This window comes from Pleurodeles waltl, chromosome 4_2 (assembly GCF_031143425.1).
Source record: "Pleurodeles waltl isolate 20211129_DDA chromosome 4_2, aPleWal1.hap1.20221129, whole genome shotgun sequence".
Taxonomy (NCBI): domain Eukaryota; kingdom Metazoa; phylum Chordata; class Amphibia; order Caudata; family Salamandridae; genus Pleurodeles; species Pleurodeles waltl.
This window is the reverse complement of record NC_090443.1, coordinates 377,834,429-377,906,517: the sequence shown is the minus strand read 5'-3', so window position 1 is coordinate 377,906,517 and position 72,089 is coordinate 377,834,429.

The following is a 72,089-nucleotide window of genomic DNA, read 5'->3' as shown; positions in this document are numbered from 1 at the left end:
TTAATATTGTGTGTGGCTGATCCATTTGGAGAGGTAAACTACACAAGTTAAGGTTGAATTTGTAAGTTGTTGAAGGTAAGCTGTAAGCACTTTTATTAGGAAACGTTTACCGATACTAAGTTGATCTGAGAGATATTTTAATATAGGCTCATATTCAGAACATGAACATGAACCATATTCACATTGCAGTCCATGACCAGCCCTTCCATTAATTTCCTCAGATTTTGCACATTGATTTGAATTTAATTGTGATAACATGTACTCAAAGTTTTCTCCTTCCTTATGATTTCTCTTATAGCAAGTTGTACCTCACCCAATTCTTCCTTCATTGACAATATTTGGTGCTCTGAGTGGGTCTGCACCACTTCCATTGGACACTTTATTGGTGCTTTCATTATTGCATAATATTTCCTCTTGGATTTTTTTCTTTTACCATTTCTTGCTCCAACATGTCAACAGAAATCCTAAATTCTGGTAGTTTGATATTATGTTGGTAGTCATAAAAGCTTTCTCATAAGTATGAATGTTCCAATCAATTCTTCCTCTTTACATCTGGTTTAAGAAGCTGTAATAGCACAAAGAAATACAATTCTTTGTTTGCAGGATTTTCTATGTAGGTGTCCACTGATTAATGAGTATATGTTTTGAATGACGTATCAAGCAACCGTCTCTTCCCTAGAAATGAAATTTTCCACTGTTAACATCCTCAACAACCTTATTTCTGTAAGTGTAAAATTGAGCAACTTCATATAGCGACAACTTCTGCATATAAAGATTTTACAACGTCCTTATTTTCAGGATCAAAGTGAGCAGGACACTCAATTTCAGGCAAACATTTTAAAACTCTTCTTCGCAATGAGGCTAATCATAAACTAAGTCAAGCAATGGCATGAGATTTAGCATATAAACTTAAAGGGCTTAAACAGTCACAAGCCTCGTAACTGCTATCCTCTCAATGAGATAGCATTTGAAGACTTAGGGCCAGATGTAGCAAACCAAAAAATTGCGACTCACATTTTGCGAGTTCGTGCGACTCGCAAAATGCGAGTCGCAAAACGAGATGCAGGCAAAACAACAGTGCCGAAATTGCGACTCGCACCCGGACTCACAACGCAGTGTGCGAGTCCGCCGATTGCGAGGTCGCTTTTTGCGACTGTGCAAAAAACGAACTCGCAATTAGCGAGTGGCAGTCGCAAATTGCGATTAGCTTGTTAATTGATTACAGGTGCTGCAGAACACTCCAGAAACCACTCCAGAACACTCTGGAAACACTTCCTGGCACATGATGATGACATCACAGCCAGGAAGTTTACTAATACACCTGGGAGGAGGGAGGACCACACCCTTTTATAACTGCTGACACACAGGAGAAACAGCAGCTGCCATGGAAGGAACTCCAAGGAAGAGAAAGCTGAAGTTCTCTGAGAGGGAGCTGGAGGTGCTGACAGACGAATGCTGTCAGCACTATGACGATTTGTTTGGTAAATCAGCCCTAAATGTGCCTGAAGCCACCAAGAAACAGCTGTGGCAGGACATCCAGGACAAAATAAATTCCCTGGGGGTGAGCCACAGGAGCATTGATGACATCAAAAAGAGGTGGTATGACCTCCGCTCGCGGACCAAGGAGAGGGTGGCTGAAAGGCTCCGGGAGATGAGAGGCACAGGAGGGGGACCATCGTCTGTGCCACCACCCACACCCCTGGAAGAAAGGGTGGAGGAAACCCTGGAGCAGGAGGCAGTCTCCGGATTTGGGGACCTGGACACCTCACAGCCCAGCACATCAACCGGTGAGTACCATGTGACATGCCTGTACCCCTATCAATGCCATACCCCCACCCACCATGTACACAGGGGCATGCTCAACCAAGATAGCTCCATTTCAGGGTAGCAAACGCCAGAATGATGCATTATGGGAAATGTAGTCAAGTAGGCAGTTCATAGTCAAATGTTTATTAGGAAGTGTACAACAGATAGTAGACACTGACAGTCTGTTCCCCATGTCCCACAGGTCTCCAACAAGACACCACCACTACTCAAATCAGCCAGCCCCATGAGGACACCTCAGGACCCGCCAGCACTCCCACCTGCACGGCCAACAGCATCCCTGCAGTATCCACACCTGCTGCAACTGTATCCCAAGAGGCTGCGCCAGCAACAGGCAGGAGTGAGACAGTGGAACTCACAGGGCAGCCACTGCTGCGCAGGCGACGTAGGTCCAGGACATCAGGGCTGCAGTCCGGCCAACAACCTCCCAGCACCAGTGAGGCACAGCTGCTGCATGGTCAGCGCCTACAAAATAGAATTTTAGGGAGGATTAGTGGTGTGCTGCACCGCTTCGTGCGAAATAACAAGGCCAGCATGCAGCAACTGAACTCCAGGGTGGACATGATATGCACGAACACTGGGGACCTTGCCCTAGCCATGAGGGAACTGGCGGGAGGACTACTGGCCCAGGCCGAGGGTGGGCAGCGCAGGGACCGTCAGCTCCTGCACAGACTAGACAGGATGGTCACATCCATCGGCAGGCTCCCCATGAACACCACAGGCCTGTCGAGGAAGACAGTTGGGCTGCAGGTGGAAATGGGCCATTTCGCTGGGGATGTGGCTAGGGGCCTGGGAAGTCTCACCCACATCATTGACTTGATGGAGGCACGGCATCTGTCTAGGGGCACAGGGGAAACACCCCAGGACAGTGAGGAGGGCTCGACAGTGAGCAGTGTCTCTGCCACTGACAGTAGGGTGCTCATGAGTACCAGGCAGAGCACAGCAGAAGCACCAGGGACCAGCCAGGCTGGCAGGAGGGGCAGAAGGTCATAGAGATTACCCTGGTCCTGTAGAAGTGGCACATGACGTCAATGTGCCACATGCCTGGTTTGCATTTTCATGCCCATGGACATTCATTACTTGTATATAGTTCAATTTCTGCACTAATAAAATAGTTATTTTTGTTCCACTTAACGAATGGTGTTTTTGGTCAATACGTGAGTATGGTTGGAGTTGACACGTACCTTCCAAAGTATTGGTTTGCGATGTGTTCCCGTCTCAGTCTGCCTTGATTAGCTATACTCCGATCCCCATGATGGCGATGTGGTTGTTCTTGCTCTTCATCATCAGGATCTGGGTCTGCAGGGGTGAGAGGTAGCCCACGTCGGGTGGCTATGTTGTGGAGGATGGCGCATGCGACCACAATTTTGAATGCTGTAATGGGGGTATACTGGAGGGCACCTCCACTGCGGTGGAGGCATCTGAATCTTGCTTTCGGGAGTCCGAAGGTGCGCTCTATCATGTTCCTTATGTGCATTGTTGTATCGCCTCTCACATTCATTGCTGGGTGTTAAAAACTGAGTCAGAATCCATGGCCTTAGAGCATATGCACTGTCACCTGTTGGGCACAAAATGTACACTGTTAGGAAGTCCTGATTGTTGTGCACAGTGACCTGTGTGTATGTCTGCAAGGTGTATGTAGCTCTACCTAGAAGGTATCCGTCTCCAAATTCCCCACGTTCCAGGCGTTGATGTATCCCACTATGCCTAAAAATGTATGAGTCATGGGTACTGCCTGGAAACTTAGCTACAATGTCAGTGATGACATAATGGGCGTCTCAAACAACCTGAATATTGAGTGAGTGGGTACACTTTCTGTTGCGGAAAATATGTTCCAGGTTTGCAGGGGGGCATATTTGAATGTGTGTCCCATCTACAAATCCTATGACATGGGGAAAGTTGGCAATGCGATAAAACTCCAGCTTGGTGCTGTTAATTTCTGCCTCATTCCTTGGTAGGTATATGAAGTGAGACATGTGTGTGACTAAGGCATCTAGGAAGGCCCTGAGGAACCTTGACACTGCACTTTGGGATACCCCACCTGCCACAGCAATGACCCCCTGATAGCTCCCTGAGGCCAAGAGGTGCAGTGAGCATAGCACTTGCACATGCGTAGGGATGGCACAGCCACGCAGAGTCTGGTGTTCTAGCTGTGGTTTCAGTAAATCAATTAATTCTAGTATGGCTGCGCTGCTAAGGCGGTATTTATCGTATATCTCCTCCTCAGTTTGCTGGAAAAGAGTCTGCCTTGTTCTATATATCTTCTCCTGTCTGTGGCCCCTCCTCCTCCTCTGCTGTGCGGCGTGGACTCTCCTCCTCACTGCTATCAGGTATATCTCCGCCATCTTGAGTAACCCAGATGCTTTCTGGGTCTCCTTTTATGCTTTGGTTATCGTTACCACCTGCTCTGAGTTAGTGGTAAATGGGACATGCAAACTGGGCTTTTTGCGACTAGTCGCAAATTGCGAGTTGCAATTGCAAAAGCTTTGCGACTCGCAAATTGCGACTTGCTATTTGCGGGTCGCAAAATGGGGTCGCAACTGTTGCGACCCGCAAACGGCTCCCATCGCTTTTTGCAAGTCGGAAATGGGGTTTTTGAATCCCATTTCGATTTTGCATTGTCGCAAACAGCGAATCGGCCCATTTGCGACTCGCAATTCTTTGCTACATCTGGCCCTTAGGGCCTGATTTAGATCTTGGCAGACAGGTTACTCAATCACTAATGTGACAGATATCCCCTCCGCCGTATTACAATCTCCATAGGCTATTATGGGATCGTAATATGGCGGACCTAATATCCGTCATGTATTTGACGGAGTAACCCACTCCACCAAACACTAAATCAGGCCCTAAATCTATACAGCCTATTTTTTAAGGCTTCCTCTGCACACATTTCCTTCCATAATTCCTTCATATCAGTTTTCTCTGCCTTTGTAATATATGAAGTGACAAACTTGCAACAGCAGTTGAATTATCAGCAACAATTTGGATAGCAATGTTTGCATTCCACATATGTACTGATATAGGTTTCTAATTATTAAGCTGCTGTGATGCATGTCCTCTTTTTAAAATGTATGTGTTCTTTGGGACATCCCTTTGACAACATGTCTATTAGAAGTCATAACATTATTGACGCTTACTTTTTTAAAACTGGCCTTCGGAAGACACTTAAGCCCTGATTTTTACTTTTTGAAGCACACCTGCGCTAGCGCAGGTTTGCATCAAAAAGTTTACCGCCAGCTAGCGCCACTCCTGGACGCCAGCTGGGCGTCATATTTAAGGAATGACGCTAGCAGGTGGTAAGGCCCGATAAGCATAAAAATAAATTATGTTAAGCGGGTGGGGGAGGCATAGAGGAAACAGGAGGTTGTGCATCAAATAATGGCACTAGTCAGGTTAGAGTCAGAAAAATAACTCTAACCTGACTAGCGTCATTTTTTGACGCACAACCCCCATGGACATGACTCCTGTCTTAGTAAAGACAGGAGTCATTCCCACCTGCCCAATGGCCATGCCCAGGGGACTTATGTCCATTGGGCAGAGTGGCATGTAGGGGGGCCCAAGTTGGCCCCCTCCATGACACTTTAAAAAAATAAAAAACTTACCTGGACTTACCTGGGATGCGTCCCCCCATCCTTAGGTGTCCTCCAGGTGTTGGTTGGAGTGTCCCTGGGTGAGGGGAAGGGCACCTGTGGGCTGTTTCCATGGCCTCTGACCATGGAAAATGGCTCACAGGTCCCCTAACGCCTGCCCTGACCCAGGGGTTAAATAATGGCGCTAAACAGGCTTAGTGCCTTTATTTAAGGCCCTCCTCCTCCCGTGCGTGATTTTGCATGTGAGGATAAATAAGGCGCAAAGGCATTTGAGTCATTTTTTGCCCGGGAACCCCTATCTTGCATCTCATTGATCTCATTCCGCAGGCAAAAAATGACTTTAACTCTAATATTTTGAGGCTAGACAGGTCTAGTGTCAAAATATAAATATGGAGTTAAGTTTGTGCTGGATTTGCGTAAAAAAAATGACACAAATCCGGTGCAAACAATGTATAAATATGCCCCTTAGTATAGACTTTTTATCTGTTTCAAAATTTCCTTAAACAGTATTTGTGACATTGGAATTTGATTATCTGGTCAAACAATTGTTTGTTTGTATTTTTTTTTCTTTGTGGTTTCACAAGTAACGTATTGTTCTATAAACTGAGGAACAGAATCATCAGAGTCATACCCAAATTTGGGGACATTCCTCATCCATAGTAGCATATGAATATGAGGTGCACCTCTCGCTTGGTACTCTTTTCTCCAGAATGAATCAACCACCTCTCCTGAGGGGGGGGGGTGTTCTTTTTATTTGTTAGGAACTTAAACATAGTTTAGAATTTGTGATAAAAAAAATCTGCATACAGTTTCCAGATCAATAAAACATCATTTCCCTGGTGTTTTCATAAACATATCTGTCAAATTCTTGTTATCTTCTAGTAGATAAGCATAAAATCATCCCACAGGTATTAAGCACATCTTAAAGTGAGAAACCAAATAGGTGGTCCCAAATTCCTTAACAAGCATTTGATTCACAGTGTCTTCTGTACCAGTATTAATTTGAACCTCTTTGACATACCATGATATTTTTTAAGTTATATTCCAGGCTTTCATATTTACTTTTAACTTTCTGAAAAAAATCTTTAACTGTTATGTTATTAAACACTGTTCCAGTTCACATTACATGAGCAACAGCATTAGAGGTAACAGTTAATTCACTTTGAAATAGTAAAGTGAAAAATTATGATTTGTTTTGCCTGAACCGTGGCAGAATATAGGTCCTCATTATGACATTGGCGGTAAATCCCACTTACCGCCATGCCGACTGCCACCAACATACCACAGCGGCAGCGGATATCTGTTCATCATATTATGACACACACATACCAATCTGTCACTATTCAGCCACAAAGGCAAGTCCGCCAGCCCAGAGATAAACTGTCCGTATCAAAACCCACACCGTTACGCCAACAGAACAACGCCCACAACATTATGACCCACAAATCACCACGGCGGACATTCAATGGCGGTAAACCATTGGCGGTACATACCGCTGCACTCAAAATACACACACACATACAAAACAACACCACATTGGACAATTCAAACAACACACACCTAACACCCATACACACACCAGACCCACACACCAACACCACTATAAAACACACACCCACATTACCAACAACCCTTTATGAATACAAATAATTGCCAAGAGAGAGAAACAGAAAGAGCACTCACACAACCAGAACCACATACCAAGCTCACCAATATACCACCCACGCACCTTACCTCACACACCCAACACATCACCCTACACACTCTCACCCACACCACTCACACTACACCCATGGCACCACAATGACACCCCAGATTCTCTGAGGAGGAGCTAAGGGTCATGGTGGAGGAAATCATCAGGGTAGAGCCGCAGTTATTTGGATCACAGGTGCAGCAGATATCCATTGCTAGGAAGATGGAGCTATGGCGGAGGATCGTGGACAGGGTCAACACCATGGGACAGCACCCAAGAACCAGGGATGACATCAGGAAGAGGTGGAACAACCTACGGGGGAAGGTGAGTTCTATTGCAGCAAGACACCAACTCGCTGTACAGCGGACTGGCAGAGGACTCCCACCTCCTCCCCACAACTAACAACATGGAAGGAGCAAGTCTTGGCAATCATGCACCCTGAGGGCCTGGTAGGAGTAGCAGGAGGACTGGACTCTGGTAAGTCAACTCTAAACTATTATCACCCCCCCTACCTGTATGCCATCACATACCCCCACCCCACCCCACCCTCACTCCCATCATTCCACCACCTTCCACACACCCCACCATCACAACCCACCCATTCCAATGGCAAGCCAAGCATGCCATACCAATGCATGGGCACCACTCATAGACCTGCAAGGACACCTATCACTAAAGCATGCACACTAGAGAGAATTAACTATCCCACCACTTAACAACTCGCACAAGGTAAAGCTGCCAGGACAATAACAACCATAGAGGGCAACCCACCCATGCACAATATGTCACACACAGAAATAACACTGCATTTACATCCCCACAGGTATCCCAGCCAATGTCACCAGAGAAGAGGTGTCAGCAACTTCCAGTCCCCCCACAGTGATGACAGCAACTCTGCTCGCCTGGAACTCGATGACCAACCTGGCCCATCAGGGACCTTTGGACAGTCGGTTACCCAGGCACAGTCCCACACTACCACAGAGCCTCCTCCCTCAGGAAACACCACTACAGCACCCACCCAGAGGACCCATACCTCTGTCATCAGGACACGTCAATCAACAGTGTGTCTACCTATACAGGGACTCCAGGGCACACCACAAACCCAAGACAATCAGGGACCTTGGGTCAGTGGCAGTGGGCACACGGTTCAGGGGATAGAGGCACAGGAGAACAGGGAAGCTGGGAGGACTGCTGTGCGACAGGGGGAGGACAGGCCCAGGCAACTGACTCTCCAGGAGGAACTCACTGCAATCCTGGGAGCATACCAACAGTCACAGGATACGCTGGGCCAGATCCTGGACAAGTTGCAGGAGAACATGCAGCTGCAGGAGGGACAGTACCAGGGGATCAGGGAGGACTTGAAGGCCATTAACCCCACCCTTGTCTCCATTGCAGGGGTGCTGGCAGACATGGCCAACATTATGAGGGAGGCAGTGTCACACCAGCGGGCCCCTGCCACTAGCCAGACTACTGAACACCACTGCTACTAGTGGACAGGAGGCCCCACCACAGGACCAACAGGCCACCAGCTCCCCCTGCAGTAGGAGAACCACCCCACAAACATTCCCTGTGATCCAGGCAAAAGCCAGAGCCTATTGCCAAGACCCCCGCCAGGAAATGAGACTCTCCTGATTGTCACCCTTGTGTCCTACTCTGTCACCCTGTCCACCTTGAACTGCAATTGCTCCCCTTCCTATGCCCCCTTGGACAATGCACCTGCACTACAAATAGACTGGACTCTACCCTGGACTTTCCTCCATCATCAACACAGCCCATTGTACTTCCCCCTTTTCTTCAGAGCACTGCAATAAACACACTTTGAAACACTAGAAGTATGGAGTATGTCAAATGATTTAAGCATGGATTTGTTTAACAAGATTTAAACATTGCAATTCAACTGTACAGTATTGTATACATAGGAAAGACCGGTAGTTAGTTGCAGTGTACACACCAGGAGCAATAGTGGGGCACCATCATCTGCAAAAAGAGTTGCCAAAGGGTACAATAGGAATCCCAGGACAAGGGCAGAGGAACGTTACAGTGAGGCACCTTGAAGTCCAGGTTTCGGTGCCTCCATCTAACAGGTGGATCCCTGTGCTACTCACCCAAGAAGGTCTGCCAGATAATTGAGGTATGCTGCATGTTGCATAACCTTGCCTTGAGACGCCAGGTGCCTTTTCTGCAGCAGGAGGAGGCTGGAGATGGCTGGAGATGGCCGTGTGGCAGCAGTGGACCCTGTGGACAGTGAAGATGAGGAGTCAGAGGGTGAGGATGAGGACAACAGAACTGCAGTGATTAGACAATACTTCCAATGACACACAGGTAAGACAGTGTAACTTCACATTTCATTGAAAGTTTTTTGTTTGACATTTTCACTGGCAGGCTGTGATTTCACACTTCTATACCCACTTACTGTACCCTTTGGCAACTCTTTTTGCAGATGTTGGTGCCCCACTATCGCTCCTAGTGTGTTCACTGCAGCCAACCAAAGGTCTTTCCTATGTATACAATGCTGTACAGTTGAATTGCAATGTTTAAACGTTTTGAAATGAATACATACTTAAATCATTTGACATACTTCATACTTGTATTTCTTCAAAGTGTGTTTATTGCAGGGCTCTGAAGAAAAGGGGGAAGTGCAATGGGCTAGGGTGATGATGGAGGAAAGTCCAGGGTAGAGTCCAGTCTATTTGTAGCACAGGTGCATTGTCCAAGGGGGCATGGGAACGGGAGCAATGGCAGTTCAAGGTGGACAGGGTGACAGAGTGGGACACAAGGGTGACAATCAGGACAGTCTAATTTCCTGGCGGGGTCTTGGCAATAGTCTCTGGTTTCTGCCTGGATTGCAGGGAATGTTTGTGGGGTGGTTCTGCAAGGGGAGGGGTGCTGGTGGCCTGTAGGTCCTGTGGCAGGGCCTCCTGTCCACTAGCGGCAGCGTAGGTGGACGGCTGTTCGGTAGTCTGGCTAGTGGCAGGGACCTGCTGGTGTGACACTGCCTCCCTCATAATGTTGGCCATGTCTGCCAGCACCCCTGCCATGGAGACCAGGGTAGTATTAATGGCCTTCAAGTCCTCTCTGATTCCCTGGTACTGTCCCTCCTGCAGCCGCATGTTTTCCTACAACTTGTCCAGGATCTGGCTCAGGGTATCCTGGGAATGTTGGTATGCTCCCAGGATCGCGGTGAGTGCCTCCTGGAGAGTCGCTTCCCAGGCCCTTTCCTCCCCCTGGTGCACAGCAGTCCTCCCAGCTTCCTTGTTGTGCTATGCCTCTGTCCCCTGAACTGTGTGCCCACTGCCACTGACCCCAGGTCCCTGTTTGTCTTGCGTTAGTTGTGCGCCCTGGGGTCCCTATAGTGGTAGACACACTGCTGATTGATATGTCCTGGGGACAGAAGTATGGGTCCTCTGGGTGAGTGCTGTGGTGGTGTTTCCTGAGGGGGGAGGCTCTGTGATGGTGTGTGTGACTGTGCCTGGGTAACCGACTGTCCATAGGTCGATGATGTTTCCGGGAGCGCGACGTAAGTGACTGGTGATAATTATACTCCCCCCTTTTCTGATTATCAGTTGACAGAGGCAATAGTCACTCTAATTTATTTGTAGAGAAGCATCATGTCTTGTAACTAGGTCCTGAGGAAGCGTCGCTGGATCCTGTGGGACCTCATAGACGCGAAACATGTCGACCCATTGTTGAGGTGGGTCTTGTAATACCTTGACTTCCTCGTTATGTATAATACAGTCTGAGAGTAGTCGAGCATTATATCGACCCTACCCTCCTGTTTATCGTTTTAATCTTGTCCAAGACCCCACATTAATAAAAGGTAACTTTGAGTAGGGTACTTGAGCCAATTTTAATTTTTCAATCTAAGTTTTTGCTCTCTCTTTCTCCTTTCCCCTTCACCGATTTGTGGGAAAGGTTGGCATCATCAAAAAGATCTCCGGCAAAGAGCCCCCCGAAAGGGTGGTGCCCGCCAGACATTGCAGCACCAGTCTGGCGAGGAGCTGGTCCAATGATGAAGCATGACACCTAACTAGGTGTGTGAGGACTCTTGCTCCTACTTAATGGGACCCTTTTTGACTCTCTCTGTCGTTTCCTTGCTTTCTAGGAACAGTGTATCACATTATAAATAACCGTTATTGGAGGACATACACTGGACCTCATAACCCTCCGAATCCCCTTATTTTTTGATATGGGCCGGGTTGGTCATCCAGATCCAGGCAAGCAAGGTTGCTGTCATCACTGTGGGCCTCTTCTGTGGGGGGACTGGATGTTACTTGCGCCTCTTCTCCGGTGACATTGGCTGGGATACCTGTGGAGATGTAAATGCAGTGTTATTATTTCTGTGTGTGACATATTGTGCATGGGTGGGTTGAAATCTATGGTTGTTTTTGCCCTGGCAGCTTTACCTTGCATGAGTTGTTATGTCGTGGGATATCATGCTTTGGTGATAGGTGTTCATGCAGGTCTGTGAGTGGTATCCATGTATTGGTATGGCAAGCTGGGCTTACCATTGGGATGAGTATGTTGGGATGATGGGGTGTGTGGGAGGTAGTGGAGTGATGGGAGTGAGGGTGGGGTGGAGGTGTGTGATGACATGCAGGTAGGGGGTGATAATAATTTAGAGTTGACTTACCGGAGTCCAGTCCCCCTGCTACTCCTGCCAGGCCCTCAGGGTGCATGATTGCCAAGACTTGCTCCTCCCATGTTGTTAGTTGGGGGAGAGGAGATGGGAGTCCACTGCCAGTCCTCTGTACAGCGAGTTGGTGTCTTGCTGCAATAGAACGCACCCTCCACCGTAGGTCGTTTCACCTCTTCCTGATGTCATCCCTGGTTCTTGGGTGCTGTCCCATGGTTTTGACCCTGTCCACGATCCTCCGCCATAGTTCCATCTTCCTAGCAATGGATATGTGCTGCACCTGTGATCCAAAAAGCTGAGGCTCTACCCGGCTGATTTCCTCCACCATGACTCTTAGCTCCTCCTCAGAGAATCTGGGGTGTCGTTGTGATGCCATGGGTGTTGCGTGAGTGGTGTGGGTGAGGGTGTGTAGGGTGATGTGTTGGGGTGTGTTATGTAAGGTGCGTTGGTGGTGTATTGCTGAGGGTGGTATGTGGCTCTGGTTGTGTGAGTGCTCTTGCTGTCTCTCTCTGTTGGCAATGATTTGTATTCGTATTCTGTTTTATAGTGGTGTTGGTGTGTGGGTGTGGTGTGTGTATGGGTGTCAGGTGTGTATTGTTTGAATTTTCCAATGTGGTGTTGTTTTGTATTTGTGTGTGTATTTTGAGCGCAGCGATACATACCGCCAATGGTTTACCACCATTGAATGTCCGCCGTGCTGATTCATGGGACATAATGTTGTGGGTGTTGTTCTGTTGGCGTAACAGTGTGGGTTTTGATACCGCCAGTTTATCACTGACCTTTGGGCTGGCGGACTTTTGTGTGTGGCTGAATAGTGACGGATTGGTATGTGTGTGTTATAATATGATGAACGGATATCTGCCGTGGCGGTGGTACATTGGCAGCAGTCGGCATGGCGGTAAGTGGGATTTACCACCAATGTCATAATGAGGGCCTCTGTCTTTTTCTGTTTTCTCTAGAAACTCAATATATTTTATTTGTTTTCCATAATGTGTTCATCTGCAGAAAAAGCAGACTATGGGAGTCAGTTTGAACACTGGCGGTTCAGACCGCCATGCCGGCGGCAAAGACCGCCAGTGGCATGGTGGTCTGAACCGCCAAATAATGTTCACAGTGAGGGCCGCTTGTGGCGGCCCTCCTCCACCGCCAGACTGCCACCGACAGGCAGCCTGACGGTGGAGGAAATCATTATCCGACAGGGCAGCGCTGCCCTTCGGATAGTGATCCCTTTTCCTCCAGCCTTGGGAAAGGCTGGTGGAAGGGTTGCTCTGGGGGCCCCCTGGGGGCCCCTGCACTGCCATGCACTTGCCATGGGCAGTGCAGGGCCCCCCATGTAGTGCCCCATCACGCAGGTCACTGCCCGATTTACGGGCAGTGATCTGTGCGATGGGTGCTGCTGCACCTGCCGCACACCAACATTGGCGGCAGCTCCATTTGGAGGCACTGTCAATGTTACGGCCCTTTTCCCTGCTGGGCAGGTGGGCGGAAACACTGTTTCTGCCCACCGGCCCAGCAGAGAAAACATTATACGGCCGGAAGGGGGTCGTTGCGCTGGCGGTCTTCTGTTGACTGCCAGCGCTGAAACCGCCTCATAATGAGGGCCTTTATTTGGAATCTGTGCAGTAATTTCATGAAATACCAAAACATCCCAATCAAACTGTTTTAAGTCCATAATAGTGTCATCCACTATCGTTTCTGTGTGGAACATATCTGTGGAGACATGATCCTCACACTCACCACCAAGGTATTTTGATTCAGTATGACTTGTTATAGAAAGAACCTTCTCTGCAGTTCAGTGTAATAGAGCATCATTAATTTTCTCCAATTGTATAGCAGGTCCTTTCACAAAATATAAAGTTTGCACAAGTTTTCAGATGGTCAAATGATTAATTGATAGCATTTTAATGTAATGAAAAGTGGAATTACACATAAAAATTTTAAAGAAGCCTAAACTATGCCTTAGCATCTGTGTAATATTGTGAAATGTGCAGTTGTCCAATGTCTGCAAAATGTTAATTTTGCCTTAAAAATGTTTTTTCCTAAAAGTGGTAACAAGTTTCAATAGTATCCGCATACAATTTGTTGTATCTTTGCATATAGGGGTGCAATTCAATTGGTAAACAGGATGTTTCCTTCTTTTTCATGAGCATCCTGTTGTGAGTGCTCCATGACATTGGTCACTTTTTGCTGTAAGCCAACAACAGATCCATTCATAACTTCATAGCAATGTCCATTGTTCACATATAGAAGCCAATTTGTAAATATAGAAACCTTCTTCATGAAAGTACGGTTCACTGCTGGACGTATGACTCCACAGCCTCCAAATATGTTTGAGAAATTAAAGCAATTCCATTTTTTCCCTGACATATTTAAACCATTGTACTAGATTAGTCCCTTCTTTTTTTCACAAATATCAATTATTTTGATTTGTGATTTGTAGCAAGTTCACCTGCAACAAACACACACTTTGTCTGGAATTTCTGTAGTTGTTCTTGCAAATGCATCAATTTCCTGTTTAAAACTTTCCAACACTGTGCTAGCATTAGAAATTCCAGTGTTGTGCTTTACAAGCACTTCAATCTCTTTCGTTGGCCTTTCAGGCCCAATGTATTTCATCTGAATTACATCTATAGCGGAATTGACTTCAGGGTGACTACCTCTCAATTGCATATCATTTAGTTTTTGAAGTTGAAGATCCAGACTTTTTACAAAATACAATCTTCTTATAAGAATATGAATTTTAGTGTGGTGCATAGATAGCATCCGTTTGTGATGGAAAGTACTGTCATAAATATGTTCTGATAGGCAAGCCAAGGAATGTCCTTGAAGGTTTGTGAGTTTCCTTACTCGACAAGGATCAAGGCACTGGAGTAGTTTATTTTTTTCTTTAACAGTTCCTCTTCTGTATTTGTTTAAGAAGAATCTAAGGGCCTGATTACGAGTTTCGTGGTCTGTGGACTGCCATGGCGACGGCAGTGGTCCGATCACCGCTAGATTGGTGGCCGGACCAAGGTATTTTTATGCATGTGGTTCCATAGACCGAAGACCACAGCGGTCCCGCTAGCACCGCCAGGCAGCGCAGACTGCTGCAGTGGCGATACAGGCCAATGAGGCCATCAGAGCCAGTGTTTCTGAAGGACAGATTATGATTTTGACTTCCCCCAGTGTTGCTTTAGTGGTTCAACCACCACATCCCGGTTGGCGGAAATGGAGATATTAAAGAAAGGAACTTCCTGTGCTGCCATGGAGCTGATCACACGTCCTTCTGCTGCTCATAGATGAAGCACAAAACCCACACCGCAATGCACGCAACCGACTGTAAGATCACACACCTACCTGTGTTTTGAAACTCAACAACAGATCGATGGGCCGCCGTCCACCTGCTATGTAGGTTATGCTACCTGGACCAGGTACACTTGTCATTGGGTCCTGGGTCAGAGTCGTTCACAACAAATGATCCATAGACAGCCACATGATACCCCCTTTAGGGAGGTCACTTACACCGCACCACCATTCTACACAAAAACACGTTTGCTCATCTTACTTTCAGATACAGTGAAGAGTACAGAACATTGTGTCACACAACAGCAACGCCTCATCACTATCACACATAATTAAACTGACACCCTCACATTGCTCACATGCCATGGATTGTCATGATATTAAATGACTCATATGTATGGATGTGTCATTTAACCCAAACACACCTTCCATGAAATATCCCTGCAATGGACACACACATATCACCCACATTGCAACACAATGGAAGGTGAATGGGATTCACATTATTTTTTGAGACACATATCCAAAGCTCACAATGTAAACAATACCTGTACAATAGGGATGGAGAATCAGGGGCACTCCAGGAAGGATGCTGCCCTGGGACACATTTCACTTTACACAAGCCCCTAAAACTCCATTTGCATAGGAACTGGCCTTCATGTATCTCAAGGACAACCAATAGTAGAGCCAAGTAACATGCCAATCTGACAAATATATGCAAGTCGAGAAATCAAATACAATAGCAGCAGCATGGGTCACACATGTAGATGAGGTAGCTGGAAGGTACATACACCAAAACGGACACATGGTCAGTTGAATGTAAAGGAAGGAAGTGCAATGGAACACGTATGTGGACATATAAAACTCTAGCTTGCACACATGAGACAAATGTTCAGTCTACATCAGGGGGACAAATCTAACACAATACATGCTGACAATGGCCAAGTCAAGATGAAATACCTATCTTATAAAAAAAAAAAAAAATGTAATGACACTCCTATTGGATTACCACCCACATATTCATCCGGTGAACATCTACCCTTGTCCTGGGTGCCACTATCACTACCCACAAAGTCAGATCCTGCCATTCACAGCAAATGCATCAGCAATCAGGGAGAAACACACACAATTGTAGGCATTCAACACAAACTACTCAGGACCAACAAAAAGGTAGAAAAGCAATAGCAGGACAAATACATAACCAAAAAACAACACTTTGGTTTATTAAGCTAAAACAATGAAGATCAAAGGCCATTGGCCAGTCCATGGGTAAGTCCATGCACTGTACTGTGCACCAGCTTGACTCCGATCAGTGCCAGAGAACCTCCAAAGGAACGGGTATCAAGAGGGCATGCAGTCACCTCAGGGATCATTCTTGGATGGGTTGGGGTTGGATTTGCTATGGGTGGGTATGGGAGGGGTGGCCTCCTCCTTTGGAGGGGTGGGCTTCTTCTTTGGGATGGGGTATAGGTGCTTGCAGGGGGGGCAGATGTGATCGAGAAGACTAGGATGTGGAAGGGATGGGTTTGGATCTGGGTGAGGTTCTCATGGTTTTGGGAGGGGGTGGTGATCACAAGGAAAAAGGCAAGGTCGAAAAGGAAACTTTCCTTGGTAAAATGAATAGGGTCTGCAGAAGGGATTGTGGTTTGGGAGGTTGAGAATGCTTGTCTTGCGTATGGGTGTTGATGCTGCAGGTTTATGTGTCTGAGGTATGCTTAGGTTTGGGTAGTGTCTGTTGCATGTGTGACTGTGGGCACTTGCATTTCTTTAGAGTCTGTGAGGTGGAGTTGCTGGATGATGTGGGAGTGATGGCTGTGTGTGTGGGTATAGGGGTGGTGTCTGGGGGTATGGTGGATGTGGTGGCTAAGTTTGTGGGTGTTAGGGAGATATCTGTGGTATGGTGGATATAGTGATTGCGTTTGTGTGTATTGGGGTGGTGTCTGGGGGATGGTGGATGTGGTTGCCGTGGCTGTGGGTGTTGGGGTGGTGTCTGGAGGTATGGTGTGAGTCATGGTTACATCTGTGGGTGTTGGGGTGGTGTAGAGGGGTATGGTGGGGGTGGTGTAGAGGGGTATGGTGGGTGTGGTGGATGTGTCAGTGGGTTTTGGGGTAGTGTCTGTGGGTATGGTGATTGTGGTGAAATGGGTTGGTGGGGTGATATTTGTGGGAATGGGGGTGTTTTGGTGTGTGTGAGTGACTGCTGAGTGCTTGCATGTCGGTGTGTCTTGAAGTGCTTGTGTTTATGTGTACTGCTTGTGCGTGTTGAGGTGGGTGCATGCGGATGTGTCTGTGTGGTTGGGACAGGTAGGGGAATAAGGAATTTGGAATGAGAAGAGGTAGGTGTTGGGGGGAAGACTGTGGGGATGAATGGCTCCCGTCAGTGAGGAGGCCGGAGCCTGAAAAGATCTCTGTAGGCCAAATATGGCACTTTGAATCCCTTCCAGCTACACAACCATCTCCTAGAGCTGCCTGCCCTGAACCTGGATGGCATTCAGAATGGCAGCCTGACACACAGAGATACTACTCAGGTGGTCAATAGCCTCCTCGCTCAGGGCCGCAGGGGTAAACGGGGCAGGTGGTGAGGTGCCTGGGGCAAAGGAGATGCCCATCCTCTTGGATGAACAGGCAAAACCAACTGGTGGGGACCAACAGTGAGGGTGATGATGGAACTACTGGGGGTGGTGGACAAGGATGATACAGGAGCAGGTCCTGATGGGCCCATCACCACTAGGGAGTAGCCACCAGAGGAAGAATCTGAAGATGATGACGTTGATTCTGTGTCCTTCGTGGCACTCCCTTCACCCTTCGGGCCACTGGGTCCCTTCGTGTTGGGTGTTTCATGACTGGAGGTACAGTGGCCAGCTGCTTTCCCACTTGATTCCGCCCTGTCTTCTTTGCTTCCCTGGGATGATGCTGAAATTACAAAGACAACTAGAGCCACTATGTGTTCCTGATCACATTTGAACAACAACTGTCATGAGCAAACATTACCATGGCATACAGTAGCCCCTAGCCACAAGCTCCAGCAAAGTGGCTCCATTTTCTGCAACACCAAATGCATGCATGCCATATGAACTGTCAACAGTTGCCCACATTAAATTCTGAATCACAGACAACTTCAATTGCATGGGTGAAGCTGTGCAATCACAGTACCTATTGAACAAGTAGGAGACCTTTTTACCTTTAATGGTTTACCTCATGTAGCATCCCTCAGTTACCTGTTGTCATATGATAATAGGGAAATACCAAGTTCATTTACACAGATTCCACACAAGGTCATGCATCCAGCTAGTCTTCATATACCCAATGCCACATTATGAAGAAATGCTGGCCAAATAATCCAGTCATGTTGCTGCAGAAGTACAGTAGCCAGAAGAAGGTGAGATGGAATAACCCATGTCACACTGAAAACAAATCAGCAATGGTCACTTCAACGGGAAGCCATAACACAGTCTCTTTTTGACATGCAAACACAGATACCCTTGGATGAATGGATGTGGAGAACCACATATGATGTCCACACTATTGCAAGACACTCCCTGATGCATGTCAACACTTAGGTAACAAACCTTCCCCATTTAACACGTGCAAAGCACATTGCTACATGATTCTACATCAATGGCATGGAAATGCACATTGTGGGTAAAAACTGTAGACCCACTTGTCATGTCCTCCATTGCAACTGCAGTTGTACCTGCCAAATTACATGCAAAGGCGGGTGAGGGTAGGTGTGAGCCACCAATCAATGGCGACACACTCAAGTCAGTCGCACCACATGAACTATACCCCCATAACATATGTCCAGTTCCAAACACATGTCAGCATGCACACATATGTGAATTCAGACATCATCTCATGAAGATAGGTAGCCCATGCATGAAACAGTAGTGAAAATGATATGTTAAAAGTGAAACATATACATGCTAACATGTAGGAGTGATGGCAATAGTGATGCCACCAAAATCATGTCAATGGATATTCACCACTTACCAAGGGAAAGTACTGCAAAGGGACTGCACCCAAAGAGCAATGTATGCTCTGTCACATGTATGATGGCCACCGTCACATGAGAGATAGTAGTGAGGCACCAGCACTCGTGACACTGAGGACAAGTGACCTGTGATGGACAGATGACAATATATTCACTTGACCAGACACATGGCAGAGTACAGTGATATATTATTTCATGTTGTTTGGGTTGTCACACTGAAGAGTAGTTGACTGTTGTGTACAAATTACACCCACAACAACAAACAACATGACCTTATTTGTTGGCCCTGGAGAGTTAATTGATTGTGGACTGTACTCTGTTGTGTCCTGGGTCACTGGGCTAATAGGTAAGACAGGTCAGCATGCACCAACTTCCATACCTACTCATAAAAATTAATCATCTTGTGTGTCACACATGGCCCATCCCCAATCTTTAGAGGGAGATGGCTGAACGTAACACATCAACTTGCCAATGTAACAGGCAGGAATATGCCCTGGACTCACCCCCTCGTAGCTGATGTGCTCTCCTCAAATGCCCATCAAGCTTGGGGCAGGCCACCGCCAGAATGCAGGCCATTAGAGTCGTCAGACTCTGATGTGTACCCTGCCCACATTGGGAGAACAACCCCAGCTGGACCTTTGAGATCTTCTGGGCCCAGCATCTCAGGTCCTCCCACCTATTCTGACAGTGGGCACTCTGCCCACTATGGACCCCCAGGGTCTGCACTTTCCAGGCGATGGCTCTCTAAGTCCTCTTCTTCTGATGGGCCCTGACCTGTATGGATGGAAGAGACAAATCAAAAGGTTAAAAACACAATGTTTTGCCCAAATGGTTGTGTCACACACATTTCAGAAACACCAAGCGGAGAAATTATAACTTGTCAACACACCACAAGTGTAAGGCACAGGTGCTGATAAGAACAGGGACATGACTACACATTTTGGGAGTCATCTGCAGACTAACTTCTTCGCTCATGGCCTACACTGACAAAGCAAGCCTACTGACATCAGGTAACCCAGGCTCAAGCAACATGCACTGTGATGTGAGCCACAATGAAACACAACAAACCATTTGTGGCCTTCTTACATTCTGCAACATTGACTCACTGCTTACAGTCCCTACACGGAACTACCTTAGTGCAGACTTCATCCTAAGACTTGAGTGACAATGAAAGGGCTGCCATAGTGGCCACAGAAAGTCTCTCCCCTGTGCATATGTGGACATGTGGCCTACCCAATGTAGACTCATGCCACTTCAGGGTGGGTTTGTGTGGTACATGCTAGCAGCCCAGAACACACGTTTGACCATATGTGGCAAACCTACATAAATGACATTCAAAGGTATGATTGGTCCGACTTTGTCCTTTTAGCCAAGCTACTGAGTCACATGTCATGCTGTTCCCAAAATCTACCAACTATCTGCACTGTAGGTTTGTCACTTGTGCAATATGCCTGTACTGGACAAATAAAACATGACTTATGTAAAGGTGACAACAGAGCTGTGGGAGTAAGGGACCTGTCATTAGTCAATGACAAACACTGACAATGATGCAAAATGCACATATGTACTAATTCAGGGATTTACCTCAGTATCCATTCCTAATCTAGTCAGGCCAAGTCTTGCCACTGGAGCCTCATTTTGGCCACATGACAGGATCCGCAAGTCTACAGAGAGTGGGCACGGTGCCACAGTTGCATAGCCACAGTAACTCTACCCCAGCCTGGACTATGTCCATACTGGGAGATACATTTCATAGGCCATGAACTCTGCAGGCTGAGCATACAGAACCTACATGACACTTATATTTCCATCACTTCCATGCATGACAGTACATCATATGGCCTTCATCAATGTTGGTTGTGGCTTGTGTGGCACTCTGAAGGGAACAGAGAGTTATTATATGCTTCTCATACAACAGTTTGGCAAGTCCAGATGTGGGCTGAATGATCTGTGGCACTACACACATTACCTACAAGATCCTCACATTACTCAAACAGTATACATATACAGCTAATGCTGTCATGCACGTGTATGTTGTTTGACGTTTACAACCATCATATCCAAAGATGCGTCATTATATGGCTGTAAAGTCTCCTTGCCTACATATATGAATGCAACACAAGAATGATCTAGGTCTTAACACACATTACACAACAAAATATTAATGTGCGATACATAGAGTTCTTTTCTCCACTACCTGCACCATGTACATCTCATTTATGTCACACAAAATGTGACAACAGGCACCCAAAAAGTCTAACCGACACACAGAGGCACATTATAGCCTGTGAGGAGGGAAAGAAAGGTGTTGAACAGAGTTAAATATGCCTATGATGTTCTTCCGTGTTCCAATACAGAGGAAGGACCTCTTCCACGAGCTTCTCCAGCTCCTCTAGACAGAAGGCAGGGCCCCTTTCACCTGCTTGGCATGACATGATTGCTCCCTGAGGCGGCAAACAGCAGCTGAAGTGGTGGAGATGTTGATGGCAGCAGTGCCAGGAGTCAAGTGAGTGATTTTGCAAAACGCGGCATACACATACACGCTCATCACAGCCGATGGGCACAGCCATTGGTCGGTGACCGCCAAACGTTAGACTACGGCTGTGTCTGCCACGCTTAAAACTGTCCACAGCGTGGGTGACTTCTGCCAGCAGCCACAGGCGGTTCCTAATGTCCAGTGAAGTAGGTCAGGCATCTGCCATTCAGGCAGTTGGAAATATAGTTTTGGGCCCTGATAAATGCATCGCAACACAAATATATGTGGATGATCATCTACTACATCCTAAAGCAGCCTTGTTGTGATGGTTTCTAATATAGAGTCAACATCGTAGTGTGTTGCTGTTCATAGATGGCATAAAACAGCCGTTCCTGTGTTCATGGCTGGTGAAGATATGTTTGGTGGTCAGAACAGACCATCAAATTTCGAGGGGCACATGAGGAGCAGATAGTTGGGTGATGCTCAAATCCATGTTGACACATGTGTAGACAGCCATGGGGATACCATTTGGCCCTTGAGAAGCAGATAGCTTTGATATGTAATGGTGTTATGGTATTCCAGTCATTCCTGCTTTGTCACATGTACATTTGTCCTATACATCAAGTATGTTGGTGTGTACACATTTACTAATCCTCCAACTCATTTGATATCACTAATAGGTACGCTGGGAGAAGGTGGAGGCAAAAAACTCTACTGTACCGCCCATCACCAGACCTTCAAACCAAGGAAGAACGTCACATTGTAAACAGGACCATCTGAGTAGGCAAACAAGTGTGGATTTATGTTGTCAGTTGGAGCCAAGTCTGATACCTGAAAACTCTTATCCAAGATGCATACCACCCGTTGTTCAACTCATAACACTATCACACTTCCTGGCCACAGAGTCCTTCCAATATACAGCGGCCCTATCTGGTGGTGTGTCCCAACCTATATTCAGTGTTGTGTTAAGAAATGTGCTGTCAGCACTGATAAAGCACATTGACCACTATATCAGGTTCCCTTGACGTGAGGATTTAGCCAATATGAAGGCTGACTTCTAAGGTTTTGCTCCCCTCCCACATGTGATGGGAGCCATTTTTGGCACACATGTTGCCTTGGTGCCACCGCAGGCCATTGAACAAATCTATCACAACAGGAAACACTTCCAATCTATCAACCTGCAAGTTATCTGCTTGTTGGATCTCTACATTTCAAACATCTGTGCCTGGTTCCCGGTTTCAGCTTATGATTCCTTTGTAATGCAGAACAGCACCATATCCCAGCTGATGTCACAAGTGCAACCAGAGAGGGCCTGGCTGGTTGCTAAGTCACATCTGTCCTGATTTTGTGTGTGCAATGTCAAGTGCTATAATCATGAAGTGATTGACTCATTGTTGCACTTATGTCTCATTCGTAAACAGGAGACTCATCATATCCAAACCATCCTTGGTTATTGATGGCATTGAAGAATCCAACTACACCAGGGGAAGTCTGCTTCAATGAGGTCCATTGAAGGACACAGCGGGCAGTAGAGCAGGCATTTGGGCTCCTGAAGACCAGATTTCACTGTCTGGACAGGACTGGGGAAGTCCTCCTCTACTCACCCGGTAAAGTATGTCAGATTACTGTGGCATGCTGCATGTCCCATAACATCGCCCTGCAGAGGAGTATCCTTTACATCCCAGAGAAGGGAGAGCCTGCAGTGCCACCGGGTGAGAATCCTGAAATGCCAAATGAAGATGATAGTGGTGAAGAGTATGGAGTTGACTTGTAATAAAATCTAATTGACAGCTTCTTCCCATGAGTTTATGTCATGAGACATCATGACTTTGACTGTACAATGAACTGTAGTTGTGATAATGTGTGGAGTTAATACTTGGTAATAGTTAGGGAGCTGATGCTCAGACAAAATCTGCCAAAGGGTGTTTGATGAGGTAGCTTTTGACACATCCACATCTTGATTATGTTGCTTTGTTTGTGTCAAATTTATTGTTATATACATTTTTCCCCAGGTGCTTGCTATGAGATGTGTGGCATATCTATGGTTTCATACCTATACTCTTTGTTTTGCTCTTTGTTCAGGTCCCTTTACCATGAAATCTTCATGTGAGCATTTTAGAGTTGTGACATTGGCAGATATGTGATGCTGTTCGGACATACAAAGTGGACATGGATTGTTCCTGGGAAAGTAGGTCACAGACTTTGGGTGTAGAAGACATGTGCCAAGACAGCTTGCACAGTGATAGGATCTAAGTGCAGAAGACTCCATTGGACGTGTTGCTTGTCATGTGGTGGCCCTGATGCATCATTCGTGCCATAATGTGGTCAGAAAATAAGTGGTCCTAGGCCAAATTCATGTCATTTTCCCTTCTCATTGTCTGAACACTCTTTTTGTGTGAACTGTATGTAGCAGTTGATGTGATTCATCATTGTAGTCCAAAGTGCCTGTGGCACATCACTGATATTTATTTGTGTCATACCACCAGATGCAGAAGCACTCAATTGTAATGACCCCGTGATCAGAAACCGTTGTACTGCCATCGGTCTGAGTCTTGCAGTACATGATGTTGGAATACTTTTGTGTAGTACGTGATATGGCTACAGCTGATGACATCAACTACTTTAATGTTTGCCTTTTCTACAGGACAATGCCTGATAAATCCCTTCCTTCCATGGTCTGAAGGTCTGTACCTGTAAATATGAACATTTACCCAGTATGAATCAACCATGTATGATTTCCTTTTTCAGTCATATTGACAGCCGATGCGCTGAACAGTGTTATACATTTTCTTCTTTGGCAAGATGCTTGTATGTGTTTGTGTGGAATGGTTGTAATCCTGAGCTGGACACTGTGTACATGCAACATATCTCTGCTTGCACATGTACCTTGCATCATCATCGTATAGTTCACATGGTCTGACATATCTACATGGCTAAATGTGAAATTTAAGACAGGAGACAATTAGTTTGTGATGGATGAATTTATTGCAGTGCTACTACATAAAAAAATATTTGTGACAGAAAGAAACAAAAACGTTGAGTGAAGGGGTCAGTCATGGTGAATTAAATCATTGAAGTAGATGTTACACAATTGGAAGTCCAAAGTGCAGAGTATTCCTCCCATTGGAAATGGAATGTGGTCAAGATCAGTCCACATAGTGTATGTGTGACACATAAAGGAGGACATTAAGGAAGAGATCTATTGCTGGCAGTGGTGTGTGTCTTGCCATGTGCACCTCCTAGATTTTTTGCTGGATGTCCCCGCTTGTGAGGGGGGTTGTCAGCTGCTACAGAGGCAGGGGTGTCTGTTGGTGGGTGTGCCTCTGGCAGGCCCTCTCTTCCTGCCGCTGCAGCAAATATACTTGGGAGTAGTGTAGTTGCCTCACAGGAAGAGGTAGATGGTGGGGTGAAAGCCCTGCTCAGGGTGGTGTTGATTTCCCTCAGAACCCCTGTTAGGGTGCCCATGTTCCCGTTATGGGCATCCATTTTTTCTATTATGACTCTCTGAAGCTGCTTCATTTCCCAGAGTTCAGTCAACACCTGGCCCATCAGACCTGATAGACCCCCATGATTTGGCTGATGGTGTCCTGGACAACAGCATCCCCAGTGGCCTCACTCCACTGACCCATATCATCCTCTCACACCCTACCCCCACAATCCTGTGCCCTTTGCACAGAATGCCCTCTCCAACTGGGTCCTGGACCATCAGTGTCAGGAGTGTTGAGTTGCACCTCAGAATCCAGGACTGGGGAGCACCAGATGGTTGAAACTTTGCTAGGTACACAGGTTGGAGGGCACACCGTTGGCTGGGATGTTGATGCAACAGGGCTGGGAGGTGATTTTGTGGCCACAGTGAGACTCACTGTTGTCATCTAACCAGGTTGCCTAGATGGGCCAGGACCGTCCTCCCCATCCTCAAGTCCAGGAGCTTTGTCATCACTTAGGGCTTCATCCAGGGGGCTAGTGGGTGTCTGTTCGGTGGACCCCATGTGCCCAGTGGCAGCTCGACCTGTTGATGATAGAAGTACATTGTTACTGGTTGAAGTGTGACATATATCCCCAAATGTTTTGTGTTACAGTAAGCAGAGACATGGGACATCCTTAAGTTGTAGGTTAGCCTATTGTGCCATGTTACCATGGTATTGGACCATTTGACATGACATGTGTGAAGCTTTCCTAAACTATTAGACTCAAGCAGCTCATGAGATATGCAGATCAGTAGCACTTTGGATGATGGAATGAAAATGACATCTTACCAACAGTAAAGCCAACAAAGAGAAGAGGCAACATATGCGTTTGACCATTTAGATACCTAGATGAGTGAGATATAGGCAGACCCATAACTTTGTTGTATATGTAACTGCAGTCATCATGTGTGCACTGCTGTGTCAATGCAATGTCAACCCTGACAGCGCCTCGAAACCCTGACGGGTACATAGCGCGCTTTATAAATGCTATGATTGATTGATTGATTGAATGTGTTTCCTGCCACTACCAATCTGGTGATGCAGCTGAAGGCTTTCAAAATACTTGGTGTACACACTTGGTAAGGCGTCATTCCTGTCCTCAATAAGTTAATCTTGGGATAGCAGGTCAAGATGGAGCTGGGTAGACAGAAAGGTCTCTGAGTTGAGCATGATCTGTATATTGCTCACTGCATAGTACATTTCATTTGATAGTTAACAAACAGGGGTCTATGGGCAAGTGACCACTGGGCTGGTGGTTGGACTTACAGATGACCTCCTTGGAGATGCAGTCAGATCACTTCCTCTGCTTCCCACACTTGACAAATCGTATCCTCCCAGGTGAGTACACTTCAATTGAGAGTTAACAAACAGAGGTATATGGGTAAGTGAACAATGGGCTGGTGGTTGGAGTTACTGAAATAAGGCCTCTGGGGAGTAGCAGTCAGGTCACTTCCTCTAGTTCACACACTAGCCAAATATTGGGTATTGCATATCTGTAGGCAGACTGCATTTAGGCTTGAGCATACATTTACACGTTGGACAAAAGTGTGTGTAAGATGTTAAATAGGATGTTGAAAAAAGGGGTGCCTAATCTATGGATAGTTTAAAAAACGGTTGTCGGTGTTCTTTGTCTTCCAGTGGAGATGCAAATGATTGCGGTTTGGGAAGGGGTGTGTTTTTTAGTGTGATTTGCAGGTGTGTCCACTGGACCCATGTGTGTCAGCTGTGTTGTTTTTGAATTCATCCAATGTGCATGTGTCTGGTCCTTTACTGAACGCGGGCCGCAGTGCTCGACTGTCATTGGCTTACCACTGCAAGGGGACTGCTATGGCAACTCTGTGTTTGCAATAGGCTCGTGGTTGGCCATGGCGCTGATGGTGCTGGAGGTCGGATTGCCTAGATAGCAGACCGCCATGCCGCTAGCGGTCTGCATTTTTGCGTTTGCGCGCAGCAGTTTTCCTGTTTGCATCATAATACTGTTGGGCTAAGGACTGCCAGTGCAGCGATTTTTTTAGGGCTGCGAACATGGCACTCTGACGGTCCAACCACCAAGCTCGCAATCAGGCCCTAAGTTTGTCATTAGACTTGTCTTATGTTGCATTTGTTTATACTTTTCCACTCAAAAATTGGTTGTTGAGGATGTTGACCTAAAACTTAATTCCTTATATATTCTTCTCCATACCTAGGCACTAATTGTTCTTTTTCAATTGGCGTAGCTTCACTAATTTCATAAGCACGACCATCTGTGTCAACTACAAACACTAACTCATTTTCCTGTATGTATTCTCCTCATTAAAAAAAGCCTCAGTAGTGGAAGTGTGTTTTCACTCACCCTCAAAAATAGTGCAAAAGATTTATTTACTAAGTTGCATCTTTTGATGAAATCTTTTCACAGTGAATTTATCAGCATATTTTAAAATCTCATTATTTTCAAAATGAGAATAAATGGTATAGACTTGAGTTAAACATTTTAGTTCCATTACTATGCTTTGGAAGACAGGGCTCTGAAACACCTCCTTCAGGTGTCCTTTGTTAATGGTCCTTCCCTGTGAACCTCCTTGTCACAGATGGAGGATGCTATAAGACAAAGTATGGATGATTTAGCCCCCGGGCCACACAGGGAACCCATGGACCTTCTTAAGTGTGACATCAATCTTTGGAGCTCTACGCTTAATAATCTACTTAACAACTCTTTGAGTGGCATGATTCTGCATTTCTGGGTGCTTTAGATTATAGTACCAATTTTCAAAAAAGGTGATCAAAATTCACCAAATTGTTATCATCTGATCTTTCTTATCAATAATTCAAGAAAGATTTTAGGAAGGGTGATTTTCAACTATTTGAGTTCCTAGGCTAGCCACACTTCATTATATCACCCCATCGCTTTGGCTGTCATCCTGGGCTAGGTACAGTTCCTAATTGTGCACTTGAACATGGGCAAGTATTCAATGTATACCACTGCCTGGCACAGCCCACTGTACCTGGAGTGCATGGATTTATCTACCACTTTTGATCATTTAAACATAACAAAGTTATGGTTAATTTTTCTGGATTTGGGGGTTGAAGTTACTCTGGTGAATTTTCTGAACAGCTTACATAAACATCTGGCAGCAAAGGTTTGTTATGGCCCAGCAGGGGAAACTTCTGACACCTATCCTTTACCTAGTGGTGTGTGTCAGGGTGCATTCTGACACCTTTACTATGTATCATCTACATTAAACAATTTAGTTCTTACCTGACTGATGACACCAGTGATGTCTCGAAAATTGCTAACTCACTTATTTTACACTAACGATATTGTTTTAATGGCCAGGATCCCAAGAGCTTTCCGCATTTTATTGAAGTCTTTTTTTTCTTTACGGGCAATTTAGATTTGCTAACTAACTTTGGGAAATCCCGTACCATAGTGGGGGGCCCTTGGAAGAGACATATCACAACCTTGCCAGTTAATGGCCATTCCCTGAGCTGCACAAGCAATTTTAGTTATCTTGCTGTTATTTTTGACTTGGTAGGCTCATGCAGCCACAGGCTAACACCTATAGGGTGGCTGGAGCCATACTTAACCTATCTCAGACCACATGCAGGAAACAGTTTTCCCTTATATTAAAATATACAATCTGCAGTGCCTTCTAGAAGCTCTGTATGGTGCAGGGGATTGCGGGTACCACAATACCTGTAGAAGAAAATCATATCTGCAGGCATTTTCTTAATCTTCTGTCTACTAGTTCTCAATTTATTTTACATTTGGAGCTAAATCCACCCAACATTTCTGATAAAGCTAAGATGCCTCTGCTTTTGTTTTGGGTTAGTTTGTGGTCTAATGAAGAAGCAAGTTTTAAAGGGAGATTGTTTTAGACTTAATTTAATTTAGATAGGGATCTCTCTATGCCCTGGCTGAAATATGCACATAAGTCTTTTTATGAGCTCAGTTTGTCAGATATATTCTCCACACCTGCCACTTTAACTAATTCTGATAAGATATTGGTGAAATTTCATTTCTTAGAACATTATCTTACCCAAATATTGGATTCAGTATTCAGCAAAGGCTCCCTTAGAGATTATTATGTACCCTTAGCATCTCTGAAGCCTGCGTTTTACCTATCCTTGGTACTTTTGTGGTGGGAGAGATTGCTCCTCTTCTGCTTGAAGGCAGGCTCAATGTGGTGACTATTGTGTTTTGTAGATGTCTCCAGCAATTAGGGTGATAGCTTGCCTGCTTTCCCATGTGATAAGTTGTCTGTACAATCTTTGCTACATTTTAAGTTTTTTGTACATTTTACAGACCCTATTTTATACTTTTCTTCAAACCCATTTTAAAATCTCTTGCGTTATGGAAGTCTAAGGACGCACTATTTTACTTGCAGTCTTTAGTTGGTCCTGATGTGTGCTATTGTGTCTGTTCATTTTTTTAAATGGCAGGAAGCAGTAGGTAACTGATGGAAGGATGATTTAATGGTTTCTAAACCCACCTCATTGGTATGTCCTTTAAAGTTATGGCTTGTTTTCCATATGTATTGTACACATGAGGGTTTTATAGTCTAAAGGAGTCTAAAATGTTTGGCTTTGTTACATTTCCATCCGCCTGATTGTCTAGTATCAAATAGATGCATTATTATGTGATTTGCACATTAGTGATTGAAACACACATTTTACCTTGTGGATGCCGCAGTCGCAGTTTTATGTATATACTGTTCATTAAATTGTATAGTGTTTCTTTTATGGTTTTAACAAACCCAATAACAATTGATTGAAATTAATTGAATTGAGAATAAATAGTTTTCTCTTTAATACAAACGCATTCTCTACTAGACACTCAACAATCTATTTTTGGTTTTTCACTGCTCTTCTGCTTTTAAATGTTTTCATGCTTCTCATAATATTAAAAATTACTCTTCTATGAAAGACTTTCTGGCAAAGTTCTTTAAACTTTTTTTTTTTAATCTGTCTACTTAGGCACTTGATTTCCTGGCATATTATTTTTTTAAAATAATTATTTTTCTTCAACTGTTGAGACATCTTCCATAATAGTCACACGTGTAGAAGAAAGTTTATATGAAGTTATTAATTTTTTTAATGAAGATTTAATTGACTTGAATATTTTTTCACCATAATTTTCTTTCTGTGCCTCTGTTTCATGTTTAGAGAATTCTTTGCAGTACTGTGCTTTTTTTCTTCTTTGTCTTCTGCTGCTTTGTTGACATCTTGAATTAACTGGAAGCCATATAGTGATAATGTAAAGCACATATTTATTTTTGCTTCTTAAAGAGTACGTACTAATAGATCAATGGGTATACAAGGTTTAAGACAAAATATAGGCTTTGTGTTAATACATTTCAACATGCTATTCTGCATGGCACACTTCAATCAAACAGTAATCCATAAGACTACCCTCTAAAAGCAGTTCCTCTAAGTGACAGTTCAAATCACGTAATCTTGCGTAGATGACCTTTGAGAGCTAAAGCCTATGTTACATTGGTTTATAAAGAGGAAGATGCCTACTAATATCTGTGAACAGAGTTAAAGGTGTGTGTAAAAGGTCTCAGACAAACACTACTTTTGTGCTACTACATTTTAACAGAGGGGAGATGAGGGATAGTAAAGTTTGATACAAAATAGGAGATTTGTAATAGATGTATACAAAGTAAATAGCTCACTTCTATCACAACATTCCCTCTTTACTAATAGATTTCTAGAGGTTGAAGGTTGGGTGTAATGACTTCATAGAGGAACCCAGCCCTGTAGGAAGGCATCTTCTCAGAGAGAACATGGTATATGAATGGCTTTATAGTCACAAAAGTGTCTACTCATACCTCAAAAGAGAGTAAATGGTTAGTGTACACGCTTTTCGGCAAACAGTAGGTCCTCTCCTACCAGGTTTAAACAAAGTATAGTTCAGTTGTGGTGGTGTTTCATGAAAGAGTAACTCCTCCCTTTAACACAATTTCATACAGAATGAATGTTTCAAATTTAGCATAGCACACTATCTCTCACAGCCCTATTCAGGTTAGATAGTGGGTGTGAAGGATTTTAGTAATAGACCCATATCTTTCAACAGATGTTTTCTCAGAGTGAACAGAGTTTTTGATTCAGATCAGAAAGAGGTATCTGTGTACTGACACTTCTGAAGAAGATAAAGGATGGATGAAGAAGGATCTATGCAAACACTAGGCCTTCTATTATCACATCTTCACAAGCCACAGATTCTGTATAGTTCCTTTTCAGAAGAGATGGGCTCCTTTTCTTATGTGTATACAAGCTAAATGTCTCTTTCTTTTTTATGACAACATAGCCTCTCTTTTGAAACATCTTTTCACTATGAAGGCTAGGTGTGAAAGGGTTTAATAAGAAAGTCATCCCTTTTCAGGTTAAACATTACTAGTCAAACATTTTAAACTGGCCTCTCTGCTAAGGGCTCTCCACACGTTAAATACTGAATGTAAAATACCTTTTTCAGAAAGTCATCCTGCTATAAAGACTTTTTCTGTGAGTGATCTGCATGTATCTGTTTTTATGAAACACAACCCTATATAATTACAGCAGTAAACACAAACAATTTTAACAGTGTGCAGACTAAATAAGTGACTGGCTCAATTTTATAACAGCACATCATCTGTCCTGGCACTCCTCTATAATTCAAACATTACCACTGAAAGACTTTTCTTAAAAAATGGCCTCTCTACTGAAAACCTCTCCACATGTTAAATACTGGTTGCAAAAGAGTTTTGTGAAAAAAAAATCCCTCTACAAAGACTTTTTCTGTCAGTGAACCACATGTATAATTGCTTCATAAAACAGCCATTTCTATAATTACAGCACATTTCAATAGTATACAGATTAAATACAGTCCAATTTGATAAAACCTTCAGTGTATATCATACAACTTTATGGAGCATGAATGTTTTAGTTTAATGTCAACATGCACGCTGTACAGAACACCTTTGTTCAGGGTAAAACCTCAGTGTTAAACCCCTTAAAGTACTTCATTCCTTATGCAAATATACTTTCATTGAGTTACATCTATGATTTAATGAACTCATTCCACAATCTGTAGTGCAAAAACACTAAAGTATATGTTTAACCATTTGTAGCACACCTATTGTCCAAAAAACACATAGGGCTCATTATGATTATGGCGGTCCAGACCGCCATGCCGGCGGCAGTGGAAATTACCGCCACCGGCATGGCGGTCTGGACCACCATATTACAAACTAGGGAAGACCGCCACAGGTGGCCCTCCGACACCACCAGGGTTCCGCCCACAGGCAGCCTGAAGAAGTCAGATTTTTCTATCTGACAGGGCAGCGCTGCAAGCAGCATCACCCTCCGGATAGAGAACCCTTGTTCCTCCAGCCTTCCCCTGGCAGTTTCAGCACTGCCCATGCACTTGGCAGGAGCAGTGCAGGGGCCCCCGTGCACAGCCCCGTCGCACAGGTCACTGCCCGATTTATAGGCAGTGATATGCATGACGGGTGCTGCTGCACCCGCTGCACTGCAGCATTGACGACGGCTCCATATGGAGCCGTCAGCAATGTCCTGGCCCAGAGGAATGTCTATTATAGGGCCGGCGGGTTCTTCTAGGGGTTGGCTGTCTATGTTTAGACTGCCAGCATGAACACGGCGGGGAGTCCCGCCATGTTCATAATGAGCCCCATAATAAGTTCAAAACCTAGAATACACACCAACTATGTTTGAGAAACACCTAGATCTTAAAGCAAAACTATCTCCATAGCCACCTATCAACTCCATAATATATGAAAGATACAATTAGCCAACATTTAATAGCAAGTACTTTTAATTTCTATTTAGTATTTTAAACATTCAAATTATTAGTACTGGCATAGCAAACAAATATATTGAAAGTTGTTTCCTAATAAATTATTTTATTTTAATATTTAGTTACAGACTTCAAAATTAAATTACAGTATATTTTTAATTACCTGAAAATGAAGCTGCATCTTCTAGGTAGCGGAATACATGAATTGCTTTCAATCAAAAGTCAAATGACCTCTGCTGAGCTCAAGTTTGTATATTCTAATATATGTCAAAGGCAGAAATGCCATTGGTCAAAAAAGTTTTGTCCTAACATTGAGGAATCCCGAAATGATGTTAATAAAACAGTTTCTATATTTCTATGTGACCATGGCATGGGCTCTATATCATAACAACATCAGGTTTGATATGCCAGGTGTCTATCAGCGAGATGGAGTACGCTTTACTGCAGAAGGGAACAGGAACTTCCTTAGTATAAAGGAATACAATTCTATATGTAACCAAACATAACCACAAAGGCTCTTCTCAACATTATCTAATTATTTCATGGTATGCTTTTTTTAAAGGTACTGACACCTACAAGACTATCCCGAGAACGGGAGCACCCAAGCGCCTGCTCTCACTTGTATACTTGTCCAGCTCTCAGGAGAGTCGTGTGAACTCAAACATTCACACTACATTTAGGGGGTCATTCCGACCCTGGCGGTCATGGACCGCCAGGGCCAGGGACGGAGGAAGCACCGCCAACAGGCTGGCGGTGCTTCAGGGGCAATTCTGACCGCGGCGGTAAAGCCGCGGTCAGAAAAGGGGAACCGGCGGTTTCCCGCCGGTTTTCCCCTGCCCCAGAGAATCCTCCTCGGCGGCGCTGCAAGCAGCGCCGCCATGGGGATTCCGACCCCCTTCCCGCCATCCTGGTCCTGCCGGTAAAAACCGCCAGGAACAGGATGGCGGGAACGGGTGTTGTGGGGCCCCAGGGGGCCCCTGCACTGCCCATGCAACAGGCATGGGCAGTGCAGGGGCCCCCTAACAGGGCACCATAATGATTTTCAGTGTCTGCCTAGCAGACACTGAAAATCGCGACGGGTGCCACTGCACCCGTCGCACCCCTTCAACTCCGCCGGCTCCATTCGGAGCCGGCTTCATTGTTGAAGGGGCTTTCCCGCTGGGCCGGCGGGCGGCCTTCTGGCGGTCGCCCGCCGGCCCAGCGGGAAAGTCAGAATGACCGCCGCGGTCATTTGACCGCGGTACTGTCTTCTGGCGGTGGGGTCCGAATGAGGCCCTTAATGCATAACAGGTCTGTATCTAGTTTGTGAGCATTAAACTATGCAAGCATACAAGCTCCTATACTGAAACCTTTCTCTTGAGAAATATTTTCTGTACTCCACTACCTTTATTACAATCACACAAGAGTCTGGTGAGATCATAAACATTTTTTGGGAGAAGAATTTCCATTTTTCTTTATCACCATACTTATGCCTTAAGGTCCCCATTAGTAGGTTGTGAGGAGAAAGTGATCTCTCTAATGACAACTTTTCACAGTATGACAACAGTGCATAGTGGGTTGTGAGGAGAGACTGGGTTCTCACTGACACTTCTCCCAATGCCAACAACTGTGTATAGCAAAGTATAAAGAGGGTCTGGCCTCCACCAATGACACTTCCCATCATGGTCACCAATGTGTAAAGTAGGGTGTAAAAACACACTGCCTCCCCACTCACACCTTTTCCCAGTTTGACCAGTATGTATAGGAGGATGTAGAAGGTACTCACCTCACATGCATGACCTCAGTATTGCATGGCATGTATGACAGGTACTAGCCTCTCCACTGAGACCTCTCCCCAGGGCAAAAACCCTTGTATACTAGTGTCTGTGAAAGGATATGCCGGGCCAGTGATACCTCTCCCTAGGATAACCGACATGCACAGCAGTGTGTAAGAGAAACAGGGGCTTACTTCTCTGGTCACAGCTGTCCCCAAGATCACAGATGTACAAGTGAGGTGTGGGGAGGAAATGACCTCTATACTGAGAAGTCTATCTTGCATAACAACTATAGAGACTAGGAAATGGAGGCACATTGCCCTGTCCGCTCAGAAATCTCCCAAAGGTAACACATATGCAAAGTAGGCTGTGGGGAGAAACTGCCCTCTCTGCTAATACCTCTCTTCTTGGTAATGTATGCCCACTGAAAGGGTAAATGTGGTATCCTCTCTTCTCAGGACTATGACCCTCATTACGACTTTGGTGGTCTTACAAAAAGACCGCCGAAGCTGCGGCACCACTATTTGTGGCTCCCTATTTTGACACTTACGCTGGGCCAGCGTTTCCGTCCACTGGCCCAGCAGAAAAGTCACATCAACATTGCAGCTGGCTCATAATAGAGCTGGTGGCAATGTTGATGTGCAGCGGGTGCAGCAGCACCCATCGCGCATTTCACTGCCCGGAATTTGGGCAGTGAAATGTGCCATGGGGCTGTGCCTGGGGGCCCCTGCACTGCCCATGACAAGGCACCCCGAATCCCCCTTACCACCAGCCTTTTCATGGCAGTGCTTGCCGCCATGGACAGGCTGGGGGTTGGGGACTTATAATCCCCAGGGCAGCACTGCTTGCAGCGCTGCCCTGGGGATTAGGACTGCCTGGCAGAAGCCTGGCGGTCAAGTGGAGGGGCCGGCAGTGTGGCCGTGGCTAATGCTCCACGGTCATAATACACTGGTGGTACACGGCCCGCCTGTTGGCAGTGTTACCGGCAGTGTACCGCCTGCTGCCAGGGTCATAATGAGGCCCTATGTCTTGGACAATTGGAGCCCATATGTGAGTGGGAGGACACACTCAGCTCACCCTCAAACACTTCCCTAAGAGCACAGGCATGTTTCATAAGGTGTAGACGGAGACAGACCTCCCTAGTGACTCAAAGGGCTAAACTATAGGTACAATGATGTTCATAAAAACACCAAGGCTTGTATTAACACAATCCAAATTCTTTGGTTTATAATTTGAGAAACACTGTCTTCTTTGCTTACATGTATATACAGTTTGAACACTTCATTTTTAACACACTCTGCAATACTTGCTGATATCTCTCTACATGTTTACCTCTCAAAAACTAAATTGAGATATCTACACCTCTACAGACAGCTTTTCCCTTGTAAACTTTGCGTAGAATATGTTTACCGACAGTAGTGAACTAACTGACACTTCTCAATGAAGTTGATAAACTATATTATTAACTACCTGAACTTGGAGGTATTTCCTAAATGCAGCTGAAGACACCAGCCTCTTTCAGATCCAAATTAAGTCACATCTGCAGAACACAGCTCAAAGACACTTCCTTCTCCTCTAAAACACCAAGGACAATCTGAGCTATCTCTGGTTCTGCAGCCAGGCACATCAGGGCTTTTCTTCAACCATGTAATAAGGATGTCAAGTATTGTCTGATCCTTTTTCCTACTTCCATTCGATCTCTCAAGACTTTTCGGGGATCATAAATCCCCTTGCGGCAGGCCCAGTAATTTTGCATAAGGGTCTTGCAAGATGCTTGCGGGATCGTAAAGCACCTCCTGGTAGGCTCAGTGATTTTCCATGTGGTTCTTGTGAGATGCTTGTGGGATCGAACAAGCCCCATGCAACAAGCTTCAGTCTCTGAAGCCGGCATGGCACTCTCGCAACTCTTGCAAGACTCTTGTGGGATTGCACCAGAATTGTAGGAAAATAGTAGTCTATGGAATGTACTAACCTCTCTACTGAGAACCCTCTCTTGGATAATGGGTGTCTACGCTAAGGAGTAAGAAGGGGCTGTCCAGTCCTTTCAAACCTCTCTGCCAGTCGGCAGATATGCATAGTAGGATATGTGGAGTTACTGGTCTCTCCAATGAAAAACCCCTCTCTTGGATGATGGGTGTGTGCTGTAGAGTATATGGATGGACTAACTTCTCCTTTCCCTCTCAGGTGACAGGAGTGTATTTTAGGGTGTGTAGCTGGACTGCTCTCTCCTATCATACATCCCTCTTAGATGTCGGGTGTGTGTAGTAGTTTTTGGGGAGTGAGAGGCCTCTTCTGAAAGATGTCACTCTCTCTCTATTGACAAATGTGCGTAATAGAATGCAGGGGAAGTCACAGATCTCTCCTTTCGGACCTCTCTCTCAGATGATGGGTGTGCATAGCAGGGTGTGCGCATAGACTGGCTTCTCCTTTCAGACATCTCTTTCAGATAAAGGGTGTGCATAGTAATGAGTGGGGAGGAACTGGCCTCCCCTGTTCAGACCTCCCCCTCGGTGACCGGTGTGCATAGTAGGGAGTGTGGATGGACTGGCATCTCCTTTCAGATCTCTCTATCAGATGACATGTGTGCATAGTAGGGTGTGTGGTTGGACTGGCCTGTCCTTTCAGCCTATCTTTGAGATGATGGGTGTGCATATTAGTGTGTGGAGAGGGACTGGCCTCTCCTGTCAGACCTCTGTCTCAGATGACGGATGTGCGTAGTATGGTGTGTGGATGATCTGGCCTCTCCTTTCAGACCGCCCATAACGGTTGGGTGATAAGATGATGGGTGTGTGTGTCATGAAGTGTGTGTGGGAAAAGCCTTAACTCTACCCACAACTGTTCCCAAACCAATGGACGTAAATAGTAGACTCAGATAAACACCATCTCAGTAAGACTCCTTCCCACAGTAACAAGTGTGCATACCAGAGTGTATTCAAAGACCATCTACTCCTTCCTGCTTTTCATAACACTTCAATAGTCTTGTAAGATCATGCTATTTTCTTTAAATAAGAAGTAACCTTCTACTTATCACATTACTTATCTCTTACGCGCTTCCTCTCAAAACAAGGCCCACAATATGCATTCCTACTAGGAGAGTTTCATGAGAACTCAACTACTCCTTTTTACTATTCACATTCCATTGAGAGTCCTGTGAGATTGTATGAATTAGTTTAAAAAAAAAAAATTTTTAATCACAGTAGTTATTCCTTAAAGAGCTCCACTCTAAAGCATGCCTTTCTGTTGCCCGTTACATAGCTTTTGCACTTAAATTCCACAACAGCTCCAATTTTCCACAGAAAATAGTAATAGTGGTCATTTCATTTTCATAATCCCAACAGTCAGTCACTTAGAGTGCTGGCGGTACTCACAGGGGTCTCTCACTCCTGCGAGAGCATGAAGGCACATGGGTAAAATGGCCCTCTCGACCAATCACGGAGCTCCATTTTTGATTTTGCACTCTCACAAAAGCATTGCAACACTTTTGCTGTAGCCCTGTCTAAAGAATAATATGGAAAATGCATGGGGATTTTGCATTTTGGGAGCCCTTTTTTTCTCTGCTCCCACATGACAGATCACACCAAAACTTGGCATGTACAAACTAGTCAAAAGGTAGCACCATTTTGAAACGTTTCGTGGAGATTCGTAAAATGGTGCCACAGTTATTGGCAACAGAAAAATCACTTCTCCTCTGGGAAAGCAGACCTAACTATAACAACCTTGTGATGACTGTAGTAGGTAGTTATAGTTAGGACCTAGTTTCTCTAGAAAAAGATGTTTTTTGCATGCCTATATCTTTAGCTCCGCTAGACGAATCTTCCTGAAAATGTCCAAAATATGAACATTAAAGGATGTGTGAGGGCACCGTTTTTTTATTTAAAATAGTAAAACCCTTTTTTGGACACAATCGTGAACCCATCACGGCCTTCAGCATGACCCCTGTGTCAAGCCACAATGTAGTTGAGACTGCAAACTATGGGTGTGTGGGGAGCTCTGCTGGCAGAGCTAACACAGTTTTTGGAACTCCATGCTCCAATTGGAGCACTGAGTTATCCAAAACACTCTGCTTGCCCCACCAGAGAGCAGAGCTCACCCAGTGCACGTTGCAGCCCAGTATGGGCTGCACAGCATGAGATCAGACAGTCTGCACTTGCGCTGGGCAGCCCATAACTGGGCTGCAGCGTACCCCAGAGCAGAGGAGGGAGGCAGCCTCTGGAGGGAACTCAGACCCAGGTAAGTCCTTGTCTCTTTGTTTTGACGTTGTTTGTGCATGCTGGTGCACAAACAATGACTGAAATGGCAGTTTTCACTGCCTACAGCCCAGGCCAGGGCCATGGGTAGCGCAAAAAAGCTGCACTGCACACAGGACAGGCCGGTGCACAAGAGGCATGAAATGGCAACTTTCACTGCTTAAGACGTTCCTGAAAACGCCCAACTCCAAAGTGTGAAGCAGGATCGGGCCTGGCTGACCAGGTCCTACCCTGTTTAACTCTCCCGAGATGAGCACATTCAAGAGGACTCCACAGGGCACGGAACTCTGGCTTTGCAGAATTCCACTGAGTTTTTTTTTAACTTTGCAGAATTCCACGAAGCCAGAATCTGTTCACTTTACCCAGGCCTACTGCAAACCTGTTCTGAAAGTTGCAGCCACCATTTTATGAACCAGGGCACAGTCCCAGGGGATGAAAATAGGGGCTCAATATAACAGAAGGAGTCAGAGTAGAGGCACACTGACCCCATGTGAACATTAAATGATGTGTAAGGGGACAGTTTTTGAGTTTGGAAAGAGTAAAACCCTAATTTATTTTGGCTAATATTGCTGAGTCGAGACTTCATCGTGGCCTTCAGTGCAGCCCCCATATCAAGCCGCAATGCCCACACTCCAGTGGAATGCCCCCCACAAAAATACATATAAAAATATACACACAAAATTCTGTGTCAGACACTTCTACGTTACTGACAAACGTAGATGTACAAGTAAAGTCATTCACACAGTGGCACTCCTGCTGAGAAAACCATTGAGAGCTTCATACAGCCACGCACAGACCCAGTGAGACAGTCATGCACCCAGTTACATACACAGTCAGACCCTCATGCACCAAATGACATATCCAGTTAGGTCCTCAAGCACACACTCACAGACTCATTCAGACACTCGTGCACTCAGTCATAGCGCCATTGAGATACTCATGCACCCATTCAGAGAGCCTCTCAGACACTCATGCTCCCACTCACAGACTCAGTCAATCATGCTTTCACTCACAGACCCATTTAGATAGTCATGCACCCACACAGAGACCCATTCAGTCATGTACCTATTGGCAGATCCATTATAACACTCATGCTCGTATTTAGAGATTCACTCAAACACTTCTTCAGGCACCCAGAGACCCACTCAGACACTGATGCACCCACTCACACACCCAGTCAGACACTGGGTGCCATTTACATAGTCATTTATTCAGCCATTCACAGACTCACTCAGACATTCATGCTGCCACCAAGAGACTCACTGAGACACTGATGCATCCATTCATAGTTACTCATACACTTATGCACCCACTTAGAGACCCATTCAGACATTTATGCAGCTACTCACAGACCTACTCAGTGAGTCATGCACCCATTCACAGACCCATTCAGGTAGTCATGCACTCACTGACAGACCCATTGAGGCACTTGTGCACCCATTCAGAGATCTACCCAGACACTCATGCACCCACTCATAAACTCACTCAGATACTCATGTTCCCACTCACAAATCCATTCAGAAACTGATGCCCAATTCAAAGATTCATTCAGAAACTCATGCAACCATTTACAGACCCATTTAGACACTCATTCACTCACTACCAGATCCATTCAATAACTCATGCACGCATTCAGAGACCCAATCAGATTTTCACGTACACACTCAAAGACCCACTGAATCAGTCATGCACTAATGCACTTATTCAGACACTTCACATTCACTGAAAGACCTACTCAGACACCAATGCACCTACCAATAGACTCATTGTGGCACTCATGCAGACACTCATAGACCTATTCAGACATTTACGTACCCACTCATAGACCCCATCAGAGAGTAGTGCACCCAGTCACAGACCTAATCGGACACTAAAGCACCCACTCATAAACCAATTCATACAGTAGTGGTAAAACTCTCAGATACAGATATTTAGACCCAGATATATACTTTTTGCCACAAAACTGTGCGCAAACGCAGTTTTGCGGCGAAAAGTATAGCACCGGCTTGTGCCATTCCCAGTGATATCCACATTAGACAAACCCAGGTCCTTGTTAATGCCAGTGTTTCTAGCATACTCACCAGCCCAATAAACATAGCTGTGGCCTATAGTCCACACTCTCAGCAATTTTAATCGTAGAAGCAGGAGCCCTAAAGAGAAGGCTGCAGTAGAGTCAAGTAATTTTCAAAATGTGTGATAGTTGAAAATGAAGGAAGCAGTAGGTTTGAAAAAAACACAAAATTGATTGGATGTTTATAATAGATGAGTGCATAAAAGTAGGTTGTAATTAACAGTATTAAGTTACTGCATCTGTGATTGGGTGACATATTTGAGTAAAGTATGATGGAGGTTTGGATAAACTTACATTTGCAAACAGTCAACCACACCTGCTACAGAACAAATTAAAAGCTGTGATGCTACGAGCAGGCAGTGCTGTGTCCTTTTGAACTGCTGCTACAGTCGATTGTTACAAATAAAGTTGCTACGGCAGCTGAAGCAAAAGACAATTTGGATGGGTGTTTGGTATGAAAGGCAGAGGAATATTTTAATAAAAATGGCTTTTGCAGGAAATAACTGTTAATAGGACATTTCATTAAGTGTTCATTATACCTAATTGAAAAATAAAGCTAAGAATTTAATATTAATTTTCTTTATCTCTTTCGGAGTTGTGAATCCATCACGGTTTTACATGGGAGCCGCGCTGGGGGGAGCAAAGGATTCGCAACGCCGTAGTATTGTATAGCACATTGGGTTTCTCTATGGTAGGCAAAGAAGGGGTTAACAGATGTTAACCATTCAGATCTCGGATCATGGAAGAAACATATGAAACAAAACTTCTGATTTGTTAAGCACCACACTACTGGTGAGAACAGGTTCAGTTGGTGTGAGAGTAAACTACTGTTCTTATACTGAGGTTTTATAATTATAGGAAGAAAAGGGTACCGAAAAATATTGTGAAAAGATTACAACTATCAGGACCTACTATTTAAGAGGTATGTAGAAAAGAGTATTTGTATTTTTCTGTATGTATAATTTCAGATATGTGAATAAATAGGATGAGTATATAGTTATAAAGGAGAGAGAACAGTATACTGTATCACATAGAGGCAAACAGTTATTACATGCATCATTTAAATGTATAGAAATATATATATTTGTGTACAGTTGTATAGATGAGTGTTTATTTATATGTGAAATCTTTTTAAATAGGTTTCTATATTTGTATGTGCATCATTGATGTCAATGTACTATAGGCCATTAGAAGGTGTGCGAAGAGTGTTGTCTATACTATGATATGTATGTAGATATTGAGTCTAACTTTAAAACAATCAGATAAAGAGTTGTTCAAACAGTTATATTTTCAGGTTTACATTAATAGTTACAATGAGGGAGATGGAGAGTAATTAATTAATATATTTTGAAAAGTAATAGCTATAATGATGAAAATGGTAGTCTCATTGAGAAATAGAGCAGGATTTTGGTATCTACAGTTGTGTTTACCAATATATACATGCTGTGTTAGAGAGGGCATACGGATGCACCTTCTATTAAAGTGAGATATTCAATGATATGGAAATGCATATAGTTAAGATACGATTTTTCTTGTGACAGGAATAATAGCACAGGATGCCATAGTGTGGTTTAAATGTTAAAAGGAAGATATGTAGCACATGCACCAGATAGTGATTTGTCTGTTTTTAAAATAAATAAGTAAATGTTTATTATATATTATTGTACAGTATTCTAAAAAAATGAAAAGCTGTTAGTGTATTTTTTTTTAATTTCCAGATACCTGCTTGTATTAAAAACATAAATCTACAATGCCAATCAAACCTGAAAGTCTTAAAAAACAGAGGAAAACATATTATCAACTTGCAAGAGGAAAACAAAACCGTGAATATGTAGACAAAATAGGAAAAGAGAAGGGAACTACTGATAAGAAAACTAAACAATTTGTAAAATTTGTTTGCAAAAAATTGCAAGGTATGCATCACGTGCGTGAAAAGAAAGATCTGAAATCAAGCAAGGATATGGAAAAATAATACGAAATGAAAAGTAAGCACAAACTAAATAAAACAGATACCATAAGCAGAAGACAGCAGCAGTTCAAAGAAATTAGAGCAAAAAATTTCTGTGCAAGAGTAATTCTGAACTTACTGAAAGGTATGAAGCAGTATGAAAAGAAGAGATGCAGTAAAAAGAAACAAAAGTAATTTTTGTACACTTTTTACTGATGACTGGAAGCATACCTCCAGTACTGAACCACTTTTTAATGAAGAAGGGTATTTGCAGGACAGCATATCAGTTCATGCAGTAGATTCAACTAGCTGTTGTGAGATAAATAAAGGTACTCCTATGGAGAAAGAAGAGATTGTTCCTAGAGATATGGAACACGTAATAGCTGAAGAGGTTTAGGGAAGGCGTGGACTGGTCCCTGTTTACAAATGGAATTGTAGCAGTATTTGTAATATTCAGCAAGAATCTATCCATTTATTAAGACTTTTTGTACTTGACTTTCCAAGTAGATGTCTCAAGCAGAAGATAAAAAAAAATCAAGGATTAGATCTAGGCAAATTAAGAAAGAATATTAATTTACAAGGACACTCATAAGTATGTTTGTCAAGGAAAGAGTTCCAAAGCACCTTTCATTACTTTAGGATGTTGGCAGTTCCCCATTCATAAATGCAAAGTTTTGTAAGGAGACTTTACTTTGTAAAGAGTCCAGTATTAGGTTTAGGGGAAATAGAGTACTTGTGTATGGTACCAAAGAAGAGGAAGAGAACGTTTGTGATGATGTGCAGTTTCATTTTTTTGCACCTCAAGAGGAGTGTAGGGAAAATGAGGAATTTGTAGGTACAAGTATTAAGGAAGAGAGTGGAAATGTTGCTATTGACAATTAGAGATTATAAGGTTTAACACAGTAAATTCTGAAAAGCATATGTCTGTATTTGCTGCAGACACACTCAATATAAAAGTCAAACACGTAATGTAGATGTGATTTCTAAAACTGAAGGAGAAAATAAAGCAAAGTGGTACAAATGTACTGCTTATTTATATATAGAAGAATGGTTTGACTTGTCCAGTTAGCAAGTTATATGTAAGTACTGCTATGACAAGTTAGATGATCAGAAAACACCAGCTAGAACAGTGTATAATAGGTTGGACCTTGTGAGTATTCCAGCAGAACGACAAGATTTAAATATATGTGAATCTATCCTTCTACCGACTGTACATCCATTTCAATCCATAAATCAATTGGAACTAAAACCACGTAAATTGCATCCAACAGAGTTATTGAAAGGCCTTAAAGGAAGAGTAGTGCATTTGCCATTGGACTTCAAAAAAATGTTGAGACAGTAGGAATAGAGGAAGACAAAGAAGAGCCACTTGTTATCTTGGTAAATGGTGTACCAACTAAGAATAAAACAATTGGGCAAGAGTTAGTAGATGTTAATAAAGCTAAACAAACAACTTTCTTTCTGGTACAAAATAATCTGTATTATAAGAATGCTAATGTTGTTCGTGATGTGCCAAATGTTGATAATGACACTTTGTCAGGGAGTGGTCAAATAGAAAAAGTAGATCAATCCCGAGCTGTGTTATCACCCTTTTTTCAAATGAAGCAATCTAAGGGAGCTCCTATAAGTATGTGAGACAAAAGTTTAGAGGTTTGCTGTTTTCCACATGCTGAGGAACCTATGTCCACCTACCTGGTTTTTGACATTGAGTTGTGCAGAATATGCATGGGATGACCTCATTCAAATCTAAAGAGAAGCAAGCTCTAATATCAAATATATTAATCTGAAAACATCTGGAGAACTGTGCTCATTAGATCCTGCTAATATGTGTAGATATTTCAACTACAGATTTCAAGCTAATCTTGCTTTCATATGCAACAAGATAAATCCCCCTCTTGGAGAAGTAAGTGATTTATTTTGGAGCAAATTGTACCAGGCAAGAGTTGCTCCACATATTCACAGGCTACGGTGGATAAAAGACACACCAAAATTTAGATCAGAAGCTGAAAAGTCAGTTTTGTCTTTATAGAAAAATATGTGACACGTAGCATACTAAAACAAGTATTGTGTTTCCAAACACATAGATGTGCAAAATATTGTCATCATACATACAGATTCAAAGGACATTTTTGCACAAGATATCGATTTGAATTTCCACAACTTGCTATTTCAAAAGGGAGAGTAAACAGTTTTTTGTCCTCAGTCACACATAAATTGACAAGGAAATCTCCAAAAAATACATATAATTTATAAAGCATAGAAGAGTCCAAATACATCAATGATTATAATCCAGTCATTTTTAATATGTGGAATGCTAATATTGACATTCAATTTGTTGCAGATTATTCAATTGCTGTGGCTAAATATGTTACATCATAGATTACAAAATCTGAAAAAAGTGAAATGAAGGAGATGTGGGAGGAGATTTTTTCAGAGAAGACTCTCAGCAAGAAATGTTATTCCTTCAGCTTGAAAATGTTTTCTCCCGGGGATATAGGGTGTTATAAGGCATGTGATAGAGTTAGTTCAGCAAGTTTGTTCTCAAAACTAAAAGGAATTGTTTGGGTAAGTCTTGGCCTATCTAGTACAAATAGCAGAGTACTGAAATCCTTCCCTGAAATTCAGTACATGGCAGAGTTTAATCCTGAGAGTACATATCTTGCGAAATTTAATATGTTGGATACATACTATCCAAAAAGAAGTACCGATCTTGAAGTCAAAAGTCTTTATGAAATTCTTCAAATTTACTGGTATAAAAGTAAATTACTGAAAATATAGAAGGAAAGTATGTAGTTCAAGGATGTGCTGGATGTTTAGTCAAACATGACAAACAAAATTTAATTAACCATCAAAAGCTTATGTGTGAAACTTCTGAGTAAAGAAAATGTTTGTATTCTTCAACTGTTAAAACCTTGCGGTAGTGAATTGGAACTACTTGGAGATTATAACTGCTATGAAGATCCTATTAATGTTGTAAAAGATAATATTGTGTGTCATATGTTTAAACATTAATTACCAATGTTAAATGTAAATATACAGCAAGAAGAAATAATTGCTGCTGACATTGCAGAGGATAGTTCTCAAAGTAGCCAGAGTTTGGTACATTCAAACCAATTATTGAAAATTAAGCTACCATAGCTAAGAATGAAGTGGAAACTGTCATGGAACAAGCTAGATTAGAATCAGAAGATCTAGATATGTTAGTTAAACAACTAAACAACGAGCAGAAAGACATTTACATTGAAGTAAAAGAAAAAATAGAACATGGACTACAACATGAGAGAAACAAATGCAGTTACTCAATATTTCAGCCAGTTCTATTATACATTAGTGGACAAGCTGGCACTGGAAAAAGCTATTTAAATAAAGTTATCTCTACTTACTTACAAAAAATCACAAATTCCAACTTATTGTGTGTAGTTACTGCACCTACAGGACTGGCAGCACACAACATCAAGGGACTAACATTACATAGACTGTTAATTGTACCAGTAGAACATGATAATAAATTGGAATACATGAAGTTATCTGGAGAAGCGTCTCATGAGGAAGAAAGAGTTTTGAAGAAGATTAAACTTTTGATTGTTGACACGGCAAGCATGGTTTCAGATCTAATGCTTGCTTTTACCCATCTGCGAATGCAAGAGATTTAAAAAACTGAGCACAACATCTTCTTTGGAGGAAAACATTTGATAGTTTTTGGAGACCTTCTAAAACTAACACCTGTAAAAGGACAGCTCGTTTTTAAAACTCTCTCACATGATGACACTTGAAACTCATTTGGAAGTATTGGCAATGTCCACATTTGGCAATCTTTTCAATAAAAGGAACTTGTAAAAAATATGTGTCAAGTTTCTGATATGGACTATGAAAACATTCTAAAGGACATCAGAGTGGGAGTTCTGACACATGAGGCAAAATTGATGTTGAAAACTCGACTTGTTAAGAAACTGTTTCTCTATAACAAAACAGCAGCTGAGCCAATGTATAACTTTGGTAAACCGGGAAAGCATATCGTTTTTTGATGTCTACATTTCAAGAGTGTGCTGTATTTAATGAAAAATTACTAAAACTAGAAAATGAAAATATTTTGGAGATTCTGCTGTTGACAAAATGGAACACCAAGGAGTAACTTTATTACTTAGTGAAAAAGTAGGAGAAAAGTTGGATTCTTTGAAGAAATCAGCTTCTAGGTCTGTTGGATTAGAAACGTGTTTACGTATCTGCAAGAATTGTGGAATCATTTTTAGAAGACAATGTTAAATGTTGAAGATGGTTAAGTAAATGGTGCAATGGGTACAGTTGTTTACTTTATTTTCCAAACGATAATGAGGTTGAATTTCTAGGTATAAAGTTTGATCAAGTGGACGGGTTGAAACAAATTGGATGATGTGTTGTACAGTTTTTGCTTGCGAAAGATTTGTGTGTGCGATGAAAACAGTTTCCTTTTTGTCTTGCATTCCACAAGTCTCAAGGATTAAGTATTGATGCTGCTTTTATTAATATTAGAAATACTATTTTTAAAGAAGGAATGTCAAAAGTGGCATTGTCACGAGATCGAACATTAGCTGGTTTGTTTCTGATTGATTTTGATTTTAAAAAAAAGTAAGTGCAGATGTAAACTGCGTAAGAGAGTACAACAGGTTAAGAAGTAAATATGCTCCTCATCAAGGACTGTACCCTGTATATGAAAAGCCCACACTCTGTGCTAAGCAGAAATATATAAAACAGTCTTTAACAAAAATAGAAAATATAGAAAGCATACTTAAAAAAAGAAGATATAAAGAAAAGAAAGATGGAAAAGGAAGGATAAATTGTTGGTTTCCAGTTGGATAACACTAGTGGTGTTAACTGCTAAGTTAATGTCATCCTCAATGTTCCTTTTCATCCACCACATGTTGTAAATGCTTTCCAAGAAAAAACATGAAATACATTGTGTACTGCACTTTATAATTGCTAAGTGTAATCCAAACTGCTTCAGGAATTTGAGAAGTAGTAAATAAATATAGTGGACCTATAGTATTAACTCTAAATGCTCAAAAAGATGCACAGGAACTTATAATGGTGATGTTTGGAAGTTTAGAACAAGAGAATGTGAATATTCATGATATATTTGGACTCAGTTACACATGGAATCATGAGTATGATCATTGCTCTTTGTCACCTACCACTGAAACCCAATCTGAGCTATTTTTGTACTTAACTCTTCCAAATTGTAAAAGCATGTCTTTCGAAAAAATAATAAAAAAGAGTAACCAAAGTACGACCTGTCTAACATATAAAATAAATATATTGTCTACACTGTTCATACAGAAGAGTGGTAAATACATTATAGCAAAGTTTCAACAATGTAGAGCAGATTGAACAAAGTTGGACACTGAAATTACAAATTTTAAAGCTGGCCAGATATCACTTTCTAGTACAACATACTGTACTTTGGCTATAATTTTCAATAAAGGATTAAGGGGGTCATTACGACCCCAGCGGTCAGTGCTATTATGGCGGTAGTACTGCCAATAGGCTGGCGGTACTTACTTCCATACTATGACCACACCGACCGCCGTGGCGGTAACAGCTGCCGGGCAGGAGATATATATCTCCAGCCCTGCAGCTGTCACTGTACCGCCGGCGGTATCATGATCCCGCATACCGCCATGGTTTTCGTGGGTTTTTTACCGCAACAAAAACCATGGCCGTAGGCACAATCAGTGCCAGGGAATCCCTTCCCTGGCACTGATAGGGGTCTCCCCCATCCCCTCCCCAGAGTCCTTCGCCACCCTCTCCCTCCCGACATACACACACATACATACATGCATACCCACATTCACCCATGCATGCATACATTCATACACACACAGAGCAACACTCACTAACATACATCCAGGCACACACACAATCACACGACACAACATAAATGCACACTCACACCCATTCATGCACACACGCATTTCACAAGCCTAACACACGCACACACGCACACACGCATACATGCATACAAATGCAGTCACACACGCACCCACACACACACACACAACTCCCCCATCCCTGTCAGAGCACCCACTTACCTGCTTGCAGGGGGTCCGGGACGCAGCGCTGCTGTCAGCAGCAGCGTCTGCCAGCAGCACACCACCAGGCTGCAATATGGATCATAATGCGGCCAACGGTGCTCTTCCGGCATGGCGCTGCTGCCTTACCGCTGACCGCCGCCATGACCGTCACTGGAATTCCGCCAGCCTTCTGGCAGAATTCTAGCTATGGTCATAATGCGGTTGGCGGCTGGTAGCCACAGCAATGGTATGTTGGCGGCCGTCGCCGTGGCGGTAGGCAGCATTTACCGCCAATGTCATAATGAGTCCCTAAATGTTACTTCTGGACATTATACTGTATATTTGAAGAATGAAAGTGGATGGGCAGAATGCAATGATAGCAGTCTGCTATGTAAAAAAAAAAAAACTACTATTCAAACTTCCAAATTCCTATTTACTGTTTATGCAACCAAAGTTTTAAGGTGGATCAGTGATGTAACATTGGATAAATTATTGCTACTATGTGGGTCATTACTAAAAAATACATTATTCCCCCTAACAAGGGTGATGTGTTGAACATCATATTAAAAAAGTGATATGTACTAAAAATGCATTATAATAATTTCCAGAACAAAACAGGAACAAAGGAACATTTGTATGTGAATCATTTACTAGTGAAGACATAATTTGCCCTATAAATAGTACTGTCAATAAAACGTGTGCATAAACTGTGAAATAATTTCTTTGAACTGTTTGCATGAAAACAAATGTGTACAGGGTATAATATTTAGCAACATTTTAAGTGGCTGTGTGATTTATAAAAAAGTATATTTTATTGTAAAATTATAGTGAGTGCAACTTTTACTTATTAGAAGAAAAATATTCAAAAGTGAAAAGGCTTATGCAACGTACTATTAATTTTAAGTAACATACTAATTTTTTGGGTTGTTTTTTCAAGTTCAAGAGTGTTTTTACCCCCCACTGTTGTGGTGATGAGCAGCTACACAGACTTAGTTTATAATAAAAAAATATAGTAGCTGGAAATAGTGGAGAAGGGAACATAACAGGTCTAAATATGTATGTAATGTATGTAATTACTATACCAAATAATGAAACTTTTTGTATTGTGTTAATAGTATTATAATTGTTATTACAGGTTAGCAACTTTTCATATATAAATCTTTTTTTTCTTTTAATTCAGCTTGAAAGACAATCTTTTAGTACTAATAAAGGTAAGTAATTTTATGTTTCTTCATCAAGAATATGCATAATCTGTACATATTGTTATGCGTCCAATGAGGCAGCTATACATTCAGAAACACTGCCAATCAGTTATCTGTAGAAGTAATTGTGCAGATAGGCACTCACCAATACAGCAAATTGTGCATCCACTTCTTCACGTATACATACACTCACACACTTAGACACATATTCATTCAAACACTTACGCTACTAACACATTTAGACAGTTAGAAATTGAGACACTAATATAGCCAGATACTCATCCATTTAGGCCTTTAGACAGACAGTTTCTCACCCATACAGGTCATACAGTGACACACCCATACAGACAATGATGGAAAGATTCAATCACCCATGTATATAACAACAGTGACCCATACAGAAAATTACATACAAAGTCAATTACTCCTATAAGTTCTGAGACACGCACTCACCAATACATCCAGGTTACCCAATCAAGCTATCATGGAACCAGTCAGTAACATCTACAACGACTTACGTACGCAGATAGTTACCTATTGATGCACCCACAGTCTTATCCATATAATGGCTTATATACCCACTCACACCTAATTCTATTTATGCAGCCAGACACTCGCCCATATAGAAACTCACATACCTAAATACTCACCCTTAGAAGTACTTAAAGATCTAGTCACTCACCCATACACTCACTCTCACATACAATAACTCACACATAAACTACTCTGTTAACCATACATATTCACATTTACTCAGTCAGTCAATCATAGAGCTAGTTATACATGCACCCGTTCACGTGTATGGCCACTCTCACAGTAAGTTACTCAATTATACACTCACTTATACATATAGTTAGTTAGCTGTATAATCACTCATGCACCAGGTCATTCACCTATTCATCCAGTCATGCAGCCAGACACTCTCACACGCACCCACTCATATCCTCAGTTACTCACCCATACAGGAAGTTATTCAGCTAGAGACTCACCCATACAGACACTCACAAACCCACTCAGTCCTAAGTACAGGTACTCAAACAACTAATCACTTACCCACACAACCCCTTCCTCACCCAGTAAGTTAGCTATGCAACCTTTCACAGACTCTTTGCCTTACCATTGAGCCATTTACACAGCCAGATCACTCACCTATACAGACATTCAAATATACAGACAGTCAGTCATACAGCTACTCACAGAAATAATTCACCTACATGCAAATGTATGCACCAAGTCACTCACCAATACAAGCATTCAAGCTTTCACTCAATAGTCTTTACACATATTGACATATCCAAATACCCACCACTCATATATCTAGTTATGCAGACATACACTAACCCATACAGGCACTTACGTAGTGACTTATTAACCGCTATAGGTAGTAATACAGCTACTCACATATAGAGCTAATTACACAGAAAGTCATTCAGTAATGCAACCACTCATGCACCCATTCACTGAGTTCTAAAGTCACTCACATACTCAAACACTTTATTATTAATACACAGACATACACTGATAGTCATACACTGACACACTCAAACACCTGCTCACTCACCCATACAGCTATTGACACAGTTAGTCAATTACGCATAGATTCACTCATGCAGCTAGACAGTCACCCATACATTCACTCATGCAAGAGATACTAACCCATTTAGACACTCACATACATAGTTATTCATTCATGCAAGGAGTAGAACACTTACTTGTTCACTCATACAAACATAAACATACTTAGTCACTCAGACACACAAACAATATTACATTAAGACCCTGAGCCACACAATAGAAACTGTCATTCACCTGCACACATACTGTGACACATAGAAGTAACAAACAAACATAAAACAGATAACTAATCTTTCTTTAACCGTAATAGCAGTTCTGAAAAGAACCATTTTATTTTTTTTACTTTTTTGAAAATTTTGAATTTTTTGGAGTTTTTTTTAAACAATTTTTTTTTGTTGTTTTTTTTTTAGTTTTTTTAGAAAAACTTTGTAAACAATAGTGTTATAAGAAATAACATAACACAAACTTTGTTTTAAACATAAATGAAAAATCTGGCACTTGTGTGATTTGATGGCATTGATTATACTTTCCACAGACTGTTGCCCTACACACAAAGTGCATTTGCACCTAATACAACGCTGCTCAACTGCAGCAAAGTCCGGTACTCTAATTGCAAAATCAGTACCAGATGATGATCTGGGTTATTGGTCATCACTTTCAGTACAGCGTTCAGCCATGTCCCTTTCTTTTTGTACACGGCCAAACGAGCACTATGCATGCTTTCCAGATGTTTTTTCATGGATGATGTGCCACATGAGTACTTTTTATCTGAGCCACGTGACAAAACATTTTTGCAGAGACTGCAAGTGACTTTTTTGCATTTACTTATTTCCCCCCTCTGGATTTGTAAAGAATGTCCAGACGATGCTCACCTTTCTTTTTCTTATTGTAAGAATGACTGCTAGGGTTAATCTCTGCAGGTGAAGGGGCTACCATCCTGCTGGTATGAACGAACAGCCTCAAAAAACAAATAAATAAATTACCAAAATTGAATACTAACACCACAGATGTAAACTGCCTGGTGGATAGAAAGAGAATGGGAAAAAAGCTTCCGTGGTCTTCCTCTGCAAGTAACTAAAATGTCTTCAACCAAGCAGAACATTTCTTTTGTGTCAAATGGTCCCCGCGATGCCATCGCACAAGCACTGCGTCTTCATTGCAGCTCCGCGAAATAAGAGAAAACAATTATATTATATACATGTAATTACGTTCATAATACTTTTTCTTGTACAATAGTAAATCCACAAGTTTATATTGAAATATAATCGTCTAGATATATGTAAACTTATAATGTTAAAAAACAATAAATTTGTGTCTCCATCACAACCCTGGAAATACTTCATGCTAAGGTTTGCGTACCCATCACTCCCCTGCCCATCACCATCGCAATGCCCATCACCAGACTCAACTTCTACGTTCCCTCACGTCAACTACGATCTGCCAACCTTGCCCTTGCCCTCGTCCCCCGAATCCAGCGCAAGACCTCTGGCGGCAGATCGTTCTCCTACCTCACCGCCAAGACCTGGAACTCACTCCCGACCTCACTACGCCAGACCCAGGACCTCCTCACTTTCAGGAGACTCCTCAAGACATGGCTCTTCGAACGATAGCAGCAACCCCCCCCCAGCGCCTCGAAACCCTAACGGGTACATAACGCGCTTTATAAATGTATTGATTGAATGTTCACTGTCTGACAATGAATATTGAGAGGGTGCTGGTGCACCCTGCTCGCTACAGCATTGCCACCAGCTCTGTTATGAGCTGGAGACAATGCTGTAACCTGTTTCCTACTTGGCAAACGGGTAGAAACTTAGGTTTCCGCCCCGCCGAACAAGCGGGAAATCCTTAATAACTGCGGCTGGGAGGTTGCTGCGTAGGTGGTGCCCACCATGTTGGGAGTTTGACAGACAGAGTTTTCCATCCCCCAAACTCAAAATGACCCCCTAAGAGATTTTCCAAGAATCACAGAATGTTGAGCCAGCGCTGAGATTCCAGTAGTGTTTCCTAGCTCCAAAGTAGGTAGCTCTGGCCCTAATGCTACATCCTCTCCCCTAGGGTTCTTTGCCTGGTGCGTGTTGGGGCAGTCTGGGAATAACTCATTTTTTTATGTAACTCTTGGTAATACAGATTCTGCCATTTCATAGCGCTGCAAAGAAGGTGTCATTCTTAACAAAATCACTGTAATTCATTTGCATCGACCTTGCAGAGATGAAGAGGTGAAAAACCTATGTCTTGATTGTAATCTGTGACATTCTCATTCTGTCAAGACCTCTGCAGTGGGTGCATTAAACCACTGACTTGAGTAGAGCTTAACACTAGACAATAGCATGTGCTCTTGATAACCTCTGGAGGGTCACCAACCACGAAGATAGGTTAGTTCTACGCAAGAAGATGGCAAAAGGTTTTGTCTCCAAAATGGTGGAAAAGGATTCATCATTTCAGACCCAAGCACTTCACTGCCTCAAGCTTGAAAGCAAAAAACATGTAGCCTTTGGATGTAAATTGTAGTTAGCGCAAACTAGATTCAAAGGTATTACAGTGCTTTACATGAGCACCTTTTACATTACACAAAACACATTCCTTTTTGGTAGCAAACGGAGATTAAGGGCCTCATTATGGGGCTGGCAGTCTTGAGACCACCAGCCGCACAGTGGAGGTCAGGACTGCCGCTGCTGTCGCGGTCCGGCCTCCACATTAAGACCATGGTGGTCAGACCGGCAGGGTACCGCCATCTCCTCTGGGATCAGTGATCCCGGCAGGCTGACAGTGGCAGAGGTACATGAGGCGCCGCCCTGCTGACTACTACCTGGTTATCCGCCATGAAAAGGCTGGTGGAGAACAGGTGCAGGGGGGCCACAAGTGGGCCCCTGCACTGCCCATGCACTTGACATGGGAAGTGCAGGGGTCCCCCTACCCAACACCCACGCAAAGTTCACTGTCTGCAGAGCAGACAGTGAACATTGCAAGGGTGCTGGTGCACCCTGAAGGCGACAGCATTGCCGGAGCCGGAGACAGTGCTGCCACCACTTTCCCGCTGGGCTGAATGGGGAGAAACCTCAGTTTCCGCCATTCAGCCTAGCGGGAAAGTCTTAATGGGTCCAGCAGGGAGGTAGCCAGTGTGGCGGCAAGCTTCCTGTCGGAAGTTCAGCAGACAGGTCGTCCCATCAGCCGACCTCCTAATTAGGCCCTGTGTGATTTGCCCAGAATCACAGGATGTTGAGCCGGTGCATGTCATTTAACACACATAAATATGGTCTGAGCTAAGACTTCTACTTATTAGTACCAGTTTAATGCATGGCCACAAGAGTCAGCAACTAAAAAGTGACCAGATGACCTCTGCAAAGGATCTGCCTCTGCAGAATATGCCAAAGTCACAGAACTGCATCATTCCATTGGCCCTTCCTCTCACTAACATGCACAAAGAGGAAACACTGCATGCTTAATATGGGCTACATGAATGATTGTTATAATGTTATTATTATAGTTATTGCATTAGTTGTGTGCTGGGGTTATGAAGGGGAATGCATCTTTATGACTATACTAGTTTGATGCAGTCTAGGTTTCCAACAAAGGAGTTAATGTTTTCTTTAAAGTAATACATGATTTATATTTATAACTTGTGAGGCACTGAGAATTTGTAGATGGTGCAACATATATTTATGCTTCACAAACTTGGAAACATCTGCTCTCAGTATCAACACAACATTGATCTGTTTCAGAGCAGCGGTTCACAGCATCTTCAACACACCCATTGTTTCTTGTCACATTTCCAGACTATTTCTGGACATCTTCTTTGACTTTAAGAGAAGTCAGGGCTGAGTCACTGCCTGAGAGGGACATGACTGCCTTAGCTTAGTCTCATTGTGTGTTCTATGACTACACGCCAGAAGTACACTAATGCTGTATGATTTACATTTGTTGCATTTGGGGATGCACAATTTCTCCTTCACAGGGAATATGGTCTATTCAAGCCCTGTGGTATAAGGAAGGTGCCTTATAGAGTCACCTAGTGGTTAGGAGAAATTATTTTCAATTTACCTTAAAAACCTATATAGGGACTGCACCATTGGCACAGTTCAATTTTGCCTGAGGAGCTGAAAATTGCACCGTTCCCTTGCCCAACTGTTCCAACAGAACGTCCATTGAATGGCTGGGCCAAATTAATTCTCACATGGTTTGTCCCAGCCTGTAATGGCACAGACAAGCTGAAACAATATAGCGGAATGTGTCGAACCATGTCTCAGAATATTGTATTCGATATTTCAGTTCACACAGAGCTGCTTGCCAGCTGGAAAAGGTCTGTGTGATTTCTCTTTTACGGCTGTGCCATACAACCAAACTATGTCAAAACCGAAAAGGGGACAAAGTATCAGCTTGATGTAACACAAGGCACCTCCTCTGTGGTATCCAGTGCCACAACAGTGACGTGGATAGTGGCCCCCCTTGGCTGCATCAATGTCCACATCCTGGTCTGTAGGTACATTTTGAATGCAAACCTTTTCCCAGCTCCTACTTGGCCACTATGAGATTTACTTGTCAAATAATTTCCCGGGTAGCAGGAAGTCAGGCTTATGTGCCCCATAGCACTCATTGTCTGATTCACAGTCATTTGCTTGTATAGGTTCAACTCAGTTGTGTAAATGGCTTGATTTACAAAAATGGAATATAAATTTGATCTTATAACTCAATTTCCACACACATAATATAACACCTGTATTATGTAACATTAGGATGGAATAAATCTGCTCTCATGAGTGTGGAGTGTGCATTCCATGGTGGGGATGCCATAGAGATTTTGTGCACATTGACAAATGTATGAATAGATAACTACCCATAAACATTCCCAGTCTGGAAAAGTTTAGAGACTTAGGGGCAGATTTAAGAGTCCTTAAGGCCTATTTGCGCCACATTAGCGTAATTTGTTTTTATGCCAAATGGCCCAACGTGGCCAAAATCACCACACCTAATTTACAAAGTAGTGCAATGCATGCATTGCGCCACTTTGTAACCCCTTACTCCACATTATGTCTGTGTCAGGCATAATGTATGCAAGAGGGGCGTTCCCCTATAAGGGGGAGGCAAAAAAATGGTGCGAAGAAATCGAAAAGATTTCTTTTCGTTATTGTTTTCAGCACTTTTAACGCCTGCTCACAGCAGGTGCTAAAAGGGGGCATGCCGTTGTTTTCAATGGTTGTCTATGTACTGTTCAGGGCTAGCGCCAACATTTTGGTGCTAATCCTGAACAGTACATTAATAGCGTTGGAAATTCTGACCCTATTGCCTCTTACCCTACGCCATGGTGCGCCATATTTTAAATATGGGGCACACATGGTGGCAGTAGTGATAATATCAAAGATTCCATTGAAGATAGAAGATGTAATCAATGATATCATATGTGGAGTAATTAGCTGTGCATGGCGAAGGGACGAGCTATAGTTACCTTAGGTTGTGAGAGAACTCCAACTATAACTGCTGAATTTCTATGGAGTTGTGCAAGTAGATTCAGAACCTAACTATAAGGTCCCTGTAACTTTTACTTTTTTCAGTGAAATTTCATGTTTTTTTAACGTAAAATAATTGTAATTACTATATGTTATTTCAAACCCCGCCGCACACACCACTGAGGACTATGTCCCATGAAATAAAATGGTGGCTGCAACTTTCTAGTCAGGTTGTAGTCAGTCAATTACAGCTCTTCTTTTTGCATGCGCATTCACAAAAATTCACAAATTTTGGCAAAGTATTTGGGAAATAATCTCGAGGTCACCGCAGCCAGAGATATAAAAATTTGTATTTCCCTCATTTTCTCAAAAAATAGTGAATGGATTTAAACCAAATAAGTGAAAGACAATCTGTGTACTGAAAGCTAGCTTTCTGCTAAATTTGGTGTAATTCCATCTAGTGGTTTGGTCTGTAGTCGTGTTCAAATGTCATATGGGAATTAACGTGAGAAACACAACTTTTTGACTCCCTATTTTTCTTGGCCCCCACTTGACCAATCACCTGGAAACTTTCAGTGCCAACAAGAATCATGGCACCCTTTTTTGGGAAAATTTCGTGAAGACTCGTCAAAGGGTGTCAAAGATATAAGCAAGTCAAAAAACGTTTTTTCTATGGAAAGATGATCCTAACTATAACTACCTATGTAATATATATAAATGTTTATGTGTGTGTGTATGTATATCTATCTATCTATCTATCTATCTATCTTATGTGTATATGTATTTTTATATATATATATATATATATATATACACACACACACATGTACATTTATGTATATTACCTAGTGGTGGTCAACACTAACTAGTTTTAGTTAGGAGTAGGGCCTAGTTTCTATGGAAAAAGCACCGGTTGACAAATCTTCATGAAATTTTCCAAACAAAATTGATGCTCATGTCAGCTGCTGCCTGTATTTTTTCAAGGTGACCCGTTAAGCGCGGACGAGAAAAAGAGAGGGTCCCAAACTATGTTTTCTCCATGTTAATTTCTATAAGGACTTTGAAAAGGAGTAGTGGCTAAACCACTGGACAGAGTTACACTAAATTTGGCAGAACGGTAGCTCTTAGTCCCGAAAGCTCCCTTTCTGTTATTTGGTGCAAATCCATTCAGTTGTTTTTGAAACATAAAATAAAAAAAAACTATTTTGTGTATATAGGGACGCAGAGGCTCCGCAAACCCTCCAGATCTCGTGCGGATATCTGATTGCCTGCCAACACTTCAACAAGGAAGTGTTGGCAGCCATCTTGATACTCAGCTTCAGCCAAGTCCAAGAAAAAAACATAAAAAAAGGGGCCATGGTAGGGACACCCTTACCCCTTAGAATTAGTGCTGGGGTTCCAGAGGGACTGCCCCAGGGCAACAAAGCATTAAAAAAAAATACATTTTACCACAAATTCATGACAGTGTTGTGAATCCATGGCAAAAATAAAAACAAAAAAACAAGCGCGGTCTCCCATACTTGTGTTCATAAACTCCCTGGGCTGGCAAGGTTCTGTGGACATGTTAAAAAAAATGAGGGGCCACACAAGGCTCCCTCCTAGAGCTTACTGAAGCCCCGGGACCGCCATCTCCCTGGGGCTTAATTTACATTGAATGCAGGGAGACCACCACCTCTCCAGGGCAAAATGGTTTAGTTGAAATGGGGGGGAGGGGTCCTATACCCTGGGCACTGCCTCCTCCCCGGGGCTAGTTTGATTATGGGCGGGGGTGCATGACCTTCATGTGGCCCCGGGGATCACCACCTCCCAAGGACAAAAGAAAAAGAATTAATGTGAAGGGGCCACGTGCCCCACCACAGCCCTGGGGACCGCCACCTCCCTGGGGCAAACATTTAATTACATGGAGGGAGACCACTGCTGCCCCAGGGACTGCTGCCTACTGGGGGCACTACCTCTCCAGAGCAAATACAACAATAAAGAGGGCCATAGATGGCCCTGGGGACTGCCACACTCCAGGTTTGGCTCCTGCTATGTCCCGGGATGCCCACCCCTGAGACATAGTTGTTTGCTATGACTTGGAGGCCGCTGACTGCTCCTGAGAAGTCAGAAAAAACACTCCACTTGCAGCAAGTGAGGGCTGTCAAACAGTTCTCACTTGCTGCAAGTGGAGGTTTCCTCTGTTTCCCTGCCTGCAGAGATACGGGCAGGGAAACCAAGGAAACAATTGGTCTCACAGAAAGGGAGCTGCATCTTTAGTAACTCCCTCTCTGTGACAGCAATGCCAGCTCCCGCAGGGGCCTTCACTTTCCTCCCGTGGACCCATTGCACAGGGCACCCAGGACAGATGGCCAATCGCTGGGGGATGGGTTCCCCAGGGCCAAAATCAGCCCACGAAGGTGGGCTGTGTGGCTTCTACCCCCCAAAAGTATGTTAAGGCTGGGCCCCGGAGGATGGGGTCCCTGGGACCGAGATCGGTCCAGGGAAGGGGGCTGCGTGGCTCCCTCATTGAATTGTAGTGAGCCCATGGTGATGAGGTCCTGGGGGAAAGGGACTGCGCAGGCTCACCTCCCCCATGCTGGCCATTCACCTAACGAGGTAGCACTTACTAACTAACCAGTAGAAAGTGCTCCCTCTTACACCCACTCTCCCACCTACATAGACCCCTTCATACCCACTCTCATTCCCAGACACTCTCACAGCCACTGTCACACCCAGAGACACCCTCTCACACCTATTCTCACACCCAGAGAGACAGGTTCTGTGGCCAACTCCTGCTGCAACACGGCCAAACACCATCCACAGCATGAGGTGGGGTGGTTAGGGGAGTTTGCCGCAGGGACTGGGCGGAGGAGAGGCCCTACAGCCAACCCCTGCTGTGCATGCCTAAAAGCCATGCGCGGCTGTGGTTGTATTAACGTATAGTAATTAATGTTACTTTACGTTACAGAAAACATAGACATTCTGAAAAAAACAAAGATTACAGGGGCGTTATAGTTAGGAAATAGAATTTAAAAAACGTTAGAAATTCACTTAAAAAAACAAAGTTACCGGGACGTTAAAGTTAGACTCAGATTTCCCATGTACAAAACCTTAGAAATTCAGCAGTTATAGTTACCTGAGCTAACTATAACTTGCACCCCCGTAATGCACTGCTTATGACATCACATATTACACCACTCGACATGATTAGTGACATCACTGATAATATCTCAAAATGTAATCACTGATGACATCATACAATGAGTGTAAGTGGTTGTATGGATGTGTGAGTGAGTGGGCCCATGGGTGAGTGAGTGGTTGAGTCAGTTGCTTTATGGGTGAGTAAGGGGAAAAACAAAGGTTAAAATGACATTGTAGCTAGGTAAGGTAATAACATTTTAGATTTCTTTAAAATAAATATGGAAATTCATTGAAAAAAACAATGTTACATTTACTATATACTTAGCAGTTGAAAAAATACAAAAAACAAAGTTTCAAAACAAACAAAAAAGGAAATTCATAAGTTATAGTTTAATGAGCTTACTATAACTTGTTCCCCATATGCACTCCTTATGTCTTCATGTGATTGCCACTGTGTAGCTGTAATTAGATCAGAGTTTCCATAGGAAGAAGGATATTCATTTGGTGAATAGCTTTGGTGCCATTCTTCCACTTCTGTTCCTTCCTGGAAAGTTTTGTGGTGATCTGTCAAGCAGGAGTCAAAAAAAAGGGGGACCCTAAAAACATTGATTTCCCATGTCAATTCCCAAGGGAAATTTTGTGAAGCAATACGGAAAAAAATGGCCGAAGGGAATTATAATAAATTTGACAGAAAGCTAGAACCTTATGCACAAACCGTGCTTTCTGTTACGTTTTAGAAAAATTGGCAATCAAAGAGGTACTTGGTGGTCATGAAGGGGTTAAAGAAAAGGCTACGCTCTGATTGGCCACTTTAAAGGGGACTTATCAACCCTGATAGGTTGGCCACAACCTGGACAATATGTTGTGCAGCCATTAGAGGATTCAGGTCTCTGCATCCTGAAAATGAATTCCCAAGCGGCATGTACGGGGGTCCTAAAGGAACCCTAAAGGAACCCCTTGGATTTGCTGGCCACAATATAGACAACATGTCGTGGCAGACATTACAGGACTTGAGGTCATGGTCCCCATCTAATGCACTGTAGTGAGTGGCAGGATTTGAGAGTCACAAAAAGGGCGCATATAAAGGGTAAAAAATGACTTTAGTCACAATTTAAATCATCTCTTGATTATACCATACTGATTTTAAGAATTGTGGTATGATTTTACCCACTGAAAAATGCTAATCCTCCACTGGGATCTGATGAACCATGTTTGAGTGAAGTGTCCTCTGTCGTGATTTTTTCATAGAGGTTATGAAAGGAGCTCCAGAAGCTAAAATGAGAGCACTTTTAGAAAAAATGCACACTAGCTTCCTAGGATGTGAGAATAAAGTCTGATATTCTGAGGAAAGCAGCAGTCTGTTAGTTGGTTCCCCAATGTTCCATAGTAAGCCAGAACAGTGTTCTAATGAACAACTAGAGCTCTAGCATCCTCTATTTAAGACAAAAGTGTGGCACAACTAAAGCCACCTTGTTTGACTGGAACCTACAAAACCTAAAGCATGTCACTTAAAACAAAAGCAAAATGAGGTTGTTTGTTTTGTCATAGAAATTAAGGTTAGTGTTGTTGAAAGATAAAATGAGGACACATTTTCCAGGATATCCCAAATTGCTTCCTCATCCATCTCAGTAAGACAGTCAGCCATTCAGACTAAAAATGCACTTTCTATACCAGCAGCAGTTACCAGAGTTTTGGACCCGCCCAAGCCCACCGCTGCCCAAATACAAGCCCAAATTCAGTCAGCCGAATGGAGACCAGTATCAGCCCAAGTCCAGCCCAAAGTTGCAACTCTTAAATTATGCAAAAATAGCCCTCACAAAACATTAAGGATCATTCTAATTTCTATTCAATATACATACATTGGAGGGTGTACTTGGGCATATGTGCACGTCTGCAATCATGACCAAAATGTATTAATCACTACTCATATTCAAAACCAGTCCCCACTGAAACCTTCTAACTTTCTCTTCTGTAACCACAGATCCAAACCTGATGCTGGATTTCATGAGTTAACACTGGAAAAACACATTGTAATGCACCTTAATGAAGTCTAAGAAAGTAAATGTGAATGATATTTCCGTATTGCGACTCTATAAAAAACAAATATTGAATGATGCAAGCAGAATTAACACTTCACACAATACACATATTAAGAAAGAATTCCTGTATTAACATAATTCTACAAAACTTGTTTGGAAAGTCTTGCATTCCATTTACTGGCCTAAGGATGTTAAAAAAAAAAGTCTTTTACTATGAAAGTGTGGGACATTAGTCGAAATAATCATTGAGGCAAACAACTCGGAAATTACTTTTCATGAAGAACAAACACGTAAATGTGAAGTGACACTGGGAAAACTTAAAAAACTAGAAGTGTTCTGTTGACAGCTGGGAGGGTTGCCGCTGTCGGGCAAAAGACCAACACCTTTTCAGTTAAAATGTTTGGAAGAGGACAGAAAAGAGTCATTCACTTACTCTGAACAATTACCTGCCCTCCACTCCAAATGTCTTCACAATGGCCACTCATTCTGGTGCTAAATGTTATAGAAGACCTATTTCGTTGCCCCAGTGTTGTAGCAAAGACTACACTAATGCTCCCAACTTGTTCTAAGCAGCAGATTGTTTTGTTTGGGATCCAAATGACTGCAAAAATGTTGTCCCATCCCACTCCATTCTCCTTCATCATTATTGTTGCCCCGCTCTCATATCACCACTGATCTGGGCAATATCAGGCGCCTGTGCACCTCCTTTACACCTTTTACTCATCCATGGGTTTAAATATTCATGTTCAAGTGCTTAACTTTATTTCTCAACTAAGACTGTCAAAACCCTAAGGTTATCGATATCAGCAAAGAAGTCCCTGTTTACATAACATGTTTTGTTTCATATTGTATTCTTTAAGATTATTTCCTTTGTACAGATATTTCTGTAGTTTTTTGCCATGCAACAAATTACTCTAATGAAGTACGAATTGTGAGCTAAGTAGTCTTAAGATCTAGGTGAGTTCATTCTGAGAGTGGACATTAATGGTGGCTACGATTGAAAGCCCTGAGGCTAAAGCCAGTACGAGTTTCTTATAGTGCTTGCCTTTGGGTCATTAAGGTGTTCAGACAAAGTGCACAGCCAATCCTTGACCTCTCTGGAGAGTGGTGATGGTTATATAAATCCCAATTATTAATACAAATACTACTATGTGTGTGCAGTCGGAGGCTGGGTCATGGCCAATTTCGCATGCCCATCTGGGTGAGGTGAGGCCACAGTCCCTCTTCTTTCCAAATCATTTTGAAAACCTCAATTTACATTCCCTTCATCTCGTTCCTCTATAGTATCAGTTTTTCCAGTTGATTTTTGGGTTGAGTGAAAGCGAAGTGTTGATTGGCCTGATTGTGAACTGCCGAGAGATCCAATAACAACTGCGCTGTCTGAAGAGGTGATGAAAGAGTACTATAAGGTAATTGAATTCCTGAAGAACAAAGTTTCCCGGACAGATGTTGATTGGAACCAACATTGAGGCCCACAGAGACAACTCCCTGACAGCATCCCCATATGTAGAGGGGTGCGGCAGGTCTAAGTGCTAGATCCCACACTCTTTTCCCTCTACATAAACAATGTGTATTGGGACCCTCCTTGAATGCAAAAATGATTCTCCAAGGTTCACTAACAAAATATCAAAAGCCTTAATATTGTGATGCAAAAATATTGTGACAAAAATATTGTGCACAAAAATAGCGTTATCCTACACTTATAATTGAAAATATACAAATATTGAAACAAAATATTATTTTACACTAATATCAAAACATATATATAAAACTATAGTTTCTAAGATATATATATATATATATATATATATATATAGGCAAAAATGGCAAACATTAAAAATATTAACATGTAACTAATATAATGTCAATTAAATACATATATAAATAAAAGTACTTATAAATATATACTTATTTAAACAAACACACACATACATATGTACTTATAAACTGGAAATAATCAAAAAAACAATTTAATTACACATGAAAAATGAACAATATAACCAAATACATTTTATTAAAAATATATGATAAACTACAAACATAACTAATTAAAAAATAATGTAAAATACACAGAAGTATGATAATAATATAATTCTAAACACTATAAACAAAACTATACATTTCTAAGAATAATACATCTAATATTTCTACACCAATCTGTGTAACAGTAGGGAAAACGTTTGACTCAGGAGGGGTAGAATTTACTATTCCCACTCCAATCTGTTCAACAGTAGGGAAAGCCTTGGTCTCAGGAGGGGTAAAATGTACTATTTCTACTCCAGTCTGTGTAACAGTATTGAAATCATTCATCTCAGAAGGGGTAAAATGTATGATTCCCATTTGAGTCAGTGCTTTAGTAGGGAAAGTGTTGGACTCAGGAGGGGTAAAGTTTACTATTTTCATTCCAGTCGGAGCAGCAGTAAGGAAAGTGTTGGACTCTGAAGGGCTAGAATTTACTATTCCCACTCCTCTCTGTGCAACACTAGGGAAAGCACTTCACTACAAACACATACCTTACTTTAATACAAGTATTAGTTGTATTAAATTGTAAAACTATTAACATAAAATTAAATATATACATTAACAAACAAATAAAATACGTATTATTTTTTAATAAATAATATAATATTTTTCATTACATTCTAACACTATAGTAGCACATTAAACATATTTTAAATTTAAACTATAACAATTACACAATTTACATAATTAATTAACAATTTTTCTAATTATAAATAAATAATTTATAATTAATCAATCATTATTTAACTTCCCAACCTATACCTCTATAAAGCAACCCTCACCTAAAATTTTAATAAAAAATTATAATTACACAATTTACATAATTAATTGAAAATTAATGAATTAATAAGTTATACATAATTAATAATTTCGCATTTAATTAACTTCCATCCCTATACCCTTCAAACCCAACAACCCACACTTAAAATATAACTTGAAAAATAATATCTGCACAATTTACATAATTAATAATCAAATGAATAATTAATATTAATTAAAAAATATATAAACAAATTATTCTTAATTAATTTCCCACTCTGTACCCCTACAAGCTTTACAATTAAAATATAAACAACTTAACATTGCAAACTATATTTAAATACGTTAACAATAACTATACAAACAATCTAAAACATAGGGCCTCATTAACAGTTTGGTGGGCCGACCGTCGGCCCGCCAGACCCATGGGGAGGAGACTGCCCCAGAGCTGGCGGGCTCCCCCCGGCACAATTATAATGTTTCCACTAGCTGACTGGTGAAAACCTCCATATTAGGAGGTTTCCACCAGTCAGCCCAGTAGGAACAATGTGGTAGCATTGGCCTCAGCTCCTCAGGGAGCTGAGGCCAATGCCGTCACACAGGTTATGCCCCCAGAGCCCTCGGAATGTGCACTGTCTGTCATAGCAGACAGTGCGCATTACAAGGGTACTGTGCAGACCCCCCCCCCTGTAGGCCCCAGCAAGTGGCGGCAGTTCCCTGGTGGTCCAACAACCAGTGTCTTAATTTGGCAGTCGAACCGCCAGGATTGTGGTTGTCTGACCGCAACCGCAAGTTTGGCCACAAAACTCATAATGAGGCCCTCAGACAATTAAATTATTATTTAAACAGATAAAGAAACTTAAAAAACAATATTTCTTACTTAAGAAAATCAATATTTTTGTCAACAATATTTCTGCACACAATAGTTCTGCGTCACAATATTTAAAATATGATATTTCTGTAACAGAAATATTTTAAAACAAATAGTTTGGACAAGCACTGATTCTCCAAAGCTAAAAGGAGTTTATGTCCCTGCACTTTTATTTGCAGACAACACTCTTTTAATATCACAAACTTCTTTTAGTTGCCTACAAAATCCACTGAATAATTTTACTGCTTATTGTAGAAATAAAGGTCTGGAGGTTAACACTAAAAACACCAAGTTTATGGTGATTAGGCCTTATAAGTCCTTTAGAGGTCCCTTATATTTGCAACAGGAGGATTTAGAATGTGCATCAAGATTTGAGAATCTCGGTATAATGATAGAGAGTAAAATATCCTGGGCTCCACATATTCAAAAGCAAAGGACAGTACTTCAGCACCAAGCCATGGTCACTTCTAAAAAACACCAGGAAACGTTGTCTAGTGCAATACTTCCAGCCGCCGATCTGCATAAAGTAAAAGCTCAATCCATAGCCTTATATGGTGCTGATATCTGGGGCTATGCTAAACTTAACTTCTTACCCAGAGCAAGAAGAACTTTGTTCATTCACTTCTTCATCTCCCAATATGTACTCCCTTTGTTCACATGTTTTTTGTCATAGTGCTCAAGAGAGCTCAAGAGAGTAGAACAAATGTCAGTGCTAAGGCCATTTCTGTGCTGGGTGAGTATTCAGACTTTGAAGAGTGTATGCCTCATAGAAGGGCGATGATTTGAACTTTTCAAATTAGATAAGAACATCACATTTCCTTGGTTTAGGCATGTTCAATCATGGTTCTCCAAAATAGGTCTTTGAAGATTTTGGGCTGATCTTTAAATTTGACTTCGAAAAAGCAACTAAAATTCTCCTTCTGGGACCTTAAGACTGATTTAGAGTTTAGTGGATAGGGTTACTCCTTCACAAACGTGACAAATATCCTATCTGCCATAATACAATTCCGTTATATTCTATGGACTACTTAATACAGCGGACGGGATATCTGTCATGTTTGTGATGGAGTAACCCATCTGCCAAACTCTAAATCAGGCTGATTACTATTGAAAGCCTCCACCGATGTAATAATCTGGGGAGACTGACAGATCAATTCTTGGTCTACAAGCCCAGACTTTACTTTGAGGAGTTTTTTGGATGCCTCCCAATCTCAACTGGCTAAGACCCTGTTTATAAAACTCCATTATGGCACCCTTGAAATCGGATCATTCACATCAAAATGAAAAAAGGGAAGAGTTGTCAACGATAAAGGTACCTGCCTCATGTGCAAGATGCATGCTAAAGAACATGTTGCCCATGTCTTGGTTTTTAGCCCTGCATGCATTAAGGCTAGAAGCAAATGGATTTGTCCTTATGTATTCACTTGGGCTTCAGGCGACACCTCGAAGATCTACAGGTACTGAACGGCGGTACCACTCCCAACATTGTGATCACTGTGAGTAGCTATCTAATCACTGTAGGCCTTATCAGGAAGAAAAAGGGCTTAAAACTTTATGCGTGGTACAGGTCCTATAAAATGGTTCTTTGGTTGCTTGTAAGAGCGCTAATTGAAAACTTATTTTTATTGTTTTAATCTGCAGTTGCACTTTATATTAGATTAAACTTTTTGATTGGCTAAACTTTACAAATCCTAATTGCTTAATATGATTGTATTGAGCATTTTTATTCCAGTTTTATCCGCATTTGCTCTTTAAGTCTGTGCAGCTTTGTTTTGGTCATCCAGATGCTACCAAGGCCAATTGATTTATACGACCTGTCTGCGGTAGCCTTTTCCTTTTTAATAGATCTTATGATAATTTAATGAAAAATTGTCACTTGCACTGAATTATCTATTTATTTTTACGATTACTGTTTTTATCTCCCTTGTTGATTCTATTATAATGTACTGATTTTTTTTTTTTTTTATAGATGTATGTTTTTAAGGAATGTTATTTTTGAAAGAAACAACAATGAGGGCCTGATTACGAGTTTGCCAGTCCTAGGACTAACAAACTTGCGGTGGTGGTCGGACCGCCACAAGCCTAGTGGTCCGACTGCCAGATTATGATCCTGGCAGTCGGACCGCCAGGAGACCACTGCCACCAATTGTGGATCCCAACAGGTTGGCATCAGTCAAAGTCATGGTCACATACAGTAGTGTGCATGGTGGCACTGCCATGCTGATCACAACGTAACTTTCCACCAGCCATTCCATGCACCATGGAAAGGCTGGAGAAAACCCATACAGGGGGCCACAGAGGAGTCCCTGCACTGCCCACATCCATGTTGTGGGCAGTACACATCCCCCATGCCAGCACCCTTAGAATGCGCACTGTCTGATATCCAGACATTTCGCATTTTGAGTGCTGGTGTGCAATGGCATTGGCCTCGGCTACCCTAAGTAATATGACGTTTCCGCTGGTCAGCCCAGTGAAAACATTGTAATATGACGGGTGTGAGGCTGCCCCCTTGACGGCAGCCTCACCTCCGCTATACTAACGGTCACAGCAGCAATGCCATGAAGACTGTAATTAGGCCCTGACTAAGGCTTTTTACATATTTCAAAAATATCTTTTTGGGTGTAGTATTGGCCTATTTGTTTAATAAAGAATTTTACACTGTGCACATTTTTTCTGTTTTATTGATGTTAGAAATGTAAGTGACTAATATCATTCTATTTTTAAAAAATGCATTTACCTAAATATGTATAATTTGACAATACACTTTTAAAACCTTTTATCAAGGTGCTTCACTGAAAGTTTGTGTTTGTGTTATTATTAGAAGACTTCCCTTTTCCCATTAATGGGTTCAGGAATTGGTGAGTTGACTGGCAGCAATACATGGAAAAGTGATGTTCATCAATAAATGAACACTGCTGATCAGAGATTGTATGGAAAGTGTTCTCCCTTCTCATAGTCAATGACTACAATTGCTCCCTACTACAATGTTATGGGGCAAGTGATGGTTGGTACAGAAGCACAGACTATTTTGCTTTTCTCCCTTGAGTTAGGGTAGCTTATTAGTCCTGCCTAAACATGTGTACAGTATCCTCTAATTGAGCTCATTACTTCACCTGTGATGTTTGTGCAGTATGCTTTATTAGCATCATACTTGAAAGCTGTGTGCGTTGCAATTGGTCCAGTGGGGACAAAGTTACTGGCTGCAGAAAATGGTGGTTCCACTTCAGGTTGTCTTTGATGTTTTCTGAAGTCTGGGTGAATACACATCCCTTTGTCTTTTTGCTATCAGTCTTCTTCTGCATTCTGGGAAGAGAGGGAACATGTAATCTGTCCCAGTAAGAACAGTTTCCATGTTTTACACCAGGAGTAGTGTCCCCAAGGCAAAAGCAATACTGGTCTCATCCATCCAGCACTTACATATCACCTGAAGAAGAACAATATATGATCCATACAGTGAAATATGTGCTAGATTCAGGATCCTGATGTTTGCCGAAGGTCAAGGACAGACTTTGGACTCCTGAGATTTGGTATTACTTCAAGCTGCCTTTGCACAAGAGAAAACTGAACTGCCTCGTGTAAGGAGCACTAATCAAAAAATTAGAAATAAATACCCTGCAGATTGCAGGCTGCATGGAGGTTGTCTTAAGAGAGTGAGTTCCCCATGAGCTATAAGACCTTGCTGATGAACAGACAAGAAGCAAGAAACAGCTGTGTAATTGGAGGTCAAGGGCTTGTAAATTACTCTTAAAGGGCTGCAAGTGTGATGAACAGCATCAAATCATACATTGTAGAAACTCATATGTCTGTGTTGTCAGTCCAAGGACAACACTAAGAATTTCCTTGTCAACCCAGGCATTAGGGAAGTGTTAACGTGGCTATGATAGCTCACCCCATACCATAGTTTTTGCCACTGGAGAATAAAAGCTCACATTGTTTGTCTTGTCTATCCTTTGTTGTCTTAAGCTGCTGTTGTCTGATTTTGTACCCCACTAAAGTATTTAGGGCACCATTACGACTTTGGTAGCCCCTCCACAGGACTGCCAAAGCCGTGAGGAGGATGCCCCTATCATGCTGGTGCTGTCCCCCCGTCCTATTACAATGTTCCTGCCAGACTCACCGGCAGGAACATTATACTATGATGTTCCCACCAGGCTGAACAGCGGGAAAAGTGCTACTGCATTGGACTTGGCTCCCTTAAGGGAGCCAAGGCCAATATTGTAGCACCCCAGCACCCTTGTAATGCCATTCCGATGGTGCTGGGCAAGGGAATACCTGCACTGCCAGTGCCATGAGCAGTGCAGGGGCCCCTCTGTGGCCTCCAGCACTGACTTACTGCCATCCTTTCCATGGCGGGTCCCTGCCATGGAAAGACTGGGAGTAAGTGGGGTTGTGATCAGCATATTGGTGCTGAGTTGTGGCGCATAACCCTGACTGCCATTAGACCCTGGTGGTCTGACCACCAGTGTCGTCATGTGGCGTTCGGCTTGCCTGGAGTGCTGAGATCTGATCATCACGGTGAGTCTGGCAGTCCTTGGACCGTCAGACTCGTAATGACTCCCTCAGATCTTCATTTTGTTTAATTTTTTTAAAAACATTTTGTGTTCTCCTTTTCAGTGAATTTATTTATGAATGTATTTTTCTTACTTTTTCACTCAATTGTATTGATGCTAACTTACTCACTGGGGTTAAGGATAAGCAAGCTTCATTGAATGTTTTGAATCAGAATATACACAAAGTCTGAAAAAAATATTTCAGTTTGCTTTTTGGTATGCCCTGAAAAAATGAATACACCTGGGGCCTCATTACGAGTATGGCGGTCTTTTGGCAAGACTGCTGCGGTCGCCAAAAGAGTGCCATGTTGGCAGTAATCCAATCACCGTATTGAGAATCAAACTGTGAATTTCGCCAAAAAGCTGCCAAGTTTCTGAAACAGCCAGGACACTGGAGGACGGAAAAGAGGCGGTCCCACCACCAGCAATGCCAGACCAACATAAATCTACCCATTACATTATGATCAACAAATCACCAGAGCGGTTCTTCTATGACGGAAAACCATTGCAATGTGAACTGCGATGGTCCCAACGCACATCACACTGAATACAACATCATACTGGATAGTTTGAATACCCCACACCTGACACACATGCACACACCGACACACCTACACATTCCACTATAAAACACACCCCTACAGAACCCACAATCCTTTGCAACAAAACCAGCACACAGAGCCACAGACAACCAACAGTTTAGAGGGAAACAAAAGCAAGAATAGGCACTCATTAACATTTCACCATGCACACATCATACACCTACACAACATACACAACACACATTTTACTACCACATACAATCCACAACAACCATTACCCACTCACATCACAGCAACTACACTTCACAATTTACCTTTTTCTGCAGCCTTTTTCTTTGGACACTACCACACCGTCTAACATGTTTCATGGATGAGGCGTTGATGGTCATGGTGGATGAAATTGTCAGGGTAGAGCCACATCTGTTTGGAGCATAGGTCCAGCAAACATTAATTTCCAGGCAAATGGAGTTGTGGCAAAGAGTAGTCAACAAGGTCAATTCTGTAGGCAGCTATCCACGCACAAGAGAGGACATCAGGAAGAGGTGGAAAAAATTCAGGGAGGAAGGTACATTCCATGGCATCCAGACACCAGCTGGCGGTACGCAAGACTGGCGGCGGGCCCCTACCTCCTGCCCCTACTTTCACACCTTGGGAAGAGAAAGTATTGGACATACAGCATCCTGAGGGCCTGACAGGAATGCCTGGGGGAGTGGACTAGGGTAAGTTCCCACAAAATCCATATCACCCAATTGTCATGTCTTGCATGCTCCCTCAACATCTTAACCCACCCCAATTAATATACTATTCACTACACTCTGTCCACATGTTCCAATATCCCTTTTTGGAATGCCACATGCCCACTAATTCACTTGGCTCCACAGCCCTTGGGAATGGCACACGAAGTACAGGCAACTCATGGAACTACTACTTCTAGAATGCAATATCCCACTAATGTGAAAACCTGAACAGTGCACCAAATGTGAGATGTCATGCATGTGAAACTAACTACCAAGCTAACCCATCTTGTATGTGCAAGTGTGAAACAGTTTGGCCAGTAACAGCAATGTAATAACTCACTCCGACTACCATCAGAATGAAAACACAGCTATAGCTGAGTGCCCAGTCCTAATGCCCTTAGAATAAAGATTCCTAAGATTGTAAATTACTC